Raw genomic sequence first — 72,089 nt, forward strand, 5'->3', positions numbered from 1 at the left:
CACAACATCTGTAGTACTATTACAATTCCTCAATTCCCGATTTATAATAAGCGCTTCGCGTCGCATAAGATTGAGTAGGAAGGAAACAGGGGAATAAGCCTCAAAGGAATAAAACTGCACTATGAGGAATCAAGAAGGGAAGTGCTCCTACAGCCCTGTAGCCTCTCAAAGATAAGTACAGATGTCTCCGTACCAATCCGCAAGACTATACTAGACTTGCTCATGACTCGTGAGACCTAAAGGGAACCTAGTGCTCTGATACCATGTTGTCACGACCCAAAATTCATCAAAGTCTGTGATGGAACCGGACACCTCGGTCAGGCAAGCCAACATTAAGTAATTAATTAAACTCTCATTTTAATATTTTAGGAACCATAATTTCATTTAATTTAACTAGTAAAAGGTAATCATCACTGAATAAATAAAATGTTTACAACTTTTAATATTAAATATCCCATAATTATCCCAGAACCCAGTGTCACAAGTGCATGAGCAATCACTAGGAAATCAAATGAAGTATAATAACAGTCTGGGATACAGATTTGGACAGGAAGTAAATACAATACACTGAAAGAGACTATACTGGTTGCGGGTCATCTCGAGAGATGCAGCTCACCTAAGTCTTCGTATCATCCATGGTGCTACGCCCATTAGGCCGTTAGAGGTACATGTGCCTGTGCAACAAAAATGCACAACAAGTGTAGCATGAGTACAAAAACAACGTGTACTCAGTAAGTATCCCGTCTAATCTCGAAGAAGTAGAGACGAGAGGTCGACTTCGACACTTATTAGTGGTCCAATGATAATATACCAATAATTTAATAAATCGAGGATTTTTATAAAAATGACGGTAACTCAAATAGCATGAGGCAAGTAAACAATTCTTTCGTTTATAGGAAATTTCCAAATTCATTTTCATCATTTATACAGTTATCTTAAGCCAGGGAGAAACAACTATCAACATCTATGAATTTCAAAGCAAGCAATACAAGCATGCACAAATCATGCCGAGGTCGTACGACCCGATCCAATAATATTTAAACTGTGCACTGCCAGATGGTCGAATGACGCGAACCATAGATGCATCTATTTAATCTACCGAGGCGTTCGGCCTGTTCCACAATATATAAACACATTCAAACAGTCAATCAAGAACTCATCAAAGAGCAAATTATCTAAGAAAAAGAAATTTCTCTTTTAAAAATCAAGAAACGATAACTAGTCTTTTAGAAATCATTTACACGTTCGATATGTTGTAAGAGTTTTTAAATTGACAACAAGATTTCAAATATTGCAAGTAAAGCATGCTTTTAAGTCCTAAACTTCCCGGACTTAAGCATAATAGTAGCTACGCACGGGCTCTTGTCACCTCGTGCGTACGTAGCCCCCACAAATAGAAGCACATATCTAATTAATTCACCTATGGGGACAATTCCCTCTTACAAGGTTAGAAAGGAGACTCACCTCGCTTTGAAGCCCACTTTTCGGTCCAAGATTATGCTCAAAACCCTCAATTCGGTGCGGAACAATCCAAAACTAATGAAATAGTGTATAAACTAATCAATACATATTCAAAAACTCATATTCCAACTATTAAAGTGATTATCCAACCCTAAATGTAAGATTCCTAAAATTCACCCCCGGGCCCACGTGCCCGGATTCCGAAAATTTTCGAAAAAAGTTGTTACCCATAACCTTATGAAGTCAAATATATGATTTTTACCAAATTTGATAATCATTTTCGTGGTCAAATCTCATTTTTATACAAAACCTGGGTTTTCATCTAAACCCTTGATTTCACCAATTTTTACATGTTAATCTATTCATAATCTATGTATTAAACTCATATTGGGTAGAAATTACTTACCTCAAAGTGCTAGGTGAAAACCCTTTTCCAAAAGTTCCAAAAATCGCCATAATCCGAGACTCAAAACTCAAAAATGAGTAAAAAAAAAAATGGCTGATTCCCGTATTTAGGCATTCTGCCTAGGCAAGTCGCACGTATGAAATGCGACTTTGCCTGATTTTCGGGCAAAAATTGAACTACTATTAGCCATCAGTCAACGGATCATAACTTTCTGTATAAATGTCCAAATGATAAATGGTTTAATTTCCTGGAAACTAGAATCAAAGATCTACAACTTTTATGTTTTGCAAATTTTCATATTCCTTATAACTTTTGAGATATAAGCTTCCAAAGTAGGCTCCTCGCATAAAAAATTTCTGGGGAAATTGCAAGACAGCTATACCAGCCTCCATTCAGTCGATCATAACTTTCTGTTCAAATATCCAAATGATGAATGGTTTATTTTTCTGGAAATTAGAATGCAAGATCTACAATTTTCATGTTTTGCAAATTTTCATATTCCTTATAGAATGCAAGATATGAGGTTTCAAAATCGACTCCTCGTATCAGAAATTTTGTGGCGAAACAGCTTCTGCAACATAATTTCAGCAGCTTTCTTTGTCCGAAATCCATTCTGTTAACCTTCTGAAATCCACTCGAGGCCCTCGGGACCTTAACCAATTATACCAACATGTCCCAAAACATGATACGAACTCGCTTGAGGCCTCAAATCACATCAAACAAGGTCGAAATCATGAATCATACTCCAATTCAAACTTAATGAACTTTAAAATTTCAAACTTCTACTTTCGTTGCTTAAACCTATCAAATCACGTTCGATTGACCTCAAATTTTGCGAACAAGTCATATTTGACATTACGGACCTACTCCAACTTCCGGAATAAGAATCCGACCCCGATATTAAAAAGTTCACTTTCGGTCAAACTCCTTAAAAATCTTCAAATTTCTATCTTTAGCCAAATGACTCCAAAATGATCTACGGACCCCCGAATTCACTTCCGATCGCGCTCCCAATACCAGAATCTCCATACGAAGCTATCTCCAGACTCGGAATCCCAAACGGACATTGATAATACTGAAAGGCACTTTAACCCAAACTTATGAAATCCTCCCAAAAATGCTAACTTCCACAATAGGTGCCGAAACATTCCCGGGTCTTCCAAAATCTGACCCGGACATATGCCCAAGTCCGAAATTATCGTACGAACCTTCTAGAACCTTTGAACCCTGATTCTGAGGTCGTTTACTCAAAAATCCTATCTTAGTCAATTCTTTCAACTTAAAGCTTCCGAAATGAGAATTCTCTCTCCAAATCAACTCCGAACTTACCGGGATTCAATTCCGACCATGCGTACAAGTCATCATACCTGAAGTGAAGCTGTTCATGGCCTCAAACCGCTGAACAACATGCTAGAGCTCAAAACGACCGATCGGGTCGTTACATAAGTTGTATGATATTGTAAATTGTATATAAATTGTAGATTAGTTGTAAATAAGTGTATACTGTATAGTTAGTTGTAATTCAATATTACAAAATCAAATACAATGTGACTAATTCAATATTACATTCCAAGTCGCAATTGACTATAATTTCATTGAGGGTAAAATTTGATTATGTAATTTGACCAAATAACTTGTGACTATAATTGTCCAAAATGTGGATAAGTTCAAAATGTCTATGTGCCAATTCTCAGTACTTGTACTGAGTATTGCCATTTGTCTAAGTAATAAGGAGCCCTATTTTCAAGTTGGTTATGTGATAGACCTGCAGGCTTTCGGTGCTTATGATGTAGTTTTGATTTACTCTGCGTTATGAAAAGTAATTCATGTTTAAGGAAATCAATTGTGTTAAGATGATAGCATATTGAGATAAATATTTTTCATTGAAAAACATTTGTTAAAGAAGAAATTCGTGATGCTTAATTGTGTGAATATTAGAGTAAAATACCAAGAGGTGTTGTTATGTCAAATATCACCAGTTTCTCAAAATATACATGGGAGACAACTAGATTTTATCACCATACAACTATTTTTTAACTTTCACACAACATTCAAATAAAAATATATATGTAACTACAACAGAATACAATTCTACTACAACTTTACTACAATTTTGTAAACATAATGTATGTCATGTCGTCGTCTTCTTCTTCTTCTTCTTCTTCTTCTTCTTCTTCTTCTTCTTCTTCTTCTTCTTCTTCTTCTTCTTCTTCTTCTTCTTCTTCGAGTTTCAATATGAAATTCAAGCAAAATCAAGTCTAATATTCACCAAAACACCCTCAAAATTGAGATATAAACTCCAAACAATATTCCCAATTATTTGCAACAACAACCAATCCAAACAAATAATGGTTTTTGAAAACCCAAATTCAATTTCAAAGCTTCAATGTTTTTTAATGGCTGTCAATGGTGGAGAGTCAAACACCTTCAAAATTTATTGATTGACAATTTTAATTTAAACACCAATTGTGCAACATGAAAGGAGATTGCTAAGTTAAAACGATTGAAATTCATTGATGAATTCCATTAAAACTATATACAACAAGAAAGCATAAAAAACAGAGAACATCAAATGAAGAAATATTAGGGAAAAACAGAGAAGAATAGTAGAGAGATAGAGAGATAGAGAGAGAGAGAGAGAGAGAGAGAGAGAGAGAGTGGGAAAGTATAAATTGATAAGGGAATACGTGATATTCCTTATTCAATTCCTAATATAAAGGGATACTTATTTAAAACTTATTTGTACATTATTCGTAAATTGTATATGACCATGTAATTAAATTGAAACTTGAATAGGGGGGATAAAAAGGTTTCAAATAGTGTATAGGAAGGTAAAATACCTGAATTATAGGATGTCTCTAAAGCTTGGTCGAAATTCAAAAATAGCTAGATTTACAAGTGGTAATTGAAAAATAGCTATTGCTTCAAAAGTAATTGAATTTTAGCCACTTTTTATGTAAAGATAAATCTAAACGAAAATACTTTTCAAAATCCGAAAACTATTTCAGCATAATATACTGGAGTTCGAATTTTTTATATGTAAACTTCCAGCATAATATACTGGACTTCCAGCTTAATATGCTGGAAGTTCATACACAGGTGCTTTCATCTCTAATATATTATACTGGAACTTTCCATGTGTTGGAGTTCAAACATAATATGCTGGAAGTTCATACACAAGTGCATTAAACTCCAGTATATTATGCTGGAACTTTCCGTGTTGCAGCAAAATAGTGGTTATTTTTCAATGACTTTACAAACATTGGCTATTTTTTAATTACCAGCCCGAAAACTGGCTAGCCCGTGCTATTTTCACGTAAAGCTTCTGTTAAAATTGTTTAGTGTAAGTTGGGAATAGAATTGGGGATAAGTGCACATATAGTCATTCTCACGGATGTTATTTAGAGATTAACCAACACTTATTTTATTATGAAATTTTAAACTAAAAATATTAACTTCAAAATATTTTTGTCCCCAAAATTAACTAAAATATTAAAATTCAGAATGCATTAACTAATTACTTAATATCAGCCTTTTAGAATGGCTATTTGGTGTCATTTCTTGCAGTTTTTTATTCCACTTTGTAGATTTGGACTAGAGGCTATCCAACTGACGAAATTTTTAAGCCCACAGGCTGTAAAATATATTTAGTATTTAGCCCCTGTTCTAAAATTCACAAATAGCCACTTTACGGCTCTTGTATTGAAATAATAGCCACTATCATGGAATTTCAAATTTTACATGTGAAATTTGAAAATTGTGTCATGAATATTTACCTGTAATATAAAATTACATGACGATGGCTGTTTTTTTAATTATAGAGCTAAAAAGTGACTAATATGTGCTATTACTACGTTTATTTAAAAGACCAACTAGCATATATTCATCTCAATCCCGGGAATATTCTTTTTAGGAATTTTTACTTCATATGGCAAAGGTTAACACCTTATTTATTTTAAATAAATACCATTTAAAAAAATTATATTCTATAGATACTTTTTAAGGTTTATAGCAAAATATTTAATTTTGGTTACCTCCTAGCCCTAAGCCACTAAATACGCTAATCAGTTACACAATTTTCTTTCTCTCTCTACTTTGATACATCTCATTCTCTTCCCTCTTCTTCGATTATTCCAAAGCCATTTTTAACTGCTCACGTAAACTCTATACATCCTCTCAACCTGCAGAAACTCCATATAATATTTTACCACTTTGACACTATAAGCTCCGTAAAATACTATTTATAGTGGAGAAAATTAATTCTTGGTAAGACATCTACATATTATATATCTATTCTTGTCAAATCCCAGTTGATTAATACGTGTAATGTTTTGAATTTCTGAGAATAGCTACAGTGATTCCATCGGAGAGCAACATCAGTGTTTAACTTTGGATCCATCGGAGAGAATTCCGATGGCATAACGAGGAAGATTCGCCGGAAATTAGGGTTTGTTCTTGAACAAAGACGACGGAGTTTGGGGCTGAGCAACTTGATTTTCAGTTAATATATTTCAATGTTTTTCCATGTATTTCATTGTATTCATTGTCTTTTTTTTCATTGTAATTCAATGTATATCGTTGTATTCCATGTATTTCATTGTATTCATTGTATTTCAATGTATTTCGTTGTATTCTATGTATTTCATTGTATTCACTGTCTTGCTGTATGCCATGAATGTATTCATATATTTTTTTAATTAATATAATTTATGTATTTAGATGTATTATATAATTTTTCTGAAGATTGCTATGTTTTTGGAGTATTTTTCGGTTGAGAATCTTTTTTATAACTGAAAAAATATAAAATTTGTGTGTTATAATTGAGTTTGTTGAGTTATATTAGGAGTCTATTATGTTAATTGATTCACTTTCCCTTTTAAAAACAGTGTAATCCCCTATTTTACATCGTGAATACAGTCGAATACAATAATATGTCCAGCTGTAATCCCATGTTTCACTCCATGAATACAGTCGAATACACTCGAATACAACAACTGATTAGCTGGACTTCCCCGATTCACGCCTATTTTTGCTACTGTATTCATGAATACAATAGCTTAAATACATCAAATACACCTTATAACCACATAAAAAGTATCTATAATCCGTAATATAGCAAATGCTATCTATAGATGGCTAATTACTACTAAAAGATAGTGCTTTATGAAAATTTCTCTTTTTTTATGAGATTGAGGATTTAATTACTTCCTTATAAACTTATTTTAATCACGAAAAAAGTTGCATGGATCAGGGAAAAACTTAAAGTTTTAATTTTTTTTTATTATAAAATTTTTATTATTAATTTCCTGCCTAGCTACAATCTTACTCTAAGACGTACTAACAAATTCATGATATCAATCAGATGCCGATGATGCAATGATATGTGTAAAGACATAATTTATATTAAATGGTGTGCCGTTTAAATTCTAAAATAAGATATCAAAATATATCTTTTAAGATATGATGCATAGAATCACAACTAATTTCTTCCTTTTTCTCGTCAAAATTCAACGCACTACACATGTTCCCCAAATTAGTTTTTAGAATAATTTAATTTCGCACTGTGCAAAGCCATGCCTTCCAACAATATTTGTTTTTCCTTGTCAGGATAATTTTTTTTAAAGCCTGTTAATTTGTCTCACCAAAAGCGTTTAGTAGTTTGGTGTAGGGATGGCAAACGGCGCGGTTGTGGGGCAAATTTTCTCTTAACCCGTAGAATTTCAACGTGCCCCGCCCCGCATAGCAGTTACACCCATGTGCACCTGCTCTGCATCCACACCTGCGTCCACCCGCCCGCCCCGCATATTTTTTTTTTCATTTTGTTAGTTTTAATTTTTTTTTTAATTTTTTGGCTAGAATTTCATTTACACGTTATTATATGTACTCGTATTTTTTTAAAAAAAAAAATTCTAAAGATTACAGAAGATTTCAGTTATGGAAAGAAGAAGATAAGATACTTAAGAGAATTAAATCTTGCACATATGCAATAAAAGTTACTTAACAAAAATCCTTGATAACATAAGTGTCACACCTCCTTTTTAATACCCTCGAAAGGGTACAAGGGAGTTTTTTCCAATTAAAGTGACAATCGAAATGGGAGTATTTATTTAAAATTCAGAGTCGCCACTTGGGATGATTTATGGTGTCCCAAGTCACCGATTTAAATCCTGAATCGAGGAAAAAATTGACTCTGTTTTACAGTCCACGAACACAGAAATCCAAGTAAGGAATTCTGTTAACCCGGGAGAAGGTGTTAGGCATTTTCGAGTTCTGTGGTTCTAGTACGGTCGCTCAACTGTTATTATTGGCCTAATTATCTGATTTTAAAACACTTTAAACCTATGTGCATTTTTACTTTAAAACTGCCTTTATTTGTTTGAAGAATTAATTCAAAGTTATTTAAAACATATCGCAAGCCACACTACATGAAATGCACCCGTGGTTCACGATACGTTCTATTTAACCTTGTTCAAAATTAAGACCAGGCCACATGAAATGTACCCCCGGATTTTAGTAATTAAAAAAAATCAATTTAAAGAACGCGCCTAAAGCAACTACGAAGGTTAAAATTGACAACAACGTTTGCGAGGGCCATGAAAAATTCAATTGATGGCACACCTCGATTTTAAAAAAAATTAGTATTAATTACATGGGGGCCATGAGTTATTTAATGAAAATGGCACACCTCAAAAGAAGACGTGAATCACCAATGAGCAACCTAAGGTCCAAATCAATTATGCAGAATGAAATATTAGAAACCAAGCACCCTATATTATAAAATACAGAGTTGTATGACTAGTGTCGTACACTTATGTACTAAAAGTGTTGTATGAATACTGAATCTTCTTATGCCAAATTTATATACATATCAAACCCTGCTCTGTCCAGGAGAGCACTTCCTCTTGACTAACATTTGACATGGATCAATAAACAGATGGTCACTATGGTACCAAGCCACACCCGTACAATTATAATCCAAAATTACAAAAATGGGATAAGTCGATGCATCGAAATTTCCAACATTCAATCAACGAATAAGAAATATTCAATATCAGCGTAACTTAATCAATACCGCTGCGAAAAAAATTCGTTTCCAACGCCACTCTTTCTGACTTATCTACCGGACAGTAATGTTGTATCACAAAATGGAACAAGAAAACTCCTTCTGAATACAGCCTTAATAAAAAACGAAGAACATGCAACCAAATCGAGATTTCATTCATAGCATTAGGAAGACAGATCTTACAATTGAAGAGCAAATAAAGTTTAGGATTGAACCTTTTATAGCTGCAATATGTTTTTGAAACAATGAACAAGAAAAAATCCGGTCAGAGCTAACTGTTGACGACCTCGACGCACCGGACCTCGAACCAAAACCTCAAATCAAACAAAACTCCACCCGTTTAATGGAAATCACCAAAAAATGTAAAACCGGCTAGATCTCACTATCAAAATCCTTTAAAGCTGATTTACGAAGACAAAACCAGCAACGAAACGAGATCGTAGACTTCAAACGGCGACCTCGACAGAACTTTGTTGGACTTTAACCGGACTGCTTTGCTTTTCCTCCGTCTATCTCTCACTCTGTTTCAATGACCTCTTGTTGCTGCTCTATCCATGTGTGTGCGTGTGGTCGTGGAAGGCTGTTGAAGGAGGTCGCTGGTGTTATGGGTTGTTTTCCGGCGAGCTTGGTTGAGTCGCTGGCGTAAGGAGGAGGACGAGGGGAGGTTGTTTTGGTTGGTGAAGGTTTAGAGTCGACGGTTGTTATGCGTTCGACGTGAGGGGTGGTCGTTCGTGAGGTGAAGCTTCGCCGGAGATGGCAGCTTCGCGGTGAACGGAGGTCCAGCTACAACGACTGTTTGCTTGGTATCTCTAATGGCTGAAGAAGGAAGATGATATCTGATGGGGGTTCTCCTAAGGTCTAAAACGGCTGACTCTAGGTTCTTTTAGTGTTCTAGGGTTTTTGGTTCAATCTCCATGAAGAAGATGAAGGAGATACGCTGGGGGGTCTTTCCATTGTGTTATGCGGTTGTTCCAACCCTCAAGAAGAACGGCGCTGCCAGCTTTTTTTGTTCCTTTTTCTCGAGTCTTTAGCTGCTAGGGTATTTTTGTGTCTTAGAGTCTAGTCTTTTCTTTGTGTTTGTATTTTAGCGTTAGCTCTTCATAAAAAATGGCTGATTCCCTACTAGGGTCTAGGTTTTTATATAATTTTATTAGGGTTTTAGGGTATTGGGCTTGAGTTGTTATGGGCTAGGTCCAAAAGTTAGACCTAAAAATGGGTTGCTCGAGCCCAAACTTATTCTTTCTCGGCGAACGAGACTAAAATATGACCTCATTTATTAATTAGCACTACTTAAGTAAAATAACTATTAAAATAAGACTGACCGTTAACACAAAACTATTTTTAGTATTTTCCAAGATTAAAAATGACTACAGAATATTGATGAAACTATTTTTTTTGTAATTTTCATTTTCTTGTAATAAAATAAAGTAGAAGAGTCAAAATTAGTTGAAATAACGCTATTAGCCCTAAATTAAATATTTACGCGCTAAAATATGAAAAATCTTTGGGAGGGTCAAAAGTCACATTTCTACAATAAGAACCTCTATTGTTTTTTTTTGGTAATTAATTTCATTTCATTTCAAACAAACAGAATACAAAGATCATAATTGTTTACATCTCCCAGCTCTATATTCTACCTTCTTTACTCTACATTATCGTCCTACCTATTACACACAATTATAAGTAGGATAGTAATTCATCACGTCTAGTCTAGCTTGCAGTCCACTACAAAAAAACTGGAATTAGCTACGAATGTCGTCGCTAATTTGTCGCTAAAACGCTCGTAGCTAGCAGAATCTTTTGATAATCCGTCGCTAAATGAGATTAGCGATGAATTTTTCTATTTAGCTACAGAATGTGTCCGTCGCTAAACCCTAATTTTTGTAGTAGTGGTCGTTGTACACATCTTCCTCGTCCATGTACTGCTTGAACTATCTCTCAAACAAGCTCCCGTATGGACTGCTTCATTCCTCTAAAAATTCTGTTATTTCTTTCCTGCCAGACATGATATACTGCTCCTGCAAGTATTAGTCGATATAGTTCTGTTTTAATGCTCCTTCCTTTGCAGCATTTGATTGTCCAGTTGAGTCCATCACTCCATCGCATTGTCTTTCTGCAAAGCCCATGCCATTGCAACAACACTGTCCATAATTGCTCATTTTGAAAAAGTAAAAAATTGAGGGGATGTAGAGAGAGAAAGTAGAGAGAGAAAGTCTGGCGATTTGTTAAGTAAAGCAGCTGACAATCGCCGATCCACCGGATTCCACCATAACCGACCTATACTATTAACCATAATTCCCCCCAAACTGTAAATATGACGAGATTAATTACCCCAGAAAGCAACATTCCAGAAAAATTAGCCCCAATGCAACTGTTACATTGGTTACCAGGTATGGGAAGTGCTCCTACGGTCATGCAAGCTCAGCTAGAAGTGGAGAAAAGCGAAATACAACCAATGAAAATAGGTATGCTAACAGCGGCAAGGAAACTTACACACTCAGTTGGATCTCAAAAACAAACTATGGCTGATGTTGTTAAAGGTAACAAAGTACAAAATCAGGGCATGCAACTCAAATTCTATCCTCCGATGGTGAAGGATTGAGTGAAAATTACCAAATTAAATCCAAAGGAGGTAGAATTGCAGACCCAGAAGTGGAGGACAACATTAATAGGTTATGTATTGGGGGGAAACCCGTCATTTAAGGAGATGCTTAAATTCGTCTATGGTGTTTGGAACACTGTTATAACTCCAACAGTGTTACTACACGATGAGGGGTACTTCATCTTTAAATTTGAATCTATGGAGGACAAAAACCTAATAGTGCAAAATGGCCCTTACACGTTCAATAGCAAACCTATGATATTGAAGGATTGGGATCCAAACTTCCAGATCCAAAAGGAATCAATGAGAATTGTTCCAATATGGGTCAATTTACCTGGTCTGCCAATTCAGTGCTGGGCTGAGGAAAATCTAGGGAGGATAGCTAGCCTACTAGGAAACCCTATATGCACTGATAGATTAACTGCTGAGTGTGAGAGGATTTCTTATGCTCGAGTCCTTGTGGAAATGGACATAACTCAGTCGTTGCCTGATGAGATCTATATTGAGATACCAGATGGAAGAAGTTGGATGCAAAATGTGGAATTTGAATGGAAACCGAAATTCTGTCTAGAGTGTAACATATTTGGGCATAATACTGGTGACTGTCAAAAAGATGTGCAACAAGAGGAAGGACCAAGGAAGCAGATAAGGAGAAGAAAGAAGAAAACCACAATGAAGTGGAAACCAAAAGTTGTAGCTGAAGAGAGTACAACCATTCAACAACAAGATGAGCCAATAGATCATCCTGGAATGGAGGTACAGGTGAACAACAGAGGGAAACAAGTAGTAGTTGTAAAAGGACCAGTTGACAAAACAAAGTATATAGAGGTCAATTATGATGAATTGGATAAAAGGAATGCATTTGCTGTACTGACCATACTGGAAAGACCATCAGATGGGAATCAACAGCAGCAAGTGTCCAGAAATGGATCAGGCCAATTGACCTAGGGAAGCACCTCAAATAATCATAATCCCTCATGATCATTGTATCTTGGAACATAAGAGAACTGAACAAGTCCTATAAACAGCAAGAATTAGAGAAGTTCTTGCGGATAAATAAAGTAGATATGATTGCTTGCCTAGAAACTAGAGTGAAACAACAAAAAGCAAAGGCTATTTACAAGAAAATGGATGGGGATTGGAAAGTAGAAGACAACTATGCATTTGCACCAAATGGAAGGATATGGATAATGTGGAAAGAAACAATTGTTCATGTTGCAATTCTGGAAAGCACAGACCAACTGATTCACTGTCAGGTGAAGGACAAGAATTCAACATTCACTGGCTACATAACATTTGTATATGGCCTACACACCATACAACACACACTATGGAGGAGCTTGAGGAATATTCAGCATGGTGGACCTTGGCTTATAATGGGAGATTTTAATAGTGTTTAAAATGTAGATGACAGAATAAATGGGTAGCCAGTTCATCAAGCAGAAATGGCTGATTTTCAGAACTGCATTGATGATATTGGAGTGGGACAAATCACCAAAAGAGGAAGCAGATTTTCATGGAGTAATAAGAGGGATGCAGAGGTCAGAGTATATCCATATAGACTAGGTTTTTGGCAATGCCGAGTGGTTCAACTCTTACACTGGAATTAAGGCAGTATATATGTTACCTGGTTGTTCAGACCATACTCTTATAATGCTAGACACTGAGGTGATAAAGGTAAGAGTGAGAAAGCCATACAGGTTACTAACAACAGTGATGAACCAAAGTGAATACAAGGAAGCAGTCCAGAGAATTTGGAGACAGAAGATCAAAGGATTCACCATGTATTCTGTTTGGACCAAACTAAAGGAGCTTGAACAAGAAACCAGAAATATACAAAAGGAGCACTCCTCAGTTGACCATAAGCTAAAGCAAATGAGAGAAGAATTGAAAGTGACCCAAGGAAAGCTGAATGAAGATTATTTCAACAAAGTGTTGATTGAAGAAGAAAGGAAATCCCTAGAAAGTATTGAAAAATGGGAAGCAATTCAAGAACAAATAATGAGGCAGAAATCAAGAGCAACTTGGATCCAATTGGGAGACTGTAATACCAAGTATTTCCATGCATATATGATATCCAGGCAAGCAAGAAATAAGGTGAGCTGTATCTTCAATGAAAATTAGCTGAAGATTACTGATCCAAAATAGATTCAACAAGAGTTCACATAATTCTTTCAGCAACTATTGGGAACAGCAGCCGAACAACTGCCAGGGATTGACATCAATATAGCAAGAGATGGCCCTTGTTTAATACTGAACCAATAACAACAATTGTTACTGCCAGTAACAAAGGAAGAGATCTGCCAGATAGTGAAGAACTTACCTAATGATAAGGCACCAGGTATATATGGATACCCTGCAGAATTTTTTAGAGATTTTTGGCCAATTATTGGAAAGGAAATTACAGAGGCAGTGCAACAATTCTTTCAAAATGGCAGATTACTGAAAGACATAAATTGCACAATCCCAAAAGTGCATAACCCCAGTTATGTTAAAGAATTTAGGCCTATTGCTTGTTGCTCAACAATGTATAAGATCATTGCTAAGATTTTGACAAATAGACTTAAATTGGTTGTGGATTTTTTGGTTGGGCCTTCACAATCTACTTTTATAGAAGGCAGGAATATTTTTGATAATGTTATTATGGCTCATGAATTGATCAAAGGGTATACTCAAAAGGCAGTATCTCCTAGATGCATGATCAAAGTAGACATCAGGAAAGCCTACGACTCAGTAGAATGGGGCTTTTTGAAAGCAGTACTACTTGAATTTGGGGTGTCTTACAAACTGTAGTATTGATTATGGAGTGTGTCTCTACAGTAAGCTACTCTCTACTATTGAATGGAGGATTGACCAACAAGTTTGAAGCAAAGAAAGGGCTAAGACAGGGGGATCCAATATCACCCTACTTGTTTGTATTAGCCATGAAGTATCTAAACAGATCATTGAAGACATTAATTAAGAATACAGATTTTAACTTCCACCCCAAATGCGACTACAAGTAATACACATCTGCTTTGCAGATAATCTCTTGATGTGTTGCAGGGCTGATAAGGTTTCAATGAAGATGTTGATGGAAGTGTTTGATCAATTCTCAAAGGTCTCAGGCCTTCAAGCAAATTTGGAAAAAAGCTCATTGTCATAGCAGGTGTTCCCAGGGAATTCAAAGAAAAAATGCTAGCAGAGCTTCACTTAGCAGAAGGCAGCTTTCCATTCAAATATTTGGGAGTACCTCTGTCCACAAGGAAAATTACTATAGCACAATGCATGCCATTAGTGGAGAGGATAGTGGACAGAATCAGAAGCTGGACATCCAAGTTTTTATCCTATGCTGGAAGACTACAACTTATCAAAAGTGTATTGTTTGAAATACAGACTTACTGGGCTCAAGTATTTTTCATTCCAAAAAAAGTTATTAAACTGATAAATGGTATATGCAGGAATTACCTATGGACTGGTAGTCATGATACTAGTCATAGGGTTCCTATAGCATGGGAGACTTTGTGTAAACCAGAAACTGCTGGAGGTATAAACATTATTGATTATGAGAGATGGAATAAAGCTGCCTTGACTAAGCTTCTTTGGGTCATAATGTCTAAGAAAGACAAACTCTGGATCAAGTGGATTCACTGCCACTACATAAAGAAGAAAGACATTACTACTATGGAGATTCCTAGGCAAGCTAGCTTGCTAGTAAGGAAACTGTTTACAGCAAGAGAGTGGTGGGCTAATGATTTCACAAGAATTCAAACCTGCACTCAGAATGGGAAGTTCAGTATCAGGAAGGCTTGCCTTCATACTACTCCACAGTATCCCAAAGTCCACTGGAAAATACTAGTTATGGTAACTGGAATGCTACCAAAACATAAGTACATTTTACGGAAGGCAATGCATAGAAGATTGGCTACATTTGACAGATTAGCCAAATGGGGAGTTCAAGTAGATCAGTCATGCACATTGTGTGGAAGAGATATTGAAGAGACACATGACCACTTGTACTTCGAATGTTCATACTCACAGAGTCTATGGAAAGGAATATTAAGATGGCTAGAGTACCAAAGAACAACTGGTAAATGGGAAACAAAATTGCAATGGCTAATTGCCAATGTAAACAACAGGAATCTAAGAAAGGCACTGCTAGAAGTGGTATTTGCAGTAGTAGTATACAACATCTGGATGGAGCGAAATGATAGAAGGTTTCAACAGCTGAGCAGAGAAGCCAAAGACAGAGCAAAGGAAATTGCTCTTCAAGTGCAAATTGCTGGACAGAAGAAGCCTAAATGGTCATCTATTCTGCAGTCATTCAATAGTTATCCTACATGTAATCCAAGGCACATATGACAGCTAGAGTTTATATAGTGTTAGGATTTTGCTAAACAACAATAGTTGTATAGTGTTTTATGTGGTTGTACTTATGAGATCTGTTCTATAGTTCACAAGAACAGATGATGTAAACTGACAAAATGGTTGAAATAAAAAAAAATCTTTCGAAAAAAAAAGAACAGGTGATCGATAGACTCCTTTTCTTTGTTGCATAGTTCACATGTGACCTCCTCCACGTATCCCAGTCCTCTCAGTCTATCTTTAGTCATTAATTTTCTTTGAACAGCTAGATAGACAATAAATTTTCACTTTGGAACTCCCAGATTACTTTGCATAAGTTTCCTCCACGTTACTCGTTCAAAGTTTCCTAGCAGTTTTGTGTAGAAATTCTTCACTGAAAAGCTTTCCATCTATTTCACTTCAGTTTCATTGTATCCAGCTTCCTCAAAGTATTGTCTAGCTTTGAAAATCTTCTGAATTATCCAGGAAGCTTGTTTTGCCTCAATACTCCATCCTGCTATCTGCTTCTTGTAGTACACATGCACCCACTGTACATAAGTTCCACATCAACTTACAAATGACAGCTTTATTCCAGACTTCAACATTCAATAGGTTTAATCCACCAACTGCCTTAGGCTTGCACAAAGTTTCTCAAGCCACTAATGCTTTCCTAGACTCTTCAATCCCCCCAGTCCATAGGAAAGTTCTGCAAACTTTTTCAATCATGTGGATCAGTTTCTTTGGGAGGAGAAATATCTGTGACCAATATATTTGTATAGAGAACAATATACTTTTGATTAACTGAATTCTTCCTGCATAGGACAGAAATTTTGTTGTCCAAAATTCTATTGTTTTTAATTTTTTATATTTGATAAAAGTATATATATTAATTTACCCTATTCAAGCTTTCGTTAGAAATATAAAAATCTTCGTCAAGATCAATTAATTGCTATTTTCCTTTTTGTTAATCAGTACTCACAACTCTTGTATTTGAGCAAAATAAGAGATAACACTTTTATCAATAAAATAGATTTATAATAGATTAATAATTATGTGTTAGTCGGAACTTATCATAAAAGAATAAGAACTTGACTTGCAAGCATTGGATTCAAAGTTCAAACAATATGAAACTTTATTTTGCTTTAGTATATTACGTGGAATCAATTTCATTTTCAGAAAGTTAGAAAATTAAGTTTTTTTATTTGATGAAGTTTTTAAATTCGTACCCTCACTGCACCCGTATAATTTTTTTTTTTCGCCCCACAACCTTATATGTTTAAACCCGCACCAATTCATTGTCATCCCTATCCCTAGTTTGGCGTAATATTTTTCATTCACCCAACTAATACCAACTCACATCCCCCGTATTTTACAAATATGATTTTACAAATTACATAAATGAATAAGTCTTCCATTGAACACGTGGCCTCTTAAAGATTTAAAATCTGTCCTCTAATTAAACCATTTAACCAAGATTGTTCCAGTTTCGCCGTTAATTGTGGCAAAATTCGATTAACAATATTCCCCATGGGGATCCAACTCCCTTCCATTTCCTAATTTTTCCATTTCTTCAAGTTTCTACTTAGATTGGAGACACTTGGCATGGTTAAAAATTAATGAATGAGATTTAATTGAATAAAATAAAGCCATAACCATAATTAAAATATTTAATTCCTTCTTTTATTCATTCTCAAATATTATCTTTTACAATCCCATAATTATAGCTACACATTATCTAGGATTCCTTCTCTTTCTTGTAATAATTTTTTTTCTTCTGTGAATCAATTTTTTTTTTTCAATTCTACAAAATCTTCCATTCTCATTAAAATTTAAAAAATATTAAAAGTAAGTTCCGATGTTAACGAGCTATGTGGATTTCCTAAAATCTTGGTACATTTTGATTGCGTGAAGAACATGTTTGGCTCCTGAATGAAAATCTTGAACAAAAGAAAAAAAAAATTATGATGCTTTTTGGTTTACTTCTTTGGCAATGCTGATGCTTTTACACAGCTAAAGTTGAAGAAAGTTTGAACTAAAATTGGTGCAAGATTGGAGCTTACTTCTTATATTTGTATCGTTCTTTAATTATTATCAAAGTTGGAACTTACTTTTAATTCTTCTTATTTTTAATAAGAATGGAAGATTTTGTAGAGTTGAAAAAAAAATTAACTCAGAGAAAGAAAACCACTACAAGAAAGAGAAAAGGAATCTTAGATAATGTTAGCTATAATTGTGGGATTGCAAAAATATTATTTGAAAATGAATAAAAGAAAGAATTAAATAATTTAACTATGGTTAGGACTTTATTTTATTCAATTAAACCTTATCCATTGATTTTTAATCATGTTACGTATCTCCCATCCAAATAGGAACTTGGAGAAATGGAGAGATTAGGAAATGGAGGTGAGTTGAATCCTTCTCGATGCACGTATCACATAAAAAGTACAGTTATCATAAAAAAACGTGAGTTCAATTGTTTTGTGGTTCTTTATAAACTTATTTTTAGTTTTATGACCTTACTTTTTTTTATACACGAGAGATATTTTTACACATAAAAATTGTCTTTTACACGTAAAAAATTTAAAAAGTTATTTTATTAATTTTAAAATTATAATGGGCATAATGTACAAATAGCCCCTTAAAATTTTAAATAGCCTTTAATCAAACCATTTTTAAGATTATACCATATTGGCCGTGTTTGCACCAACTCGTACTAATTTACTAATTAACTGATAGATTGAGGTGAGAATCTATATTAATTAATTGTGGTGTAGTTAGGGTGAAGACATATCATATATTAATTGAGTTGACGTAAACACATGGTGTAGTAAGTTTTTATCGTAAGTTTATTTAGTATAATATGAAGTTCTACAAAGAAAAAGAAAAATAACAATGATATATAGTACTATAAATTATGTAAGAAGGGAAATGAATTTACAGAAAGGATAACTTTTAAGTTCTTGGGAAGGAGCAAATGCGCATGGGAACTCCTACACACTCATATATTTAAAAAAAAAATTCCCTGAACAAATTTAAGCGTGCATGCAAACAACAATACAATAAATAATTACGTCTCAATTCTTACGTTAATAGAAAAATATTAATTTCTAACCGACATTTCTTAGTGAAATTAAAATGGTCGCTAATCTGGACATATTCATTATATCAATCCTTGCTTTTTTCTTTAAACTGGAGTCATCAATATGAATCCTTATGTTTTCCTTTAAGTTCAGCTCAATATAACCTTTAAGCATGCATGCAATGTTTAACAAATAACAACGGCTCAGTGGAATCTCACAAGTAAGGTTTGAGGAGGATAGTGTGTACGCAGATCTTACCCCTACTCCGGAGGAATAGAGAGGTTGTTTCCGATAGATCCTTGGCTCAGGAAGATAAAAAGAGACAGTGGAGCGACAATAGCAGAGGAAGCAAGAAAGATAACATCAGCAACGTAATAACCAAAAAGTAGAGAGAAAAGCAGTTATAGTGGCATAGTACTACAAACACAATGGAGTAATATGGATACAACAGGAGCCACTAGCATCCTAAAACACTACACTATCGGACTAGCCTCCTACGACCTAACCTGCAGCCCTAAAGGAGTAATATGGACACAACTTGAGCCACTAGCAGCCGAAGACAAAACACAAGCTAGCCTCCTATCTCCTAACATACAACATTAATGCTCGTCCTTCACAACTTCCTATCAAGGGCCATGTCCTCGGAAATCTGAAGCTGCACCAGGTCCTGCCTGATCACCTCTCCCCAATATTTCTTTGTCTAGCTGTCATCTACCTTTTCTCATACCCGTTAAGGCCATCCGTTCACACATTCTAACCGGGGCATCCATACTTCTCTGATCCTCCGCGCACATGCCCAAACCATCTAAGCCTAACTTCCTCCATCTTGTCTTTCATGGGAGCCACGCCCACCTTCACCTAGATATCTTCATTCCTAGATCTTATCCAGCCTAGTATGCCCACACATCCATCTAAACATCCTTATTTTTACAATGTTTAAACATTCATATATTTTCTTTTCACTTTCGGTCATCAAATGATTGCATAGCGGGAGCTTAGTTCACCGAACAGCCCTTTACTTTCGGTCATCAAAATTTATTACTACAAATAATTGCTTAAAAATGAAATCAGTATTTGAAAATAAAATACACAATCTGTTACAATATATCAAAGTATAATGAACGTATATAATTTTCTTTTACACTAGTAACGTATAAAAATTAAAGGTCGAATCATTTGGGATCAAGATCTAAATCTTTGGTCGTTTGTTCATCAGACAATTTCACGTGCATATATACAGAATCTCTTGGTTCTTCCCACAATTTGAAGAGAAAACAAAAAAGATGTACAGTATATAGTAAACTATGTAATGAGTAGGATGATATTACACGTAGTACTCTCTATTGACAACCATAGAACAGCCTCGTACGTGGTTTTCAGCTGAGGTTGGCCTTGGCTCAGTGTGTTTATTTTCCAATTCAAGTTTTGTCATGGACTCATGTCTATTAAAAGAATTATTTAATGGTATAAAGCATGTGTTTTTTCTAAATTATCCTTTATATCTCTTCTTAAATTAATACTCCTTAAGTTCACTTTTACTTGTCCAATATTTTAAAAATATATTTTCACTTTTACTTGTCACTTTTAGCATATTAAGAGAAGACAATTTCTTTTTTCATGTTATACCCACATTATTAATTACTCATTTTAAATTATTTTTCAAATGCATTAAAAATATGCATCAATTAATATGAAAATAATAAATTATGCACTATATTTATTATTTTTTAAGGAGTGTGCAAAGTTCATAATAGAGAAGTAAAAGTGAACGGAGGAAGTATTTATCACTCTTGAAACTTTCTAGATTATTTTTATTGAAGTAGATCAAGAAGTGAAGTCATAATTTTAACTTTATGAGTAAGAATTTTAGAATAATGACTTTAAATACTAGTGACAGGATTCTAATTAATGCAGCACTGATGGATTTGAAATATTGTTCAATTACCCGATGATGAATTTGACTATTAAATTAAAGTCACTTTCTGAAAAGAGTGAACATTTGGCTGTTTTTGTGTTATTTTCTTAAAGTCTTTCGAGTTTTTATATTGTGGAATGACTACAATTAGGCTGTAAGTTTGGTGGATGTTTGTTTTGTTGGTTGTATTTTGTCACTTTATACCCGCACTTCACTTCCAATTTATTGATCAAGAAATTGTATTAAAATTAACTCGTGCGATATAAACTTTTAACTAATATACTTAGCATACAATATATATTTTCGTCTTCTTTTTGTAATACAAATAAATATGACACAATGAAGCTAACCACTTTAATTTAATTATTATGTAAAATAAATAAAGTAAATCTTACAAAAAAAATTAAAGCAGCCTTGTGGCCCTCGTGTGCATGCTAGATTACTGTGAATTGTTTACTTAATAATCTCAGTCGTTAAAGACTTTACTTTGACCAAATATATAAAAAAGGAAAAGCAGAAAAGGTCCAATTAACTAACACGTAACACCTCTTTTCTTCCATCTTTTTTCTTAATTCCGTGTATATTACATCACACGCATGAATATGGCAATCTTTTTTTGACCAAAGGAAAACTAAAAGAAGAATTAAAAGATGAAAATGCCATGTTCTAGGTTGGTGTTTACGTTGTTTTTACATAAACAATGAGACCAAATTATATACGTCATTATGATTACAATAATATAATTCGTTTCCGCAATTTGTCGACGAAACATTTAAATATAATTTCAAAAGATAACGTATCAGCATCTTCAATAATTTTGTGGCCGAGAAAAAGCACTTATAAAGTAGGAACCACACACAAATCATATGGGAATTAGTGATTATAATTTAATATAATATGCAGCCAAATTTCGGATTAACACTACATAAGGACCTAGCTAATAATAACTCAGCTTTTGTTTAAGATATAATTATTGAGTAAAATGGAAGTTCAATTATTTTTTCTAAAAGATTAATAATCATAAATCTCAACCTGATACATATCAAGCGTAAACAAAGGTCATAACTTCAAGATCTTCTGCCATGTATTATCAAAATAAATTTCACGTATTTGGTCTATGAAAAAAAATCAAGGTTAGCACATAAATATCGTATTGAAGATATAATTAAGTAAATAGAAACATAAATATCGTATTGAAGATATAACTAAGTAAATAAAAAATGTATAATTAAAATTTTAGATGAAGGGCTACATGATTCAACAACATAATTAAAAGGATTACATTTACATATATCAATATAGCCTCCAAAACTAATTCCTGATTTGATCATCCCCAATTATATTAATCTCAGATTATGTAATTTGCTTAATATTTATTGGCTAAAATACAAGTTCCACGTGTGATTTGTAACTGATACACTAGCAAAGGAAAAATCTCCACTACGTATAAGTACTAATTATTAGGTTTACCGATTTATTATACTTTAAAACATTAGCTTTCCTTAAAGTAATAAATTAACATTAAGGAAATGACACAACGTGTGCGTAGGTGCAACATAACTTAATTAGAGACAAAACCAAAGTCGGTCGTGACTCACACGGTCTCTATACGTTCTTCATTCGTGTCTATTAATCGTGGCGAGTGTCGGTACATCTGAATTCAATATTTTTAGTATAAAATATAAATTTATATAAAATAATATTAAAATTATAGGTTTAAATATATAATTTTAAAATATAATAATCTAAAAATAAAATTTTTAAAAGTAGAACCTATAAAACTTAAATATTGAATCCATGTATTTATTACTAACTCTCCAACATTGTACACAATTCCCAATTTCACACGGGCAATATTCACCCAACATCCACACACTTTCCTACTTAATAACCCCCTCCCCCCCCCCCCCACCACAAAACCCCCTACCTACCTAACCCTTGTGTATATATATAACCCTTTTCTTCATATTTTGTTGCATTAACTCAAATCTCATTTACGTGACCAAAAAAAAGTACAAGTCAAGAATTTCAACTTGTTCATCTTGAACATCAAAATTATCAATTGAATGGCTTTTTCAGAACCAGAAGTAATATGCAAGAAGCATCCACAACACAAACAACAACCAGGAGTATGTTCTTGTTGTTTAAGAGAAAAGCTCTCCAAAATTAATGGTACATCTACAATTATGGCTGCACTTGCTTCAATTTCTTCTTCTTTATCTTCCTCTACTACTTCATCCAATTGCGTCTCGCCACGTGGAGCCATCGGCCACCGTCGGATCACCTCCGACGTTACCGGCGGTCACTACTCCTTTGTTACTCTCGCCAGCGGAGGCGCCGGCGGTGGTTTGAAGAAGAGTAGATCAATTGCTATTGTTGCTAGAGGTGGTAGAGTTGGAATTAATGGAAAGAAGAAGAAAGAAGGGTTTTGGTCAAAGTTGATCAAGTCAACGGGAAAAAGGACTAAAAGGGTAATTGCACATTGATGAGTTGGATTCATATTTTTATTAGGTGGCAACGTCAAGAAAATGTTAGGCAATGAATTAGGTGGAAACTTTGTAGTAATTTAGTGATGGATTTTGTAATTTAGTGTTGGTATAATTTGCACGTGTAATCGTACAAAAAAGTGAGAATCATTTCATTATCTTGATTTTTTTTTAATGTCATTTTGTTGCATTGTGTGGTACTTACCACGAAAGAAACATATTGATATTTGTGAATAGAAAATGTGAATGTTGATAATATATGAAAGTTCGCTCTGCCTTCTCTTTTTGTCTTTTGTTTTGTAGCTGTTTGGTGATTGTTTAATTAGCTTCATTTTTGTTTTGATTTCTATTTACTTGCACCAGTTAAATTTGGTATGAACCGTCAAAACTAGCTGATGTGCAAATGCATGTCACATTCGTAGGTTTAAATTTGAAGGGGAGGCATTGGAACCACGGTAAAGTCATCTTGATATAACCTATAGGTTACGTGTTTGAGTCAAGGAAAGCAGCTATTAATACTTGTATTAGGGTATATTAGGGTAAACACGGGCGGATACACCTTGCGGTAAGTGGTGTCACGTGACACCGCTTGACCGGAATTTTATTAATACTTGCATTAGAATAGACACGACGGATACACCTTGTGGCAAGCGGTGTCACGTGACACCGCTTCGCCGAAATTTTTATTAAATATGTATATGTGTATATATAGATATTATACAAAATAAAAAAATTTAGGTATAAATATAAAAATGACACTGCTTTTTATTAAAATATTTTTTTCATCCATTCAGTTTTTTCAATTTTAACACTGGTTACCAAAAATCCTACGTATGCCTCCTAAGGGTCGGATGTCTACATCACACCCCCAGAGGTATGACTCTTATCTAAATTTTGCATGAATACGAGATGTTTTATCCACCGAACTACCCTTTTATTCATAACTTTAAATTTGAAAAGATTTTTTTTCATCACCGTTTTATGGGGAAATTGAAAAAAGACTTTTCTAGGTTGTATATGCTTGATTGACGGGAATGAAAATTAAGATAAGAATTACGACACTTGCGATCATCCAATTAGAGTTTACTAAGTCTTCTTTATCACATTCAACAACTTTAATTTTCATTCGTGTAATTTGAAATTTTAAGAAATAATTTTTTTAATAAACAAGGCCAAAAAGTGGTTAGTGGACGTTATTTCTAGTCACAAACTAAGGAAATAACTCAATCCAAACTTGGGAGTGAAACTTGTTTACATGCCTGCTAAAGAGAAGGGGTTGCAGAATAGTGAGATGGACGAGAGTTGAAAAAGTTATTCATTTTTGTAAACCTTACTTGTAATAATAATAATAGTAGTAGTAGTATTAATAATAGTGTTATTATTATTGTCATAATTATTAAAGATCTGCATTATTCGTTTCGTTATGTTTGGAAATTATGGATGGACATTAAATATGTAGATATGGATGTATTACTTGTTGAACTAGTCCAAGACTTGGTCAAACAAAGTTATCTACTACTCTAAGCTTGTGGATTAGTACAACTATACGATTAGCATATATATTGAAGACAACCCATGAATGAGTGTCTTTGCTGGCCCAACTACCAAGCTTTACTAATTAATTATTGGATTAGTTACATCCTATAGCAAAGGTTGATACCTTATTTATTTTAAATAAATACCCTTTTAAAAAATTATATTTTATAGCTATCTTTTGATTTTTTTATAGCCAAATATCTATTTATGACTACCTCCTACCCTTAAGCCATAAAATAAGCTTTGTATTATTTTTCTCTCTCACATCCCCTCAAATTTCTCCTATCCCCTACTCCATATCTATTCTCCCTCTCTCTCTACTTCCCGATCTCATATTCTCTGTACAACTTCAGGCGACAGACAAAAGTTAGAGGTTTCTGTACAGTTTCAGGTGATAGAGAACGCCAATAAAGATGTTTCTGGACAGGTTGACCATTCGCCATACCATGCCGAGTATGTACAAAAATATAGTACCGTTTCAAGAACGCAAATAAATACTTAGCAAGAAAACAAAAATCATCTATCGTTTGCTTTCATCGTTCTTTTTAATGATAGATCTAGTGACCATCTATCGTTTGCTTTCACAAATCCTTTCCTTTCGTCAACAATGCTGTGGACTTGCAGATGGGACAATTATTCTTCATAATCAACCATTTCTGTATACCGTTATATTCTATATATTTCATTGTATTCATTGTCTCGCTATATTTCATGAATGTATTCATATATTTTTTTTAATTAAGATAATTTATGTATTCAAATGTATTATATAATTTCTCTGAAGATTGCTATGTTTTTGGGGTATTTTTTGGTTAGAATTTTTTTTTATAACTGGAAATACAAATTTTGTGTGTCATAATTGAGTTTGTTGAGTTATATTAGGAGTTTATTGTGTTAATTGATCCACTTTTCGTTTAAAAAATAGTGTAATCCCCTGTTTCACGCCGTGAATACAGTCGAATACAATAATATGTCCAGCTGTAATCTCATGTTTCACGCCATGAATACAGTCGAATACAACAAGTGGCTAACTGGACTTCCCTAATTCACGCATATTTTTGCTACTGTATTCATGAATACAGTAGTTAAAATACATTTAAAACATTTTATAACAACGAAAAACGTATTTACAATCCGTAATATAACAAATGGTATCTATAGATAGCTAATTACCACTAAAAGATAGTGTTTTATGAAAATTTCTCTTAATTATTTTCTCTCCAATTAATCTTGACTTCTAATTAAACATCCTAAAAAGCATGTAACTAAGGTTGATTATATCACACTATAATATTCACGAAGCTAGAATATTCTATACATCAATAGCTTTTACTTAAAATATGTATAAGTATTAGAAAATTCATTAAATGTTTTGAAATATTTAATTATGAAACTAGCAAGTAATAACTGAAACTGGCTTTGAGTTTGATAGAAATTCAAAATCCATTTTAAATCTTAGTTCTATCTCTGATAATATTCTTCACAAAAATATTCTGTTATTTGAACAATAAGTATGTTATTATTCTATATGGGCAATTCTTGACCTTAATTTACTTTAAGCATGTCACTTTTCATCCTAATAGTAAGGTTTTCTTTTCATGGATCTAAGCGACCTATATGTATTGAGAAAAATTGTATTTAAATATAAAGGTGACGTATCGAGACACGTAGACTGGTGAAATAGTCAAAGAATTACAACTAGCCAAGAGGCACGAGTTGCAACAGATACGAGCAAATGGCAGAGGAAGAGGCACAAACATTCAAATAACCTAGCGCCCATACCTATTTAAGTCATTTATGTCCGAGAATCAAAAGGAATGAATCTGACAATAGAAAAGAGTGCAGATACGACATCTAATAGGCATTAAATGTGGAATATGTTAGAGAATTTATATTGAATGTAATGATTATATAACGTAGCATTCAATGTCTTTAATTACTCATAATAGCTTCATTATGATTTGGGCAAAACGTATATCTCCAAGATATCTATAAAAGGGAGATATTTGATCAATTGTAAGGACACGAAACACTATTGGAATAAACTTTGGTTCACTTGTTTTTCTCTTGATTACTCTCTTGCTACCTAAATTACTTCCCTTTATACATTCTTTTGATTATCAATAACCCGTGTTCTTCTAAATTCTAGCTTTGACTAAAATTTTATTTTTTTGGTTAAACAAATTGATTCCGCTACCGAAAAACTGATAATCTATTTTCTTTTCACTTAACTTTCCTTGTTGCATCAATTATGTCGAACAACAGTGACAACATTCAAGGAACCCAAGAGAACCAACAAAATCAGGGAGATCCACAGAATATTAATACTCAAGTTCCTACTCCACGAGACTCTCCATGGCAATCTCGTGAGGGTACTCCTGATGGGTCTCAAATAAACGAGCATGCTCAATTTGAAAATGCTGAAACTGTTGATGAAGCTTTGCAGAAATTAATTGCTGCTCAGGTCAAAAAAGTTGTTGAGGCACTTGTTAACCAGTTACCTGTTGCAACACCCACACCTACTCCAAATAATAACACTTTGGAAAACCCTCGTTCCGGGCTTGTTAACTCAGACAGCGATGGAACTCTCAGTGAATCACAGGAGAGAGAACCAGGTAATGTAATTAATTCTAATTTACAAAATTTAGTACTAACTTTGCAGAAACAGCTCAAGGAGCAAAGTGAGCGCATATAGCAGATACCCAGGGTGCCGCCCATAATCAAATGGGTAGATATGGATAGATATTCGCAACAACCCTGGAAGCCAAGTGTTGCTCCACTCCCAATTCCAAAAAGGTTCAAAATGCCTGATATTCCAAAATATGATGGAACAACAAACCCACGATATCACGTGACTGCATTCACAACGGGCGTAAAAGACAACGATTTGACTAAGCAGGAGATTGAATCAGTATTAGTCAAAAAAATTGGTGAAACGCTCACCAAAGGAGCGCTAACATAGTATTCTCTTTTACCCGAAAATTCTATAAATTCTTTTGCTGAGCTTGCAGATTCTTTCATCAAAACACACTCGGGAGCTCAAAAAGTAGATAAAAGAATGGAGGATATTTTCAAAATCAAGCAAGGGGACTCAGAACTGCTTAGAGAATTCGTGGACAGATTTCAACGTGAAAGAATGACATTGCCACGTTTACCTGACAACTGGGCAGCTATAGCTTTCACAAGTAATTTGAATGAAAAAAGCTCGGAAGCTACGAGGAAACTCAAGGAAAGCCTTCGAGAATTCCCGCTACAACGTGGAATGATGTCTATAACAGGTATAGCACGAAGCTGAGGATTGAGGAAGATATTGTTCCACGATTTCAAAAAGAAGAAAAGGTAAGTTCGAGACGTGCATAGATCGAAAAAAGATCCGGTAAAAATAGGTACGAGCTTTACATGAGACTTGCGGGAAAGGACTCACGGTCAAAGCATGATAATCAAAGGTACGATCACAGATCAAGAAACAGAGACTCAGGTTCTTCATCAAGATTCAGGAACGAGCGAAACAACTATGAGTCACGAGATGATGATAGAAATTTAAAAGCGAGATTCGGTGGTTACAACTTCAACGTCAGAACCTCCGAGCTCGTAGCTGTTTTGAGAAGCATGGGAGATAAGGTTCGATGGCCAAAGGAAATGAGACCGAATCCAAACAGGCGCAACTCTGACCATTGGTGCGAGTTTCATAATGACCACGAACATAAAACAACAGATTGCAGATTCTTACAAAGTGAAGTTGATCATTTATTAAAACAAGGATATCTTACTGAGTTGTTCAGTGAGAAAGGCAAGCAAGCTTACATGAAGAACAAGCAGAAGCCTCCAAAACCACCTTCTCCCAAAGAACTGTCAATATTATAAATGGGGGTGAAGACGTCAATGGTATATCATATACTGCAGCTAACAAAATTTCCAAAGTAACAATTACCCAAGGGAAACGGGTGCGGCATGTTTTAGAGGAAGACAACATTACGTTCAATGACGCAGATACATATGGCATATTAACCCCTCATAACGACGTACTGGTAATATCTTTAATTATACATGATACTAATGTGAAACGAGTTTTGATTGATCCAGGTAGTTCCGTGAACATTATTTTGCTAAGAGTATTACGTGAGATGCAAGCTGAAGATAAAGTGATACCAAAGGCGCATACTCTATCTGGATTTGATAATTCTAGTGTCCTCACGAAAGGAGAGGTAACACTCACCACATTCGCTGAAGGAGTCGTCAAAGATACAAAGTTCGAGGTGGTATATATGGAGATGGCTTACAACATGATTCCTGGGAGACCATGGATCCACGAAATGGATGATGTTCCTTCAACCTTGCATCAAGTTATTAAATTTCCATCGCCGTGGGGAATTTGTCAAATTCGTGGAGATCAACATACAGCCAGGGCTATCAACTCTGTTGCAGATACAAACACGAGAAATGAAGGTAAATAACAATCTCAAAAGGTAGTTGAGGACACCACAACACAAACCTCAACTGAACAAGGGCAAACAGATGTAGATTCAAGGCCTGATACCATTCAAGAACCAGAAGAGAATGAAAATATCAAAACAACAATAAAAGAATTAGAGCTTGTCGTGTTATTTGCTCAATGGCCTGATAAAAAAGTCTATATTGGAGCCAATCTTAGCCAAGGTATGAGAGGTAAGTTAATTGAATTTTTGAAAACTAACGTGGACTGCTTTGCTTGATCCCACTCTGACATGACAGGAATACCACCGTAGGTGATGACTCATAAACTAAATAAAGATCCATCATACCCTTCTGTCAAACAAAAGAAAAGAAAGCAAGGAACTTTCAAGAATCAGGTGATTCAAGAAGAAGTCCAAAAATTGCTAAAAATTGGTTCCATTTGTGAGCACGTGATTTTTGCCCTATATGAATTATTCTAACACATTCAAAACAAAATAATTTCTTTCAGTGTTTGCAATTTTGTTGGATTTTGTGGCATTTTCTGCTAATTATTTGCATTTGTCTATTCACGTTTATTTTATTTAATTCACGAAAATACAAAAATATCACGCACTGCATTTAGAATTTAATTTTATATATTTTTTAGATTAATTAGTAAAATAGTTTGTTTGATAAAATATGAAAATCACAAAAATAGTTTAATTTGCATCCTTTAATTTTAACTTTGATTTTGAGTAGTCTTCTTTTAATTTATTTTTAATTAATTGTGATAATTTTTATTTTAGGTTTAATTAATGTTTTTCAGGTTAATTAAGTTCTAGGATTTAATTTAGATTTTAATTTAATTTTGAAAAAAGAAGAAAAAGAATTATTTTGAAAAAAAGGGAATTGAAAAGTTAGAAAGTTGGGCTGTCTTGTTTTAATTTGTCCAAGACCAATGTGAATTCCCTCACCCCAGCCCAAATACCCGCCCGGTACCCGACCAAAACTGACCCAAACCCGCCCTTAACCCAGTATCTTTCCCCACTAAAACCAAACGACCCCGTTTTGAAGGCTCGACAGATCTGGGTCGTCGATGTTGTTCCATCCAACGGACAGGAACTGAGGTTGTGCTTAATATTTAAGTGTCGGAACCCTCAGACCCTCCCTCCTCGTCGTCTCCAACACTCCCAAAGACCCCACCTCAACCCCACCGTGCACCGCCGCCGGAAATCGCCCAACGGCGGAGGTAGGTATTCGATGGCCACCGGATTTACACCCTAGATCCCTCTCTTTCTCCTCATTCCGAATTCACACTCCTTTCCCCTCGAATCATGCCCGAATGTCTCAAATCTGGCTTAGAAGATCGAAACCCTAGCGCTGCCCTTGTTCTCTCCGGTGGCGCCGCCGCCTCTGTTCAACCCCAAATTGACACCCTAAGACCGTCTTCTCTCCCTCATCCCAAATCCTCACTCAGATTTCTTCAAACATCCCTGGAACTCCTCGAATATCAAATCGAAGAGTCGAGCCATGAGAGCCTAAGGTCGGAATCATGCATGCAAGCATTTTCATGAATTTTCCGATTGTTTCAAGTCGGTTTTGACACAAAAAAGTGACACTTGTTTGTTCCTCACCAAGAACGAATGTTTGCCACTGTGTTGGGTCGAATCAGTGCCTCAGTTTCTGATTTTAAGTCTAGCTGGTAAGTCTCGTTCATCTTTGTTTTCAAAATCGTCTATGTGTCACCTCTGTTTTTTTCCTCTCTTTTAATTTGTTTTCTGCTTTATTAACTATCCTGTTAGAATTTTGGTTTGGTCACTGAGCTTAATTAGTTCCCCGCCTGTTTGTGATTGCTAATTAGTTGATTTGTTTGGTTTTTAAGTTTTCTGAATTCATTTAGGTTTCATCTTTGGGCTCTGAGGTCAGTCTAAGACCTCATGTTAAAGGAATTCTATTTGGTTTAAAGTCTGAGCCCATGTCTATTTAATCATTGAGCCTGTTCGGGGATTCATAGCCCATGTTCAAGTCTAGCTGGGCTTCAAGGCAAAATACAAGGGTTCAGGGGTAAAGACAGGGCAATTAAGGGTTAGTTTGGGTAAAAGACATAGGGAATCTAGGTGTAACTGACTAGGGAAGCTTCTAGGAAGCTGGGGTGGGGACTAATATGAAAAATCTGATTTCTGGCTTGGGACTTTTAAGCTAAAACGAAAATTAGAAAAGGGGCAAAAGTGCAAGCTGAGTCTGCCCTAGTAGCTTGCCTATAAAGGCATCCAAAACTTGCCTTTCAAGGCAGACCCAAGAGCTGAAGAGAAGAAAATTTCAGAAAAATCACAAATGGTTGATTTTTTTTTGATAAACACACTGTTCCATTGAACTTTCTGCTTTGAAATCTGGAGGCCTTCAATTCCTGAAGTAATTTTGCTTTATTTGGGGGTTGAAATGGATTGAGTTCTAGTCTTTAAAGTTTGGTTTTGATTTATGTTGGGTTTTGTTCAACTGAAATTGGGTTTCTGGAATTTTGCACCTCATTTTTGGGCTTGAAAGCTTGGTTTGAGTTTGTTCGTGTGGAGTACTGTCTAGTTTGGGTTTCAGCTTAAATTCTTTGGGTTTAATTGGCTGATTCCAACACTGTTCCATTGTTTCTCTGCTGTTACTCTGGTGATCTTTCACTATTTCCTTTTCTGTTTCAATCTCCAGGTACTTCTCCTAAATTCTATTGGATGTAAGTCTCAATTTGAAGATGAAGTAAAAGTTAAAAGCATGGCTATAGATTCCCTTATGTTCATTTCTACATCTTCATGATGTCTGTGCTCTATACCACATGAGCTATTATGTATTTAATTAAATTTTAAGTTTGTATTTGTTTAAGGACTATTAAAACATTGTGTTTAGAAGTTCAGTCAAGTTTAATGTGTTTTAAATAGCGTAAACCGTCGTTCTTGATAACATTTCCATGGTTGAAACGATGTAGAAAGGCTAGGGGCAAAACGTTGATGCTAGGGTATTAGTAGAGTTCTGTGATTTGTTTAAAAATGACGGTGTTGTTTTGTTCATGAGAAGTGTGGTAGGTGTATGTATCAGGTAATTAACGTTTTGTTTAAAATTAGGTTTGAAGTTATAGTTAGTGTATGGAGGATAAATTTAAGTAAGTTGTGACGTGATGTCATGATTCTCTAAGTAATGTGTTCTATGATTTTTAGCTTCTGGGGTGTAAATGAATATCATACGCATGCGGTTAACTTAAAATGACTATGGAATGGGTTTCAATCAATTTCAATTGTGGCTTCCACACCTAGCAATTGTAGGTTTAACTTTGGTGATTATTCAATACCAAGTTTCCGGATCTGTGATGTTTAAATCCCTTTGTTTTGGTTAAGAAAGTTTGGACGTTTTTTTGCTGTAGTCTGGGTTCGACGCGCGTAACCCATTGATACCTAACTCGTAAACGATTGCTAAGTTGGGCTTCCTACATGGGCTCGTTGAAATTTGTTGTGGAGATTCACTCGTTGCAGCTTATGGGTTTAGTAATTGTTGGGCCTCACATCGGACCGGGCCCATATGAGAAACAAATTGAAAGCTTTGGTTCATTTAAATTCATACTTTAGATTCAGCTTAATCTAGGAATAGATATCAGTCCCTTAAGTTTTTTTATTGGTAAACCCTTTAGATAATTTGAGGCGAGCTATTAGCCAAGTCACAATTTATGGCCCTCTATTAATTTCTTATGATTTAACTATAAAATAACAAATGTCTGTAGTTTGTTTTAGGCCCGTTTAATATACCACTGTGATTGTGTATACGTTCGCGTAACATAATTACGATTCTAAAACCAATTCGGAGTATGCGTTCGCGCAACTTCGGCTAAATTTTTCTTAATGAATAAGTGTTATTATTATGGACACATTCGCGTGACATGACTTTTGACATGCCAAACAAATGGGTACATGTACGCGTAACTCGTTTCAAGATAATTTTCTTAACTAAAAAGTGGTAAAGGGGTAAATGCACATAGGATCTAAAATCAGTAATTAAATAATTTTAATAAGCCAAGTATGATCAAAGCGACCGTGCTAGAACCACGGAACTCGGGAATGCCTCACACCTCCGGGTTAACAGAATTCCTTACCCGGATTTCTGTGTTCGCAGGCCGTAAATAGAGTCAATTTTTCCTCGATTCGGGATTATAAACCAGTGACTTGGGACACCATAAATTATCCCAAGTGGCGACTCTGATTTTAATAAATAAACAATCCCGTTTCGATTGTCCTTTAATTGAAAAAACTCCCTTATATCTATGCCTTTTACGGGGTGTAGGTAAAAAGGAGGTATGACACCATTTGTGAGGTAAAGTATCCTAACTGGTTAGCTAACACTGTTGTAGTTCCAAAGAAGAACGGTAAGTGGCGGATTTGTGTAAATTACACAGATCTTAATAAAGCCTGCCCTAGAGATTCTTTTCCACTACCACACATAGATAAATTGATTGATGCAACTTCAGGTCATGAACTATTAAGTTTTTTAGATGCATATTCAAGTTATAATCAGATTAAAATGGATCCGGGAGATGAAGAAAAAACTTCATTCATAACAGACAGCAGGACTTACTGTTATAAAGTAATGCCCTTTGGTCTAAAGAATGCAGGTGCAACATATCAGAGGTTAATTACCAAAATATTTCAAGAGCATTTAGGAAAGACTATGGACATATATATAGATGATATGCTTGTTAAAATTCAGCGTTCAAAAGATCACATATCACACTTATCTGACACATTTTCAATTTTGCGCAAATTTAATATGAAGTTAAATCCCAAAAAATGTGCATTTGGCGTTGCATCAGGTAAGTTTTTGGGTTTTCTTGTTTCTAACCATGGTATTGAAGTGAATCCTTCACAGATTAAGGTCATTGAAGAAATCCCTGATATACTTTCAAACAAGAAAGAAGTTCAAAGATTAACAGAGAGAATTGCAGCCTTGGAAAGATTCATTTCTAAATCATCAGAAAAGTGTTTTAAATTCTTCTCAGCCCTTAAGAAGCAGGATCATTTTGAATGGAATGAGGAATGTCAACAGGCACTCAGGAATTTGAAAACGTACTTATCAAATCTACCTTTGCTGGCAAAACCAAAGGCTGGGGAAAGACTACTCATTTACCTTGCTATTCGGAAGTTGCGGTAAGCGTTGTTTTGGTCCGAGAAGAACAAGGTAAACAATCCCCTATCTATTATGTTAATAAATCTTTGTTAGATGCGGAGACGCGGTATCCTCAGTTAGAAAAACTTGCACTTGCATTAATCATGGCATCTAGAAATTTAAGACCTTACTTTCAGTGTCATCCTATCGCTGTAGTAACTACCTACCTTTATGTAATATACTACATAAGCATAAGTTATCAGGTAGGTTAGCTAAGTGGGCAATAGAGTTAAGTGAATGTGAAATCACATACCAACCTAGAACTACTATAAAATCACAAGTGTTAGCTGATTTCGTGGCTGATTTTAGCTAGAGGATGCAATTAGAAGCAAAAAAATAATTACAGGTATTCAATGGAGCTAACCCGGGAACTTGGAATTTATTCACTGATGGCTCATCTAATGTAAAAAGTGCAAGTTTAGGGATTGTCTTGGTACCACCTACGGGTGAAACCATTCGACAAGCTATTAAATGTCACTCCATAACTAACAATGAAGCGGAGTATGAGGCTGTGATTGTAGGTCTAGAATTGGCACGAGAGCTTGGCATAAATCAGATTATAATCAAGAGTGATTCGCAACTCGTGGTTAATCAAATACTGGGGACTTATATAGCTAGGGAATAAAGGATGCAACAATACTTAGAAAAGGTACGAGAATTGATAAAGCAATTTTAAACCTGGAAAGTTATACAAATACCAAGGGATGAAAATGTTGAAGCGGACGCCCTAGCTAATCTTGCATCTGTAGCTGATGTGGCAAGCGATGCAAACACCTCAGTTATACATTTATTTCATTCAGTTCTCGATCCTGATAAGAATGAGGTAAATTTTAATAATTTAACTGGGGATTGGAGGAATGAGATTGTTGTTTTTTTGCAGTATGGTACCGTCCCTGATGATAAGAAAAAAGCTCATGCGCTTCGAAAGGCTGCTCGGTACTTCTTAAAGCAAGGTAATTTATATCGTAAAATGTTCGGTGGTCCCTTAGCAAGATGCCTCGGACCTTCGCAAACGGAGGATGTAATGAAAGAAATACACGAGGGACATTGCGGAAATCACGTAGGAGGAAGGTCATTGGTAAGAACCTTAATTAGGGCAGGTTATTACTGGCCTAAAATGGAAGAAGAAGCAGAAAGTTTCGTGGCCAAATGTGATAAATGTCAAAGGTACGGTAACAATATGCATAGACCTGCGAAGTTATTACATCCGGTCATTGCGCCATGGCCATTTATGAAATGGGGAATGGATATCGTGGGTCCATTAAGTTTTTGCTCGTACTCACTGATTATTTTACTAAATGGGTGGAGGGAGGAGCATTTAAATAGGTGTGAGAAAAGGAAGTCAAAGATTTTATTTGGCGGAATATCATATGTCGATTCGGTGTACCAAAGGAGATCGTGTGTGATAATGGCCCTCAATTTATTGGAGCTCAAATCACGAAATTCTTTCAAAGTTGGCAAATTAAAAGGATTACGTCAACACCTTATCATCTGGTGGGTAATGGGCAAGCAGAATCAACGAACAAGGTTATTATCAATAATTTAAAGAAATGATTAGAGGAATCAAAAGGTAACTGGCCTGAAGTGTTACCTGGAGTTTTATAGACATATTGCACAACTACAAAAACAAGTACAGGAGAAACACCGTTTTTATTGGTTTATGGAGATGAGACTTTAATTCTCGTTGAGATATGGGAACCAAGTACACGGTTCACATAGGCGACACAAGAATCTAATGACGAGGAGATGCGGGTCAATCAAAATCTACTCGAGGGGAGGAGAGAAGCTACATTAATAAGAATGACAACACAAAAGCAAGTCATAGAACGATATTACAACCGAAAAGCACGCCTCAGATTCTTCAAAGTGGGGGACTTCGTGCTTAAAAAGGTTTTTCAATCTACAAAGGCAGCTAACGCGGGTAAATTAAGTCCAACGTGGGAAGGACCCTATAGAGTTCGTGATATTGCAGGAAAGGGAGCATATGAACTGGAGACAATGGATGACAAGATACTACCTTCACATTGGAATGCTGTTCATTTGAAGAGATACTATTTCTAAGGAATACCCACGGTCAGGTATCACCATTTTAAATTTAATTTTTGAATTATTAAAATTTTACTAACGATTTTAGATGATGGGCACAAAGCTAACACGTACTAAATGATGAGTCACGACCTGTAAGGCACACGGAATAACCTAAAATTCCTGGCCTAGGGTTACAATTATTCTGATAGAAATTCAAACGGGTTAACCAGTCTTCATCTATAATCGTACCTCGTAGTCCCGCATGTTTTTCCTTTTCAGGAAAAGGACCAAATGAGAGAAACTATCAAGTGCTCGAGGCTTCATACTTCAACACTCAAACACTTGGGGGACTACATAATATACACAGACATGTGTATAAAGAAGGCAAAGAAGATTGAGGAAAAATCAAGCCTAAAAGAATCAAGTGCAGAGTAAAAGTCACAAAGTCACGAGATGGAGCCACGAGCTAAGGCCAAAGAAAAACCTCACTATAGTGAGGGTAAAGGCTATGTACTAAAATGTGTTATAAGAAAAAATCCCGTGTCTATTATTCTTCTTTTGTAAAAATCTGTTACAAGAAAAATAGTTACGAGAAAGTAATAGATGTAATTCAAATGCATGTAAAGTATTATTCAAAAATTATCAAAGTTATTTCAAAGACACATGTTTGTTCCTATTTCTTTTATCGTATGATAACACTATTATGAAGTTGAGACGTCTTCTTCATTAAGTGTAGAAATATAAAAGGGCCCTCTTTTATAAAACTCATGTTTAAATTAGTTAGTCATGAGATTAACATAAGCATTTTCAAAGAACAAAAATGCAAATTATTCTATAAGTCCTTAAATATAAAGGCAAGAATAAAGCAGACAGAAGTTTAAGATAATAACATAAAAAACTTCTTAATACTTAAAAACTGAAGACTAAGTACGAACTTAGTCATAAAACTATGAAATTGTTTATACAAATTGCCCCATAAAAGACTTGGGGACTTGCGTATCCAAAATCAACCTTCAAATGAAGCTAAGGATTTGATTACAATTTTCCAAAATAAAAACAAAAACAAAATCATTTAAATGATTAAAACTGGTCACTGAGAAGTTTGTGGAACTGAAGCAGGAGCATCAATAGCAGCGGGCTCAATTTGGGTAGGTGCATCAACAGATGCGGTTTCAACTTGGCTCGCAGCAACAGGTTCGATTGGGCTTGAAAGAGTTGGGATACCCGTATCAGCTTCAACATTCACGGGAGCTTCAACCACGGGAGAAGGGAAGTCCTGAGTTTGCTGAGCTTTTTCAATGGTTTCATTGATCTTAGCTAACTCCGACTCCAGGTTGAAGTTTTCTTGGCCAGCTTCAATTAGGGTATCACGACGTGAATTCAAAAATGCCCAACTTACCTTAACAACAGATTTTTCTTCAAGGATCTCATAATCCTTTTCCCAATCAGCAATCTCATTCTTTAGCTCTTCATTTTCAGCCAAGGCGGAGTTATAAGAAGCTTGAAGAGAGGCATGAGAGCTCTCTAAAGCACACACCTTATCAGTAGAGACTCGAAGGTCTTCTTGTGCTTGAGTTAAGCTTTGCACGAGCTCCCCAGCATAAACTTCTTTTTGACTCAAAAGAGCCTTCAACTCTCTGTTCTCTTCACTGGCCTTAGATAGTTGCTCTGAGAAGTAGGATTCGAGACGTTCTTTTTCTTTTTCTGCTTGGCTTGAGAAAGTTTTTACAACCGCTAACTCTGAAGTTAAAGCCTGCACCTGCTGCTCTAAGGTACTCTTGCTCTCTTGTAAATCTTCCATATCAATTTGTGCACTCTCAAATTGTTCCTTCCAATTGATTGCCTCCAACTGAGAATCACGTGCTACCTTCTCCAAGAGGGGGATTCTGTTCATCATTTCTGTGCCGATAAGATTGACCTAAAAAAAGGAAGGGAAATAAGAATCCCAAAGATAAAAAATTTTTACAAAGTAAAGAAGGGAGAGAAGGAAAATACCTTCAAAGTGGCATGCACGATATCATTCATTAGAGTCAGGGAACTATGGCTCTCCATCTTTGCTTTTTCAATTGGGCCAATTAAAGGCTCCAGCCATACATCTGCCTGACCTGACTTCCTCAAAAGGCTGCTATCAGCAGGAACTTCAATAGTTACCCTCCTCATAGCGGCACTTCTACTTGAAGAGCCCACTTCCGTATGATGAACAATAGGAGGGGGAATTGTCAAAGAAGGAGCGGTAGAAGAAGTGAAAACAGTAGAAGAAGGAACAGAAACAGTTGGGGCTGGTAAGGAAGGAATCATTGGCACGGGAGTTGAAAAAGAAGATAAGGGTATTTCATAAAAAACAGGCCCTAAACCTCCATTACCAAAACCCCTGATGAAAAGTTGATCAATAGACTCACGGGTATCATGAGGAGTGACGTCATCGTCAGGAATTATTACTGGGGTTTCAACAAGTTCGGTAAGAGAAACAGAAAGACAAGGGGAAACTTCAACTTCGTCATCAGAGACGATGTGTATCCTAGCTCGTGGCCTCGTCACCAGGGAGCCCACATCTTCCTCTTCTTCAGAGTCTTTCTCTTCAACAGCTTTCCTTTTCGTAGAAGAAGAACCCAAGACTATTTCTCGGGCTCTTTATAAAGAGACATGAGAGGCCGCAACTGCTTCAGCAGTAACTCCTCGAATAGCAAATCCTGATAAAAAGAAGGATGGGAGTTAGATCAATAAAGAAAAAAATATATATGCGTGAAATATGAAATAAAAACTCTTACCATGAGTCTTTACTTTCCAACCGTAACGGTTAGAAAGTGTTCTCCAAGACCTACCATCTATTGGTACGGTCTTCAGTAATTTATCTACCCAGCCATGGAAATTGGGAATATCCTCCACAACTCCCATGGTTGCTAAAAAAGGGGCAAAATTAGAGAAATTGATAAACTTGAAGAAAAAAGGCACGAGAAGGATAAAAGACTTACGTGCAAAATTCCACTTCTCAGGGAAGGGAACGTTATCCTCACCCACTAAGCCAACAGTGGGGGCAGTAACAAACCGGGCATACCAGCCACGGTCCTTGTCATCTTCAGGGCTCACCAAAACCCTCTTACTCCTGGCCACTAGGGTAAAAACGCCATTACGGAAAAGCCTAGGGGAGTAAAGATGAATCAGGTGAGGGAAAGTAAAGGAAAGGTCAGCCATATTGGTTAAATGCCTCAAACAGGCAACAACCATCCATATGATTGGGCCAATTTGACCCAAACAGACATTAAAGAAACGGCAAAATTCAAGAATGACTGAGTCAGTAACGGGTTTGAACCCTAAAGTGAAAGGGTATGTATAAACAAAAGAGAACCCAGTCAAGTAAGAAGTAATTCTCTGATTTGGATTAGGGATAATAATGGGAAAATCATTACTCCAATGGCAGTCTTTGCGAACTACAAGAGTCAAAACTTCTGTAATTTGAGTGGGGTAAGCATCAACACGATCTAAAGCGGAAACCTGGTTTCTAAGAGATTCCCTATCATGGTAAAAAGATAGTTCTGTAGGGACTATCTCCTCTACTAAAGGCTCATGTAATGGTTCATAAGGTTCTTTACCCCTAGAAGAAGATTTGTGAGAAAGGGAACCTCTGGTTCTAGAAGAAGGACCAGAACTAGGAGAAAGTATAGACGAACCACCACCACGAGTAGACCCTAAGCTACGAAGCCTACCTCCCCTTCTATGCCTAATGGGGGCATTAGGGAAGGTATCAACAATGGGAACTCTCCTAGCGCTAGGGTTTGGTGAAGACATGGCGAAGAAGAATAATGTGAGGAAGAAGTGAACTGAGATTTGAGGAATTAAGTGTTCAATAAGCTTTATGTGGTAAAAGGCAAGGAAAGAAGTTATATTTGTATTGATAAGCAACTGCCAGAGGTAAAAGTGCAGTGATGGAAGGACCAAAAAATAATGATAACTGGCACTTCGTGAATAGTGGAACCGTAAAAAAGCCTTGAAAAGCTGCAAAACTGCAAAATCAATGGAAAAATGACACGTGTACGGAGCATTAAATGGAAGCGTCAATTTTGTCATAGCATTAATGGTGACAAAAATTCTCTTTTAATGAAATCCACTTCCCAAATATTCAACTGATGAACAAATGGAAAGTGGGGGGACTATCTGTATTGGGGGAAATTGTATTTAAATATAAAGGTGACGTGTCGAGACACGTAGATAGTCAAATAGTCAAAGAATTACAACTAGCCAAGAGGCACGAGTTGCAACAGATATGAGCAAATGGCAGAGGAAGAGGCACGGGCAGTTATTCAAATAACTCAGCGCCCGTACCTATCTAAGTCATTTATGTCCTAGAATCAAAAGGAATGAATCTGACAATAAAAAAAAGTGCATATACGACATCTAATAGGTATTAAATGTGGAATACGTTAGAGAATTTTTATTGAACGTAATGATTATGTAATGTAGCATTTAATGTCTTTAATTACTCATAATAGCCTCATTATGATTTGGGCAAAACATATATCTCCAAGATATCTATAAAAGGGAGATATCTGATCAATTGTAAGGACATGAAACACTATTGGAATAAACTTTGATTTACTTGTTTTTCTCTTGATTACTCTCTTGCTACCTAAATTACTTCCTTTTATACATTCTTTTGATTATCAGTAACCCGTGTTCTTCTAAATTCTAGCTTTGACTAAAATTTCATTTTTTGGTTAAACACTATATATGGCTGGAATTGTTTTAGCTGTGAGAAGATATCATTTTCTTTTCGTTGCACTGTTAAAGTATTTTTTTTCAAATTAAAATTCAGACTTAAGATAATGATAGTTGCCTTGGTATCAACTAAATTTATGAATGATTGAGACTAGTAATTTTTAATAAGTGTATTCTTCTTGTTACATACAAATGCCAGCATATATAATTAGGGGTGTATATGGATCGGGTTGGTTCGATTTTTAATAAAATCAAATTAAATCAACTATATCGGTTTGGATTAGTTCGGTTTTGTCGGATTTTTCATTTTTTGTTTTACGAATAATATGACAATCTTACTTTGTTAAAATTTTGATAAGTAAATATATGTTTAATAAAAATTGACAAACGTATGATCTATTAAAAAAATTTTATGGGAGAATTTTCTTAGCAACACATAATAGTTATTTTTTTAGGTGTCTAACAATAATTTTTCATTGATGTACTCTTTCAAGGTTAACCGAATTTAATAATTCAACATAAAAATTAATATGATACCTAAATAATGAAATATTTTACTTAATTTTTAACTATCGAAATATTATTGTAAATTCGAAAAAATATAAGAATCTAATAGATATATGAATATGGAAGAACAACGAGATTGACACATTTTAATAACACTTGATAAGAAGTGCTCGTAAAGCAAATTATTTAAAGTTAATTAATAAAATGAAGCACTTCATATTCTATTAAATATTACATCCCATAAGAGAATCCCAAGTATTTCTAGAAAATTTTTAAAGAAATTCTATATAAAATCTTAAAAGTATATATAAAAATTATATATTTATATGTCGGTTTGATTTAGTTTTTTTACTCAATACCAAACCAAATAAAACCTCATCAGATTTTTTAATCGATTTGATTTGACCTTTTGGTTTGGTGCGTTTTTTCGGCTTGGTTTATACCCCCATATATATAATCATAGTGTGATGACCCCGATCGGCCATCTAGAGTTTTAAACCTTAATTTTGTGTTTCGAAACCTCAAATAACTTTTGTTTACCTTTCTCGATTTGCATGCGCGGTCCGTATTTTTTCTCAGAAGTCTTTTATGTAAAAAATTGATTAAAATGTGAATTTGTGCCTTAAAATCCATTTGAGTTGACTTCGGTCAATGTTTTGAGCAAACAAACCCAGATCTGTATTTTGACGGTCCCAATAGATCCGTATCATGATTTGAGACTTCGGCGTATGCCCGAAATCGAATTCAGAGGTCCCTAGCTCGAGTTATCGCATTTTGTCAAAAATCTAAAGTTTAAAGGTTTAATGAGTTTAAAGATTTGACCAAAGTTTGACTTTATTGCTATCGGATCCGGATTTTGATTTCGGAGCATGGCATAGGTCATTACTATATTTATGACTAGTCTGCAAAATTTAGTGAAAAATGGAGTTAGTTTTACGTGATTCAGACCTCCGATTGTTAAAATAGAAATTCTTGAGTTTCATGGAAAATTTCATTTGATTTGGTGTCCGATTCGTAGTTCTAGGTGAAATTTTGGTGTTTTTATCGCGAGTTTGTATGAGGTTTGTGGACTTGTGTGCATGTTTAGTTTGGAGCCCCGAGGGCTCGGGTGAGTTTCATATAGGCTTCAGAGTGGATTTTGGACTTAGAATATAGCTGGTGAAAAATTTGTTTATGGTGCAGGCCTCAGACCTCGCAATTGCGAGGTCTGACTTCAGATTTGCGATATGGCAGTCTCCCTATCAGATTCACATCTACGAGTTGCTTCCTCACATTTGCGAAGATTAGCTGGGCACAAATGGTTCGCATTTGCGAACAATTCCTTTGCAATTGCGAAGTAGGGCTGGGGAGCAGAGTTCGCATTTGCGATCAAAATGACCGCAATTGCGAGGAGTCCAAGTTCGCATTTGCGAACAAAACATCACAATTGTGATGGCAGCAGAAGTGTGAGACCTTCGCATTTGCGAAGGGTTTTTCGCATTTGCGGGATTCGCAATTGCGAATCACGAGTCGCAATTGCGACATCTGTGCCTGGACTTAAGCTGAGTTACACGGGATTTTTCTCATTCTTTCAAATTTTCAACTCTAAAAACCTTAGTAGTGATTTTTCCAAGAGTTGTTCTTCCCCAATTCATTGATAAATGATCCTAACCTACTTTCTTTCAATTACCCATTATATTTCATAAGATTTCAACCTAAAATCTAGGATGTTCATGGTAGAAATTGGGGATTTTGGTAGAATTAGGGATTTTTGTAAAATTAAAATTTATACCTCAAATTGAGGTCGAATTTCGAAATAAATTACATAACCGGTCTTGGGGGTGAATGGGTAATCGGGTTTTGGTTCGAATTTTGGGTTTGGACCAAGCGGGCTCGGGGGTTGACTGTTGTTGACTTTTTCAATAATGACCTAAATTGAACCTCTTTCATTCGTGGATAGCTCCTAAGGCTTATTTTGAATTATTCGAAAAGCAAAGTTGTGGTTGAGCTTGGAGTCAATTTTGGAGCGACGTAAGTATCGTGGTTAACCTTGACTTGAGGGATTAGGACTTGTTTGCATATTTGCTACATGCTTAAATGGTGGGTACAATGTATATGTGAGGTGACGAGTACTTATGCGTTGTTGTTAGGTTAAAGCATGCGGGAGGAATTTGCTTCTTATAATTTATTTCCTTCTTCGATTATGATATACATGCTTAGACTAGTTTATTACTTAATTGATCGTTCTTTCCGCATTTATGGACTATTTGTGATATTTGGGTATTTTTGAAAGTTGAGGTTTGGTGTTGTGGAATCGTTGTTTGACGTAAGGTTTATTCTTGCTTATTCTATCTCCCAAATATTACATATTCATTGCTACATGGTAAGGGAGAGTGTTAAAGCACGAAGGGTGACGTCGTACCGGTTATTGTTTCATTTATTGATTTATACACAGTGAGGAAGAGAGTTAAAGCACGAAGGATGATGTCGTGCCGTATTTATCGTTTCATGATGAAATTGAGAGTAAAGCAAGAAGGGTGATGTTGTGTCGTATTTATCAGTTTATGGAAAGATTGAGAGTAAAGGCACGAAAAGTGATGTCGTGCCATTATTATTGTTTCATGGTGAGGTTGAGAGTGAAAGTACGAAGGGTGATGTCATGCAGTCTTTATTCATTATGTTTATCTGTTTTCATTGGTTGAAGGTTTATAAACTGTTTCATGTTGTCATTTTCTGTTGTAGTTACCGTATCTTGTACCTCCTTTTGCATGTCCCCTCGCACTACTACGTGTTTAATCTCTATCTATTATTATGTTGCATATATATTCTCGTTTGTTTAGGTTTAAATACGTGGGTGTCCTGTCATAGTCTCGTCACTACCTCGTCGAGGTTAGGCTTGACACTTACGGAGTACATTGGGTCGGTTGTACTCATACTATACTCTGCACTTCTTGTGCAGAATTCGGTACTGGTCCCAGCTATCCGTGAGGTGCATCAGCTCGGATTAGCTTATTTGGAGACTCGAGGTAGATCTGCTGGCGTCCGCAGACCTTGAAGTCTCCTTCCTCTTTCCTTATTTACTGTTCATTTCATTCGAGACAGTTAGTATTTATTTCAGACTCTATTTATAGAACCTCTAGAAGCTCATGTACTTGTGACTCCATATCTGGGTTGTATTAGATATTGGGTTATTATGTTATTTCGTACTTTATTTTGGCTTCATTTCTGTTTAATTGGCTAAATTGTTCGAAGTATTTAAAATTGGCAAAAGAATTATTCTAACGTTGGCTTGCCTAGCGAGTGAAACGTTAGGCACCATCACGATCCCGAAGGTGGGAATTCCGGACCGTGACACATAGTAATTCAGATATATAACTTCCACATCATTTTTATGTATTTCTCCCCTATTTATTAGGATTATATTACACATCATTGATGCATGCTAGATTATCCTTCTTCTATTCTTTGTAGTTTTTATAATTGTATACTCGTCATTTCAGTCGTTGAAAATACATTTGTATTATTTGTTGGACCACAAAATCTAACTAAAAAACTGAAATCAATTTGAAGGTTGTCAATATTGTCAGCAAATATATAATAACTAACGCAATTACCATAAGTTTCGAACGTTGTACTAATGAACTAGTCAACTGCGACCAAAAAAACTCCATATATTATTTAAATTAATTATTCGACACAAACTGCTTCTTACTAAAAATACCTTTTGAAAAGTACTTTTAAAAAAAAATATTATTCAAAATAAGCTGCTTTTAAAAACTTGACCAAACAGGCTAAGTTCTGCTCTTGCAACTCCCAGACCAAATGTGATCGAACTTAATATGTTCTCGACCTCTAGAAGAAATTGTCAATAAATAAACCCTCTAGAAGCAACATTAAATTCCTTTTATGTGTAAGTTACAAAAGAATATCAACAGCAATTTATGTTAGACTAATAAGGATGTGACTACTTTTGATGAATGTTTATTTTTTCCCCAATAATCTACAAGAATAAAATGCATTTTTTAAATCGAGCAATTCTTCAATAAATTTCCGTGTAAGCAATGTGACAGACCAAAATATATGAAGTGCCCTACGGAACATTTATTAGAGAAGGGAAACTTTTAATTATTTTTCTAGGTCTAAGACATACATCTTATACATTGGGCTGATTTTTTTCCGTGGAAATATATTTCTTTATATATGGAGGACAGTGAAACTCAAATCTAAGATCTACATGCTCTTTCACTAAATTTAATTGAGTGAACTATATATCTAACGTAAAAGAAAAACAACATTAATTTAGAGGGCACTTTAATTTATTTTGGTCTACAAAAAGTTTAAATCAGGTTTGAAGGAGAAAAAAAAGGAGGTCCTGGAGGTTTGAAGGAGAAAAAAAAGGAGGTCAAACCAGGATGCTTAGATCAAAATATTCACTTTTTCAGAAACAAAAGCAAATACATGATGCACAAAACAAAACATATGTGCGACATGAACATGTTTTGTTTAATAGTACGTTTTATGATTTTATTTTTGCTATGACAATATTGAAGTTTGTGGAAAAAATAAAAGTATAAAAAATAGTTTATAAAATGTGACGACCAATAGGCTGTTTTGAGTACTAGCCTTAATTTCTGTGTTCTGAGACCTCTTGTAGCTTCATTTAATGTTTATTAATTAGCGTGCATCCATGTCGCTTTTAGGAAAGCTTTTATGTGAAATTTTGTAAAAAAATGTGATTTTTGACTTAAAATGAGGCTAGAATTGACCACGGTCAACATTTTTGGTAAACGACCTCGGATCGGTCTTGACAATTCCGATAGGTTCGTATGATATTTTTGGACTTGTATGCACGTTTGGTTGGGGTCCCAGATGAACCGAGCGCGTTTCGGCGCATTGTATGAAAAATTGTGACAAAATGAGTTTTTAAGTTGAAATCTTGAGTTTTGATGATTGATTCTTGTTATTTGATGTTATTTTGGTGATTTGAGATAGTGAGCGAGTTTGTAGGATGTTATTACACTTGTGTGCATGTTCGATTGGATCCCAAGGGGCTCAAGTGAGTTTCGGATGCATTGCAGAATGAATATGTAACACCCCGGAAAATTTTGAAGTGTTTTAAGACCATTAAGAAGATTGGCGGATGCTAATTATATTAATTCGGGTGTGAACATGACTAATAATATGAATGATATCAATTGATCATGATAATATATGTATGAGGTGCATTAAGAATGGTTTATCATCTAAGAAGAGCCCTAAGGCTAATTCAAGTTGGAAATTATATGATGAGGTAAAGTTTCAAGTGAGTTCGCACAACACTTAACTTGAAACGAGCATAAATATCAAGATATGAAGATTTATATAGTGTATGACATATCAAAGAAAAGGTCTATGTATCTAGTATCTAATGCTTCAAACTATTTGTCATTTGGAGATTTCTGCAAGGAGTTATGATATTTTTACTAAAGGGTAGCAGAACAGCTACGCGAGTCTTATGTAGCCTACGCATCATCCGTAGGCAAATCCAGCAGCTTCCAATTGAAGAGGAATGGACGAACACCCTGTGTAGCCTTTGTGCGTAGCCTATGCAGGGGGCTACGCACCCATCAGACCCATTTTTAAAATGTAGAAATAAGGGGTTTAGAGAGAGAAAGAGTTAGTTCTTCAATTTGAAATTGATTTCTAGAGAGAAGGAGGAGCTCTTCCACCATGGATACACTTCAGGATAAATTATTTTGGTACAAGAATGATTATATAACATCATTTAGTGATAACACTAACATTATTATGGATCAAATCCATAGGAAATTGGCTGAATCTTCAAGAACACCAAAAAGAGAAAAAATGACATTCTTCCACCAAGAGGTAATCCCTTCACTCGAGCTTCATATATATGGTATAGTGGAGCGTGGGTAGCATGTTTATGAGTTTTATTTAAAGTTATGATGGGATATTATATGAACCCTAAGGACGGATCTTGAGAATGCCATTTTGGGTAAAGAAGAAGATGTATAGTGATGAATTGATATAAATGGAATTGTTTTGAGTTTTTAATGATTCCAATAGACTTGATAACTTAATTGATGAACGAATTGAATTGGGAATCACCATTTGGATAAGATATAACACTAGTTCTTGAAATAGATATTCTTGAACCTAGAATTTTGTTGAGAAGGCAATGAATAGTGACTTGATGATGTTGGGTAATTAACATAGTATCATAATTGACTCCAAATGAGTATTAAATGATAAGAATGAAATTGAATAGGTTAATGGATGAAACTATTGGATAATTTGGGATGGTTGGAGGCTTGTTGCCAAATTGTGAAGCCAAAATGAATATTTATGAATCTTTTCGTATTTGTTTTGATATAGTTGACTAGCTGTGATATCTAATGGTAGATATTGAATTGTGGGCGATATTTGAACATTTTAATCAATTAGAGCATTGTACTATTTTTGGAGCTTGAAGTTTGATGTAGGTTGGGTAAGACTTACTCTTCTTGAGGGATTCTCTTTAAAAGCATGTCTTAAGTTGATAAATTGTATTATTTGTAAATGTGCATCCGTACTTGTAGAGAAAAGTGGAAAAGATGTCACCATGTGTTTCTAAATTGTTGCTTATGAAGTGTCATGTAATTTTATAAAAATCTTATTTTCAAAACTTGTTGGCAAAATGATACTTGACAAAATTCTTATAAGTTTTATTAAACCTAATTTTTTGATAAGAGTATAAAATGCTTGAGTGTTAAATATACGTGTCATGAAAAAGTTTATTTTTTGAAATTTCAACAAAGGAAACACTTGTTGTATCTTTAGATTGATATTAGTTGCTAAAAGCTTTAACATAAAAAAAGTTATTCATTTGATTTTGTTCAAATAGTTTGGATTGGCTAAGAAAATCATGATTTGTTAAAAATAGATAATTTGAGGCAATTATACTATAAATCTATTTTTGATATGTTCAATATTTTAGAAATTACTAGTGGAGACTACTAAAATTGGTTTGAATATTGAGTTCGTTATCATGAACGTAATACAAGAGTGTGTCACCAAAGCACCAGATATTGCGCTAATGGTGAACCCAATACAAGAGTGTGTTACGTAAAAAAGCACAAAATAAAAAGTTCGGAATTTATTTTTAATGATTTGAAGGAGATGCCTTTTCTTTTCTTTTTTTTTAATTATGAAGATTGACAAAGAAGACATGGGAATAGGGTAGAGTGCATTAGTTCCATTACTACAATTACTAAACCCTCTTGTGCAATATTAAATACAAGGATGGGAAACTAAGGGATAAGGAAAAGTTTTTAAAATCGGAAACTGGATATATACTTAGGTCTAATTGATCACCCACCAGGGTCATGACCCTCCTACCTTGAAAGAATAAATCAGCCTACAAGATCAAGTGTACAAAAAAAATAAAACACATTTGTATCAAATTAAATATTTAAACTTAAATTTGAAATTTCAGAAAGTCTTACTGTAAGAGAAATTATTTGTCCATAGCCTTCGACTCCCATATCATATCTAATTCCATATCATGTATTTCCATATCTATTTTCATATATCCTTTTTTACGTGATTTTTTCCCCAAAAATAATTACTAGAATAACTAGCAGCCCACTGTAATCTATATCTATCTATCTATCTATATCTATACTATATTAAAAGCACGAAAGCTCTTAGCGAAATGTCGTTCACCTTTTTCACCATTCAAAATAAATTTTATATTGGAAAATAATATAATTTAAGTTAATTTCCTAATATTTAGGACTTCAAAATTAGCTAAAATTTTGATTATTAAATTTTCCTTATTTGAACTTTAAATAAACTCCTAATATTTAGGTTACATAAATATGTCTCTTATTTTAACTGTCTAAATTAATATAACTTCCCTCCTACACGTACATTAGATATTTACCATTAAAAATAGATATATTTTAAGACTTTAATTATTGAAGTTGACTAAGAAAATTCTAAACCAAACTTATAGGCACATCAGTAAGAAAATATCTTTTAAGTAAATTTACAAATGACATGTCAATATTTGAAAATAATAATAGTTTGTGGTGGTAAAGAATACTACAGTATATTATAAGTTTGTTTTTAATGTATTGTAATATATACATGTATCAAATCAAAAGCTCAAGTAGAATATTGGATAAGTGAAGGGTATTATATAAGATACTCTAATTTATGTATTGAAATTAATAACAATAACATGTATTGTAATTATTTTATTCATTTAAAATATTTTCTTATTCTTTAAGATACATGATACAATTTTATCCAGCATAAAATTTATTTTTATAGAGTAACGATTAAAATTATGCAAAATTTATTTTTAATGAAACTTCAACACGAAATATATTTTTGATCGATTTTTTATCCTTTAAACATATATTTCTACTTGAAAAAATTATTTTTTAATACTTTAGGACTTTAAAATCAATTAAAACTTTGCATATTAAATCTTTCTTTACTTTTAAGAAACACTAATTTTTACTCTTTTTGGCCTAACTTAGTGGCAGCGTCTAACTGAGCATGAAGTTTAAGAAAGAAGAAAGACTTTTAAAATTTATGATCTAAAATAAGCCACAGATGTTTATGCAGCTACAAATTATCTTCTTAATAGTAAATTAAAAAATTTAAAATTAAATTATTTCTAAATAAGGAAGTATGACATTCTTTTGTTGGGATAGATTAAAAAGGGAAGTATGACACATAAATTGAGATATAAGGAGTAGGATTTTAAAATCTAAGATTTTATCTTACATAAATCATTCACTAAATGAATTATGTAACATAACTATAATTCCTTCCTAAAATGTAGTAAGCGAAAGTAAATAACTGTTTTATAAAAAAATCACTAGAAATATATGGGCTCAACATTCTCTTAATCATCTTTAACACAACTAAAGAGTACACTAATTTAGTATAGCGGTTAAGCAATTAAGACAATCAATAAATATGAGTTTCTGGTTTCAAAGAAAAAAAATACTTATACTAGAAAGACGCAAAAGATTTTTATCTATTTAACTGATCAATATGATTAGTTAACATTCTCCACTTTCGGAAACTTACACTTTTTTCTTTCATTTTTATTTTATTAGTCAAGTAGATATATATTTATAATATTTGTGTTATTTCTTAGAAACTCTTAGAGTATGTTTGGAAAGTCATCAGGTAATTGGAATTTGTGTAATTAATAGGGTAGTAATTACACAGCCTAATACTATATTAAAAGCACGAAAGCCCTTAGCGAAATGTCGTTCGTCTTTTTTACCCCTTTAAAAATAAAGTTCACACTAGACAAAATAGTCATTTAATTATCTTCCTAATATTTAGAAATTTTAATTCAATTAAAATTTTACTAATTAAATCTTTCCTTATTCAAAATATGTGAGAGATCCTAATATTTGGAACTTTATATTCCATTATGATTTTGGCTTACATAATAATTACAGAGCGTGGACAATTACATACAATATAAATACGGAAAATTTGAATTATCATCAAAAACTATTATCTCACTCATAGACGAGATTTCATAGGTAAACACTTACCTTTTGCCAAGAATATTGTATAATCTTAACATTAATATATTCACAATCTCAAGGACAAAATCAAATACAATCCTCTACTTAATTGTAACAATATTTTTATTATCAATTTTGTAATAGGAAAAAAATGAATGTTTAACAAATATGATGCTATTTCATATTGGACAATCTTATAATTTAATTAGTTTTTTAATATTTAAAATCTTATTATTAAATTTTTCTTATTTGAAATATATAGCAAATCCTAAAATTTAGGACTTTAAAATAAATCAAGATTTTACCTTATTTAAATATTTTCCTTATACCAACTATATAACATAATTATAATTTCGACATATTACTTTTCCTAAAATTTGATGTCTTAAAATTAACTAAAATTTTCATTATTTACAAGAGCTATAAATTCCAACGAAGTTAGAAAAAGCAACAAGTTCGTGCCAGTTTCGATACGAAGTACTCTTATAAAGGTGTACTTGTTTAAATAGAATGATTATCATTATTTAAATATTATTGATAATATATTTTGGAGCATGCCCTAAAGACTAGACACTAAGTAATAATACATGAAGCAATCAGCCAGTTGGTCAATCAAAATATTATTGATATGAAGTAATCTCATCATATTGATATGTAGCTTTAGTTTTGATAATTATAAAAGTACCCTTATTTGTCAATTCCTTCCGGACCAATAAACTAAAAATATTCAAGTATATATACTTGATAGTACAAAAAAACAATCAATTTACTTTTTTTACTGCATACATATTAGAAAACATTTATTAGAAGGTAAATGTAAAATATATTATCAACATTAGTGTTATTTTAGTGATCACAAAATATATGACTATACGAATGATTGGCCCCACTCGATAAGAAAAAAATTTATGTCGAAAAGTTATTATGAAGTTGAAGGCTATTAAAATCACCTCGTATCGTCTCGACTAAAAAGTAAGCTAAATATAATCAAATTAAATAACCAAGAAAATCATTTACATATAATAGTTTTTAAGTTTTTATAGGAGTCATGTAACGTTCATTATTCTTATTAATCAAGAATGGGAGCCATCAAATTCTTTGGCTTCAGAATTAAATCGTGACAGTGAAAATAAAAGGGGTATAACACAAACAAATCTTCTAGATATTATACTAATTATATTGTTATTAAAAAATTTATTCTCACTAATTGCGCAACGCACGTACACTATTACTAGTATTAAAAAATGCACCGAGAGGAAATTGGAGTTCAATCGATACTTATGTATTGCATTTCGTATGCCACCATTTCATTACAAGCGGGGTTTAATAAATTATTAATTTGTGTTACATTATAAATAGTTAATTGTACTTGTTAATGTGACGACCCAAAGGGGTCATCACCTGTTTTCTTATCCATCTGTGTCTCCAAGGCCTTGAAAACCTCATTTAGAGTCGCCTCGATTTGCGTGTGCAGTCCGGGCGCGTAACCGGAAAGCTTAAATATGAAATTCTGTGAAAAATGCTAAATTTTGAGGTTAAAATGAATAAATTTGACTTCGGTCAATATTTTGGGTAAACGGACCCGGACCCGTGATTTGATGGTCCCGGGAGGTTCGTAGGAAAATATGGGACTTGGGCGCATGCCCGGAATTGAATTCCGAGGTCCCAAGTCCGAGAAACGAATTTTTGAGTAAAAATTATTTTTTGAAATTTATAAAGAAAATTGAAATGAAAATTGTTTAGAACGTGTTGGAATCGGGCCCGCATTTTAGTTCCGGCGCCCGGTACAAGTCTTATATGTAGTTTAAGATGTTTCTATGAAGTTTGGTTGAAATTGGACGTCATTTGACGTGTTTCGGACTTAAAACTCTAAATTGGATAGTTTATGAAGTTTGAAGAAAAACTAGTGATTTTGAGGCTTGATTCGTTGTTTTTGATGTTATATTGGCGATTTGATCGCACGGTTGAGTTCGTAGGATGTTTTTGAGTTAGAGTGCATGTTTGGTTAGGAGCCCCGACGGCTCGGGTGTGATTCGGAGGTGTCTCGGGATGGTTTTAGCATTAGAAAAAGTTGCAGAAAGTAGCAGTTCTGGTGTTCTGATATTTAATTCTATGCGATCGCATAAGCAGCATCACGATCGCATAGTGTAAGCTTCTAGGTGCCCAGTTTTGTTCTATGAGATCGCATAGATTCATCCGCGATCGCGTAGCTTAGCCACAATTCATTCAATGCGATCGCATCCTTCTTCCGCTATCACAGTTCATAAAACCAAACCTGAAAGTGCGAATTCCTTTCTTCTATGCGATCACAATGCTTGATTCGCGATCGCAGAGACCAACCTTCCATTACCCTATGCGATCGCATGACTCTCTTCGCGATCGCATAGAGCAATTTTGCCCAGTTATAAATTTTTATTCCAGAACAGTGTAGTTACGGGATTTTCATAAACACACACGAACTCTTTCTTTTCCAAGGTCCTTAGGCGTCCATTGAAGCTCTCTTTCACCAATACTTCTTGGGTTAGTAAATTTCAACTCGTTTTCTTCATTTTCCATCAATATCTATTGAATTCCTAAGCCTAAAACATGTAATTTAGAGTAGAAATTAGGGGTTTTGGGTAGAGTTAGGTTTTTGGGAATTTTGAGTGATTCAACCTCAATTTGGGGTCGGATCTTAAAATAAATTATATATTTGAACTCGTGGGTTATGGGTAATCGGGTTTTGGTCCGAGCCTCGTGTTTGGACCTTGTGGGCCCGGGGTCGAATTTTGGTATTTTGGAAGAATGCTAGGAACTTCATATCTAAGCTATGGGATTTTGTTATCGAGTCTTTATTGATATTATTGAATTAATTAGGCCTAGATATCGTTGTTTCGGAGTCGGATTATAAAGGAAATGCGGTATTTGAGGGTTGATTGCTATTTTTTGGACCGAGATAAGTGTTTGTTCTAACTTTGGCTTGAGGGAATAGGATTAGAGTGTTGTTTGCTATTTGCTAATTGTTGAGTACGGTGTATAGGCATGGTGACGAGTATCTATGCACCAGAGTCTAGCATGACCGTGAGTCTTGTTTATGTTTATTCGGATTTTGTGATACCTCTTCCTTGTTAAATTGATAAATTTCATATAATGTGAAGAGTTTGAGGAAGAATTATGATTTGTACATTCTTGGAGCGTTAGCTCGAACGAGAATATGATAATTGAGCAAGAAGTGATCAAAAGAGAAAGTGATGTAATTATTCCCTTGTCGGGACGTGTAGTTTATTATAGTTGTTGCTCCCTTGCCGGGATTTAAGTATTATATTTGTCCTCCCTTGTCGGGATGTTTAATATTGTTTGTCTATCCCCTCGCCCCGTTTGGTTGTGATTGTTGATTCGGTGAGAAAGAGCGATTATGCACGAAGGGTCATTCCGTGCCACGTTTTGAATATTTATGCACGAAGGGTCATTCCGTGCCATGTTTGAATATTTGTGCACGAAGGGTCATACCGTGCCACATTTTGAATATTTATGCACGAAGGGTCATTCCGTGCCTTGATATGAGAGTTTATGAGAGTAAAAGCACGAAGGTGATGTCGTACATTTGTTGCTTTCTGATTCTTTGTTGATATCCGAGTTATGTTGTTTTATTTATTACTTGCTGTTATTTGATTTACTTCGAGGTTATAGCTTCCCTTACCCTAATTGTCTTGTGATTATTGTTTGGGTGAGGAAGAGCGTAAAGCACGAAGGGTGATACCGTGTATTGTTTTGGTGAGGACGAGAATAAAAGCACGAAGGGTGATGTCATGCAAATTTTTGACTTTTGATTCTTGTTGATATTCTGACTTGTTGTTTCTTTCTGTTATTGAGGATTTCTATTTGAAACTGTTAACTCCCCACAACATGTTTCCCCCCTCCCACATTGACTGATTAATTTTGTATCTCTTTTCCGATACATGTATATATATATATATATATATATATATATATATATATATATATATATATATATAGCCTTTATATATAGGTTTATTTGGAGTCCGATCCTAGCCTCGTCACTACTTTGCCGAGGTTAGGCTGGGCACTTACCAGCACATGGGGTCGGTTGTGCTGATGCTACACTTTGTGCATCTTTTTGCACAGATCCAGGAACAGCTTTTGGACCTCAGCAGTAGGATTTGATCGGGAGCTGACTTCAGTCCAGGGACTTTCGAGGTAGCCTAGCTGACGTCCGCAGGCCGGAGTCCCTTCCTATTTTACTTGGATTGTTTCCCTTTTGTATCGGAACAAAGCATTGTATCTTTTATTCAAACCTTGTTTATAGTACTCTCTAGTAGTTCGTAAGTTAGTGACGCCAGACTCTAGGTAGAGACATATTTAGACTTCCGCATTTAATTTCAGTTATCTAAGTTTAAAGACTTCCGCTTTTATTTAATTGTCTCGTTTTGTTTATATTGTTGCGAATGTTATCAGAAATGTTTTAATACTTGGCTGGCCTAGCTCCAATAGTAGGCGCCATCATGACTCCCGATGGTGGGAAATCCGGGTCGTGACAAGTTGGTATCAGAGCACTAGGTTACTTAGGTTTCAAAACTTACGGACAAGCTCGGTAGAGTCTGAGGGATTGGTACGGAGACATCTGTAATTATCCCGCAGAGGCTACTGAGTTAGGAAAACTTCACATCTGTTCTTTCTTGTCGTGCGGTTCTGTTTCCCCAATACTGATTGAATTTCTACTCCGTTCTTTCAAGATGGAAAGGACACGCGCTTCCTCATCGACTGCTCAGCAGCCCGAGCCCCCAGCAGCAGCTCCCACTAGGGGTAGAGGGCGAGGCCGAGGCCGTACTAGAGGCCGAGGTAGGGGCAGAGTTCAATCCCAAGCAGCAGCACCAATGGCGGAGCCTCAGGTTGATTTTGAAGAGGAGGTTCCGGCCCCAGCAGTTCTGGTGGGCCCAGTTCAGGTCCCAGAGGGGTTCATTGCCACCCCAGTTTTTCAGGATGCCCTGGTTCGATTGGTGGGCCTTATGGAGAGTGTCACCCGAACATGTTTGCTTCCTGTAACACCAGCCACTTCTCAGGCTGGAGGAGGGGCTCAGACTCCTGCTACACGCACTCCATAGCAGGTAGCTCCCCATATTCAAACTCCAGCAGTTCAGCCAGTTGGAGTAGTTCAGCCTGGTGCCATAGCTCAGACCGGCGATAGAGCGACTATGTCCGCCAATGCTTTGTGGAGACTGGATATATTCACCAAGCTCTTCACTTCTACTTTTGCTGATGCATCTACTGAGGATCCCCAGGATTATCTAGACAGCTGCCACGAGGTTCTCAGAAACATGGGTATTGTTGAGACCAATGGGGTTGATTTTGCTACATTTCGCTTGTCTGGATCCGCCAAGACTTGGTGGAGGGATTATTGCTTAGCGAGACCAGCCGGATCGCCATCTTTGACTTGGGAGCAGTTTACAGTGTTGTTTCTAGAGAAGTTTCTCCCCGTTACTCAGAGAGAGGCCTATCGGAGGCAGTTTGAGCGCCTCCAGCAGGGTTCCATGACTGTTACCCAGTATGAGACCAGGTTCATCGATTTAGCTCGCCATGCTCTCATCATACTTCCCACCGAGAGAGAGAGGGTGAGAAGGTTTATTGATGGTCTTATTCTACCAATTCGTCTTCAGATGGCCAAGGAGGCCGGGAGCGAGATCACATTTCAGGAGGCGGCTAATGTGGCCCGCAGATTTGATATGGTTCTGTCATAGGGAGGTGGTCATGGGTCGGATAAGAGGCCCCGTCATTCAGGCAGATTCAGTGGTACCTCGTCTGGAGGTAGAGATTCGTATGGTAGAGGCCATCCTCCTAGGCCCTTTCAGTCAGCTCTCCAGGTCTCTCATGGTGCTCCAGGTGGTAGTGGTTCTCAGCCATATTATTCTGAGCAACAGTCCTTCAGTGCAACACCAGCTCCCATCAGTGCACCACCACTTCAGAGCTTCAGGGGAGGACATTCAGGTCGACAGGTCCAGCAGTCTCCGCAGCCGAGGGCTTGTTATGGTTGTGGTGACCCGAGTCACATTGTTAGATTTTGCCCTCGAGTTTTGGGTAGTTCTCAGCAGCAGGGTCCTCATCCTATGATTCAGGCACCAGTTGCTCCATATCCTGCCCAGCCAGCTAGAGGCGGGGGTAGAGGACATAGAGGTGGAGGTAGAGGTCATAGAGGTGGAGCTCAGACCGCCAGAGGTAGGGGTCAGCCAACAACCGATCGTCCCAGGGATGTGATTCGGGGAGGTGGGGCCCAACCCCGATGTTATGCTTTGCCAGCCAGGCCAGAGGCTGAGTCATCCGATGCTGTTATTACAAGTACTATTCTGGTCTGTGATAGAGATGCTTCAGTGCTATTTGACCCTGGATCTACATATTCATATGTGTCGTCCTATTTGGCACCCTACTTGGTTATGCCTAGTGAGGCCTTGAGTATTCCTATATATGTATCTACAACAGTGGGTGATTCTATAGGGGTTGATCGGGTTCATCGTTCCTGTGTTGTGGTGTTTAGGGGTCTTGAGACACGTGTTGATTTGTTGCTCTTAGATATGGTGGATTTCGACGTTATATTAGGGATGGATTGGTTGTCCCCGTATCATCAATCTTGGATTGTCATGCCAAGACTGTGACTTTAGCCTTACCGGATTTGCCCCATTTAGTGTGGAGAGGGACTCCTGGTCATTCTATCCGCAGTGTTATTTCGTATGTGAAGGCTCGGTGTATGGTCGAGAAGGGGTGTTTGGCCTACTTGGCTTATGTTCATGATTCCAGTGTTGAGATTCCCTCTATTGATTTTGTGCCCGTGGTTCGTGAGTTTCCTGAGGTTTTCCCATCATACTTGCCAGGGATGCCACCCGATAGGGATATTGATTTTTGCATCGATTTGGCTCCGGGCACTCAGCCCATTTCTATTCTGCCATATCGCATGGCCCCGCGATAGTTGAAAGAGTTGAAGGAGCAGTTACAAGACTTGCTTGGGAAGGGTTTCATTAGACCCAGCGTGTCACCTTGGGGTGCGCCGGTTCTGTTTGTAAAGAAAAAGGATGGCTCGATGAGAATGTGCATTGATTACCGGCAATTGAACAAGGTTACAATTAAGAATAAGTATCCACTGCCGAGGATAGATGACTTGTTCGATCAGCTTCAGGGTGCCAAGGTATTTTCAAAGATTGACTTGAGATCTGGCTACCATCAGTTGAGGATTAGGGCATCCGATGTCCCTAGGACAGCATTCCGCATTCGGTACGGTCATTATGGGTTCTTGGTTATGTCATTTAGGTTGACCAATGCCCCAGCAGCCTTTATGGATTTGATGAACCGAGTGTTCAGGCCTTACTTGGACTCATTCGTGATAGTCTTCATTGATGATATTTTGATATATTCTCGCAGCCAGGAGGAGCACGGGCAGCATCTTAGAGTGGTTCTTCAGACCTTGAGGGATAGTCAGTTATATGCTAAGTTCTCGAAGTGTGAGTTCTGGTTGAGCTCGGTTGCATTTTTGGGTCACATTGTATCAGCAGAGGGTATTCAGGTGGACCCAAAGAAGATAGAGGCAGTCAAGAACTGGCCTCGACCAGCTTCAGCTACAGAGATTCGGAGTTTCTTAGGGTTAGCAGGTTACTATCGTCGGTTCGTGGAGGGGTTTTCATCCATTCCAGCCCTGATGACCAGGTTGACCCAGAAGGGGCCCAGTTCATATGGTCGGACGAGTGTGAGGCGAGCTTTCAGAATCTCAAGATAGCTCTGACTACGACACCGGTATTGGTTTTGCCCACAGGTTCAGGGCCTTATACAGTCTATTGTGATGCATCTCGTATTGGACTTGGTGCAGTGTTGATGCAGGATGGCAAGGTCATTACCTATGCTTCGAGGCAGTTGAAGGTTCATGAGAAGAACTATCCAGTGCATGATTTGGAGTAGGCAACCATTGTTCACGCAGTGAAGATTTGGAGGCACTATCTGTATGGTGTGGCGTGTGAGGTGTTCACGGATCATAAGAGTCTTCAGTATTTGTTCAAGCAAAAGGAGTTGAATTTGAGGCAGAGGAGGTGGTTGGAGTTGTTGAAAGATTATGACACCACTATCCTATATCACCCGGGAAAGGCCAATGTGGTGGCCGATGCCTTGAGTAGGAAGTCAGCCAGTATGGGCAGTCTTGCTTATATTCCGGTCGGTGAGAGACCGCTTGCTTTGGACGTTCAGGCTTTGGCCAATCAGTTAGTGATCTTGGATATTTCTGAACCTAGTAGAGTATTAGTTTGCACTGTCGCTCGTTCTTCGTTATGGGAACGTATCTGTGATCGGCAGTTTGATGATCCCCATTTGTGTGTCCTTAGAGACACGGTGCAACATGGAGGTGCCAAGCAGGTTACCTTAGGTAATGATGGAGTTTTGAGATTACAGGGTCGAGTTTGTGTGCCTAATGTGGGTGGGCTTCGAGAGTTGATTTTAGAGGAGGCCCATAGCTCTCGATACTCTATTCATCCGGGCGCCGCGAAGATGTATCAGGACTTGCGGCAACATTATTAGTGGCGTAGAATGAAGAAGGATATCGTTGCCTATGTGGCTCGGTGTTTGAATTTTCAGCAGGTTAAGTATGAGCAGAGGCCTGGTGGTTTATTTCAGAGAATTGAGCTTCCCGAGTGTAAGTGGGAGCGGATCACTATGGACTTCGTTGTTGGGCTCCCGTAGACTCGGAGGAAGTTCGACGCAGTTTGGGTCATTGTTGATAAGCTGACCAAGTCAGCGCATTTCATTCCTGTGGCAGTCTCCTATTCATCCGAGAGGTTAGCTGAGATCTATATCTGGGAGATTGTTCGCCTTCATGGTGTGCCGGTATCTATCATCTCGGACCGAGGTACGCAGTTTACCTCGCGTTTCTGGAAAGCTGTCCAGCGAGAGTTAGGCACCCAGGTTGAGTTGAGTACAATATTTTATCCTCAGACGGACGGGCAGTTCGAGCGGACTATTCAGATATTGGAGGATATGCTCCGAGCTTGTGACATTGACTTTGGAGGTTCGTGGGATCAGTTCTTGCCTTTAGTAGAGTTTGCCTACAACAACAGCTACATATCGAGTATCCAGATGGCTCCTTATGAGGCTTTGTATGGTATGCGATATCGATCTCCAGTTGGATGGTTTGAGCCAGGGGAGGCTCGATTGTTGGGTACTGATCTGGTCCAGGAGGCCTTGGACAAGGTCAGGATCATTTAGGATAGGCTTCGTACAGCTCAGTCTAGGCAAAAGAGCTATGCAGATCGTAAGGTTCGAGATGTGGCTTTCATGGTGGGTGAGCGGGTATTGCTCTGGGTGTCGGCTATGAAGGGCGAGATGAGATTTGGGAAGAAGGGCAAGCTTAGCCCTAGGTTCATTGGTCCATTTGAGATTCTTGATCGAGTGGGAGAGGTGGCTTATAGACTTGCATTGCCACCGAGCTTATCAGCCATACATCCAGTGTTTCATGTGTCCATGCTTCAGAAATATCACGGCGATCCATCCCACGTGATAGATTTCAGCACTGTCCAGTTGGACAAGGACTTATCTTATGAGGAGCCGGTAGCTATTTTAGACCGGCAGGTTCGCCAGTTGAGGTCGAAGAGTTTTCCTTCGGTTCGTGTTCAGTGGAGAGGTCAGCCTCCTAAGGCATCGACCTGGGAGTCCGAGTCTGATATGCGGGATCGTTATCCTCACCTTTTCCCCGACTCAGGTACTTCCTTCTTATGTCCGTTCGAGGACGAACGATTGTTTTAGAGGTGGAGAATGTGACGACCCAAAGGGGTCCTCACCTGTTTTCTTATCCATCTGTGTCTCCAAGGCCTTGAAAACCTTATTTAGAGTCGCCTCGATTTGCATGTGCAGTCCGGGCGCGTAACCAGAAAGCTTAAATATGAAATTCTGTGAAAATGCTAAATTTTGAGGTTAAAATGAATAAATTTGACTTCGGTCAATATTTTGGGTAAACGGACCCGGACCCGTAACTTGATGGTCCCGGGAGGTCCGTAGGAAAATATGGGACTTGGGCGCATGCCCAGAATTGAATTCCGAGGTCCCAAGTCTGAGAAACAAATTTTTGAGTAAATATTGTTTTTTGAAATTTATAAAGAAAATTGAAATGAAAATTATTTAGAATGTGTTGGAATCGGGCCCGCATTTTGGTTCCGGCGCCCCGTACAAGTCTTATATGTAGTTTAAGATGTTTCTGTGAAGTTTGGTTTAAATTGGACGTCATTTGACGTGTTTCGGACTTAAAACTCTAAATTTGAAAGTTTATGAAGTTTGAAGAAAAACTAGTGATTTTGAGGCTTGATTCGTTGTTTTTTATGTTATTTTGGCGATTTGATCGCACGGTTGAGTTCGTAGGATGTTTTTGAGTTAGAGTTCATGTTTGGTTAGGAGCCCAGAGAGCTCGGTGTTATTCGGAGGTGTCTCGGGATGGTTTTAGCATTAGAAAAAGTTGCAGAAAGTAGCAGTTCTGGTGTTCTGATATTTAATTCTATGCGATCGCATAGGCAGCATCGCGATCGCATAGTGTAAGCTTCCAGGTGCCCAGTTTTGTTCTATGTGATAGCATAGATTCATCCGCGATCGCGTAGCTTAGCCACAATTCATTCAATGCGATCTCATCCTTCTTCCGCGATCGCAGTTCATAAAACCAAACCTGAAAGTGCGAAGTCCTTTCTTCTATGCGATCACAATGCTTGGTTCGCGATTGCAGAGACTAACCTTCCCTTCCCCTATGCGATCGCAAAAATATTTTTAAAAAAACAATTACCCATTCAAATTGGGGAGTAGCCAGAACAGTGTAGTTACGGGATTTTCATAAAAGCACACGAACTCTTTCTTCTCCAAGGTCCTTAGGCATCCATTGAAGCTCTCTTTCACCAATACTTCTTGGGTTAGTAAATTTCAACTCGTTTTCTTCATTTTCCATCAATATCTATTGAATTCCTAAGCCTAAAACATGTAATTTAGAGTAGAAATTAGGGGTTTTGGGTAGAGTTAGGTTTTTGGGAATTTTGAGTGATTCAACCTCAATTTGGGGTCGGATCTTAAAATAAATTATATATTTGAACTCGTGGGTTATGGGTAATCGGGTTTTGGTCCGAGCCTCGTGTTTGGACCTTGTGGGCCCGGGGTCGAATTTTGGTATTTTGGAAGAATGCTAGGAACTTCATATCTAAGCTATGGGATTTTGTTATCGAGTCTTTATTGATATTATTGAATTAATTAGGCCTAGATATCGTTGTTTCGGAGTCGGATTATAAAGGAAATGCGGTATTTGAGGGTTGATTGCTATTTTTTGGACCGAGATAAGTGTTTGTTCTAACTTTGGCTTGAGGGAATAGGATTAGAGTGTTGTTTGCTATTTGCTAATTGTTGAGTACGGTGTATAGGCATGGTGACGAGTATCTATGCACCGGAGTCTAGCATGACCGTGAGTCTTGTTTATGTTTATTCGGATTTTGTGATACCTCTTCCTTGTTAAATTGATAAATTTCATATAATGTGAAGAGTTTGAGGAAGAATTATGATTTGTACATTCTTGGAGCGTTAGCTCGAACGAGAATATGATAATTGAGCAAGAAGTGATCAAAAGAGAAAGTGATGTAATTATTCCCTTGTCGGGACGTGTAGTTTATTATAGTTGTTGCTCCCTTGCCGGGATTTAAGTATTATATTTTTCCTCCCTTGTCGGGATGTTTAATATTGTTTGTCTATCCCCTCGCCCCGTTTGGTTGTGATAGTTGATTGGGTGAGAAAGAGCGATTATGCACGAAGGGTCATTCCGTGCCACGTTTTGAATATTTATGCACGAAGGGTCATTCCGTGCCATGTTTGAATATTTGTGCACGAAGGGTCATACCGTGCCACATTTTGAATATTTATGCACGAAGGGTCATTCCGTGCCTTGATATGAGAGTTTATGAGAGTAAAAGCACGAAGGTGATGTCGTACATTTGTTGCTTTCTGATTCTTTGTTGATATCCGAGTTATATTGTTGTTTTTTATTACTTGCTGTTATTTGATTACTTCAAGGTTATAGCTTCTCTTACTCTAATTGTCTTGTGATTGTTGTTTGGGTGAGGAAGAGCATAAAGCATGAAAGGTGATGTCGTGTATTGTTTTGGTGAAGACGAGAGTAAAAGCACGAAGGGTGATGCCATGCAAATTTTTGACTTTTGATTCTTGTTGATATTCTGACTTGTTGTTTCTTTCTGTTATTGAGGATTTCTATTTGAAACTGTTAACTCCCCACAGCATGTTTATCCCCTCCCACATTGATTGATTAATGCTGTATCTCTTTTCCACTGCATGTGTATATATATATATGAACTGTATAGGTTTATTTGGAGTCCGGTCCTAGCCTCGTTACTACTTCGCCGAGGTTAGGCTGGGCACTTACCAGCACATGTGGTCGGTTGTGTTGATGCTACACTTTGTGCATCTTTTTGCACATATCTAGGAACAACTTTTGGACCTCAGCAGTAGGATTTGATCGGGAGCTGACTTCAGTCCAAGGACTTTCGAGGTAGCCTAGCTGACGTCCGCAGGCCGGAGTCCCTTCCTATTTTACTTGGATTGTTTCCCTTTTGTATCGGAACAAAGCATTGTATCTTTTATTCAAACCTTGTTTGTAGTACTCTCTAGTAGTTCGTGAGTTAGTGACACCAGACTCTGGGTAGAGACGTATTTAGACTTCCGCATTTAATTTTAGTTATCTAAGTTTAAAGACTTCCGCTTTTATTTAATTGTCTCGTTTTGTTTATATTGTTGCGAATGTTATCAGATATGTTTTAATACTTAGCTGGCCTAGCTCCAATAGTAGGCGTCATCACGACTCCCGATGGTTGAAAATCTGGGTCGTGACAAGTTAAATAAATAAATAATCAACTATGTCCATTTATAAGCAGTTTAATGCAAAAATTGGCCAGTTCATAAAATATAACTAATATTCGCCAAATATTATTAATATTAGCCAGTTAGCTATTTGTAGACAAAAAAAGGTCAAATCTTTGCTTTCTTTTGAGTGAGTGTTATTAGAATAGATTGGGTATATCTTAAGGAGCTTGAATCTCAGTTTTTGGATGATTTGGTGGAATTTTGAGGTTGTTTGAATTGAAAATTCGAAGTAGAAGGTGAACATGAAAAAATGATGTGTATCATTTGTATATCACATATGTATCATATTTGTATCAAATATGTATCACATGTATACCTGTGTGTGTGGTACATGCGTGATACATGTGCCGCAGAAGAATTTTTTTAACTCGATTTTAACTACGAATTTTGACACCAAATCAGTCCAAATCACCTCCAATATTACTCAAATTTTGTATATCGACTCATCTATATTGTCACGTCCCAAACTACCCCCTAGACGTGACTGACACCCAACTAACACCACTCGTCAGGTGAACCAATTCTTGTACCCTTAACCTTTTATATAAGCTTAAGAGAAACACGTACAGGCCCAAACACATTAAATATTACTAAATATGAAATAATTATTCGACTAAAATCATAATCTATTTATAAATCTAAAAGACACTCAAACATTAAATCTCTAGCCTAAATTCCATACTAATACCGTGGAGCATCTAATAGAGTAATAGAAGTTTAAGTTACGGGCATGCAAACCCGAAAGAAGTAATAGACATAAGATAGGTAGAGCTGAAACAACGGCCTCCACGAATAATGTGGCGGCTCACCTCAGCAATAGGATCCACTCAGCGAACTCGTTAGCCACTCGCCTTGCCCTCAACAACAGTATCAGCATGAACATGCAGGTAAGGAGTGAGTTATACGTACATATAATCCAGTAAGATCCTCGACCCGCCACTCTAAATACATCTGGAACAAGTGTTGGAAAGTACAAACACACAAAGAACACAGAAATAATATGCGCAGAAATTCTTTCACCATATAATTACTTTCTAAGGTCCAAACAATTATTCAACAACAACATTATAAATATCTTAATACAATCTACACTAAGGACTTGTCATTAGCGGCAGTGTAGGAGATTAACCAAACACCCCAACGATTCCACGACAGCATACACAATGCCCTAAATATATTACAGCGGCATACACAATGCCCAAATCTATCACGGCGGCATACACAATGCCCCAAATCTATCACGACGGCATACACAATGCCCCAAACATATCACGGCGGCATACACAATGCCCCAAATATATTACGGCGGCGAAGAAATAATTTCTAACGCCCCAACGCCATAGCATGAGGCTACGCCACATCACACCACATCATAAATCACTTATTAAATAATTTTAGCTTTTTACAAAATAATATATATTTGCGGCTGGCCAAAGACCACCGATTCTGCCAAGCGCACGCTCGTCCCAACACATGGACCAGACAGACAAAACGTACTTTCAAAACGAGTTTTAGAAAAGCAAGTACCAAAGCTTAAAATCTCAATTACCTCGCTACGGGAAGTTCACCAACCATGCAACGTCTAGAACACCAATCAAACGACCACCAATGGCCTCATTCTATACCAAATATTAATTAACCGTATCAAATATGCTATTCGGGGGTCAAATCTCAATCTCACTTTCAATCTTAAACTAACTCTTAATATTTTACACCTTAATAAAAGTATATCCCAATATCTTAATCTAAACATAATATTCAGTTACAATTCCTTTAAAGTAATACCCTCAATTTAACTCAATATTAGATTCAGTTTTGTACGTTAGTACTTTAATTCTAAAGATAGTAACTAAATAGCAAGGTCAGAATCTATATTATTTAAAAATTTAGATTTGTACAGTAGCATCAAGCAGAAAGTAACGTGCCATGGATTCCCACTGATGCAGAGAAATACATAAGTATTCATTGTTGAAATTTTAATATTTCACCCAAGTTAGTCATTACCATAATAATTCCTTCCATCATTATGTCTCATAATCATTATCCATATATTACATCACTCCACTTTTACTGAATTGGTTGCCGTAGGTAAAGATTAGATATATGCATACCTTGTAACTTGGATTCTTTTATAAGGATTTCTGCACAGTTATTGGTACAAGTTGTTGGTACAAGTTGTCTGGCTTCTAATGTAGGTTGCCGAAGACACAGTATTTTCACCCAATATTATCTACTTCTACTATTCTTTCTCAAAAACCTAACTGTAAAAATATATTCTAACCCAAGTCTTAAAAGTAGCCGCATAGGATATGGGCTTAAAGCCCACTTCTTTTATCCATATTATTTAAAATTAAAGATTTTTACATTCCTATACCATATAGAAAATTTTATTACCCTCAATGTTTAAGGTTTAATATAACTACATTTAGTATACCAAATTACCATTCTATACCATAATGTATTTTAAGGGGTACAATTAATGCAGTGTATATCCCTCCTTAATTTAAGGTACCGTATATTCAAAATCTTCTGTCACAACACATTCTATTTTATTTTATGTTTTAAGATAAGGACCTTTTATCTAAAGCATAGATCTTCAAAATCACAAAAGCGACAACCAAAAGGAACAAATCAGAAGGAAAAAAAATTATGCCAAGATAAAGACCGAAAGTAGGTTCGAAAATATTAATCACCAAGGTAAACTCCAGCCAAAAGTAAACAAGAAATAAGAACATCTACCAAAATAGTACAGATAAATTATGAGCATATCCACACTATTGATAAGGCATATCGTAGCACCCACTACTTTCAGCTAGTGCTACATATTCGTATAGGTGAAAATTACCAAATCTACTAACTCTAAAACCTAAATCCAAGCTACGCACAGTATTAGTTAATTGTTCATCAGATAAAAATCGTAGATCTGCTTCATTCCTCAAATAGAACCATAAATTCCCATTCAATTGTAGCTTAATTGATATTTTTGACATAATTGCGTCTTTTGCAGAAGATTTTGTAGAAGTTTTAGTCGTTTTGGATTTGTGAAAACAGAAAATAATGCATCTACAATAAGAATACAAATAATCTATAATTCATCTACAAAATATCTACAAACTGGGTATATTGAATTTTAATATCCCAATTTTCATTCGATTATAGTTTAATTGAGATTTTCGACATAATTGCATTTTTTGCAGAAGATTTGTAGAAGTTTTAGTCGTTTTTTATTTGTGAAAACAGAAAACAAAGCATCTACAATTAGAATACAAATAATCTACAATTTATCTACAAAATATCTACAAACTCGGTACATTGAATTTTTATATCCCAATTTCCATTCGATTGTAGCATAATTGGGATTTTTGACATAATTGCGTTTTTTCAGAAGATTTGTAGAAGTTTTAGTCGTTTTTTATTTGTGAAAACAGAAAATAAAGCTTTCAGAATACAAATAATCTATAATTTATCTACAATTTCTGCAATATGTCTTCTTCTTCTTCTTCTTCGAGTTTCAATCTGAAATTCAGTCAAAACCAAGTCTAATCTTCACCAAAACCCCTCAAAATTGAGATATAAACTCCAAACCATATTCCCGATTATTTTCAACAATACCCAATCCAAACAAATAATGATTTTTGAAAACCCAAATTTGAATTCAAAGCTTTCAAGCTTTTTAATGACTGTCAATGGTGGAATTGCTGTTCTCTTTTTATTTTCTTTGTATTACTGAAATTTGCGATTGAGAAATAGAAAGAGATGTAGAGAGAATGTCGACGAACTGAGCTTTTGCAGAACTGATTTCTACAATTTGATTCGAATTTGTTGACGATTTTATCTTTTTTTGATTTGTGGCTTAAAGAAAAATATCGAAGAACAGAGTTTTTGCAGAAAAGAGTCTATGTAATTTGATTTTAAATTGAAGATATAGGATTTGCGTTTCAAATTTGATCTAAAGGTCGCTAAACCAATTAGAATATTCTGTTCCTGATTTGTAGCGCGCCTAATTAGGAAGGAATTAGCTCCTAATAATTAGTATTTAATGAATGGTATAATAATTGTAGGAAAACTGTGAACATGACGGGTAAATATGAAACTATGCACATTTTTGATAATAAGGTTTCATATATGGTATAGGAAGGAAAAAGACTACCTTACTAATTATCATGCGTAATTATAAAATAGGTCCACTAACTATTTATTTAGTGCACTAAATTATATATTATAATCAATTATTTTCTACTAACTTAGTACTTCTTCAATAGCTACAAAATAAATTAATTTTCTAGTCTCATAATTTAATAAGTATATAGATAAAAAAAATCGGGTTATTACATATATGTTTTCAATGAATTCTAACCATACCAATTGGGGAACTATCTTTTTGTTTATATATATATATATATATATATATATATATATATATGTGTGAAATTTTCTTTCTGTCTTGCATCTAATATTACTAATCACACTTAAAAATATAGAAGAAGATCTTTACGCGTGATTTTTGGAGAGAAAGAATGTTATTTATTTGAGTTTTTTATATGTGCTTGACTAATTTTGGTAAGTCTATTATTAATGACTAGAGGTTGATAAATTTGAATTTATTTGGGACATTTTGTAAGATTTATGAAATTTATGAAATTTGAAATAATACTTCTTATGTAAAAGAATTACATTGTCTGAAGAGGAAAAATGCCAACATTTCTATTTTTTTGCCAATGTGATAAAATCTTAAAATTAATCTGAAGTGTATACTAGAACTACACGAAATTCAAAATATATTTACAATCCATAATGAAAAATCAAAGATGATAAAGGTAACTTCAGAATTGTGAATTTGTAGGTGCATAATACCATTAAACTTAGCACAACACTGTTGTTACTGACATCCAATTTTGTGCCCTACAACATTTTTTCTAATTATTTTTCTAGAACTTCTAAGATAATAATAGATCAAATATGTTATCATCATTAGATAATACTATTGTCATTGCTGCTATTATTATTATTATTATTATTATTATTATTATTATTATTATTATAGATCAGGTTGTATGCCACATAATGCCATATTATAGAAAAATAAAATGTTCTTGCTGAGTGTCAAACTTAAGATCTTTGTTAGCTAAGCAGGCTCTCCAACCAACTGAGCTACGAAAGCTTGTTGCTCTCTTGTTTCAGTTCAAAACAATTAATCTCTTATTTTATGAATTTTCTATAAAATTCAAATATAGCTACAAATGATAAATTTGCTGAAAAATATAGCTATAAATAATAAATATAATATAAATATTTGACGTGTCGCATAATTTTCCCTTATTATTATTGGTATTACGTGCTTGGAAGATAATGTTTTTGATCAAATTTAGAAGCCCAAATAAATGGAAGAAGAGGGGATAATGAGGTCCAATAATTGGCACCGTGTGACAACATATAATATGAATTGGCAAATTTTTAGCTTTAGATTATGTTTGTTTAAGACAACCCAAAAAAAATTGGCATTGTATAGCCAAATTCTAGAAATGTGATGACCTTTTACTTGTTTTAAAACGAAATTCTGTATTCTGAGGCCTTAAAAACCTCTTTTAGCATCACCTCGATTTGCGTGCGCAGTGCGGACGCGTAGCCGAAAAGCCTAGATGTGAAAATCTGTGAAAATGATAAATTTTGACTGTAAAATGAGCTAATTTGACTTCGGTCAACCTTTTGGGTAAACGGATCCGGACACGTGATTTGACGGTCCCGGAGGATCCGTAGGAAAATATGGGACTTGGGCGTATGCCCGGAATCGAATTCCGAGGTCCCAAGCCCGAGAAATAAATTTTCAAAGAAAATTATTTTCTGAAATTGTTTAAAGAAATTTGAAATGAAATTTGATTAGAACATGATGGTATCGGGCCCGTATTTTGGTTCCGGCGTCCGGTACAGGTCTTATATATGATTTAAGACATTTATAAAATTTGGTAAAAAACGGATGTCATTTGACGTGATTCGGACCTAAATTGCTAAAGTTGATGTTTTAAGAAGTTTGAGAAAATTCTATGATTTTGATGTTTAATTCGTTGTTATTGAGGTTATTTTGATGATTTTATTACACAAATAAGTTCGTAGGATGTTTTTGAGGTTGTGTGTATATTTGGGTGGGATCCCCGAGGGCTCGGGTGAGTTTTGGATAGGCCACGGGGTGCATTTGGAACTTGGAAAAATGCAGAAAATTTTGCTGGAAAATTGCAGAAAAATTTGCTGGAAAATTGCGAAGCCTGGCTTGCAAATGCGAAACCAGCCCAGGCCAGCTCCCTCTCGCAAATGCGGGATCCTCTTCGCAATTGCGAAGTTTCCCTTTGGACCAATGGTCGCAAATGCGACCTATGTGTCGCAAATGCGACATGTCTTTCGCAAATGCGACATGTCTCCAAATCAATTGTAAGTCGTTTTTAACTAGTTTTCTTCAATTATTAACATCTTTTAACATGATTTCAACTTCAAATCAATGATTTTCATGGGGGAAATTGGGTGTTTTGGGTAGCACCTAGGTTTTTCAAAAATTGGGGATTTGGACCTCGATTTGAGGTCCGATTTCAAAACAAATCAGATATTTGGGTTCGTGGGGGAATGGGTAATCGGGTTTTGGTTCGAACCTTGGGTTTTGACCATGTGGGCCGGGGGCAATTTTTGATTTTTTGGGTAAAACTTTGGAAAACTCATTTTCATGCATTGGGGTTGATTCATTTAGCGTTTATTGATGTAATTAAGTAATTTGTGACTAGATACGAGCGAATTAGCGGTGAAATCAAGGGGTAAAGCTATAATTGAACCTTGAGTTATGTTCGTGGCATCGAGGTAAGTGTTTGGCATAACCTTAGCTTGAGGGATTAGGAGTTGAGTCCTATTTGCTATTTGCTTCTTGTTGAGTACGACGTATAGACAAGGTGACGAGTATCTATACGTTGGTGTCGAGCATGACCGTGAGTCTTAAATTGATACTTGTTGTATTCTTGAATGTTACTATGGTTGAAATAGTGAGTAAATCCTTGATATTGAGCAAAGACTTAGTTTGTTTATCGTGGAATCTACTTATGATTTAGAAATGGTGATAATTGAGATGAGTAGGAGTTGAGTTAAGATTGGCTATAGTTGATTCTCCTTTACTGGGACGTATATACTTATACTGTTGAGTTCCCTTGCCGGAATAGTGTGGTCTATTGTTGATTGATCCCTTGCCGGGACGGTTAATTATGATTATTGTTGACTGTATATTTGGAACGGGTTGCGTGCCTCAACATTATTATTATTATTATTATTATTATTATTATTATTATTATTATTATTATTATTATTATTATTATTATTATTATTATTATATATGGATCGGGTTGCACGCCGCAACAGTTATATATGTGGAACGGGTTGCACGCCGCAACAGTTATATATGTGGAACGGGTTGCACGCCGCAACAATGTTAAATAATAAGGGATCGGGTTGCACGCCACAACAGTATTGTTATTGTATGGTTGTAGACATCAAGTGTTCTTTCTTACTTTATTAAGTTTCTGTTAGAATTGATATGTTTCCCCGAAGCATGTTTCCCCCTCCCTTTTTAAACTGTTATTTCCTGCTTATATCTCCGATGTGTATTATATAACTGCCCAGGTTTATCTGGAGTATGGTCCGAGCCTCGTCACTACTTCGCCGGGGTTAGGCCAGACATTTATCAGCACATGGGGTCGGTTGTGCTGATACTACACTTTACACTCTGTGCAGATACCGGATCGGCACTTGATCAGCAACAGTAGGGGAGCCAGCCTTCAGTCCACCGAGACACCGAGGTAGCCTTGCAAGCGTCCGCAGGCCCGACGTCTCCTCTATCTTTTATTATGTTCTGTTATATCTTGTATCCGAGATAGATAGTTATTTCTTTCTTTCAAAC

The 72,089-nt window shown here is 35.8% G+C and overlaps 2 protein-coding genes across 2 annotated transcripts; both read left to right on the forward strand.

The window, feature by feature from the left end:
• The first annotated feature begins 14,706 nt into the window (after positions 1-14,706).
• LOC142165733 (uncharacterized) lies at positions 14,707-15,873 on the forward strand. The gene has a single exon (XM_075224095.1). The coding sequence runs from the start codon at positions 14,707-14,709 to the stop codon at positions 15,871-15,873; it is 1,167 nt and encodes a 388-aa protein (XP_075080196.1).
• A 6,944-nt stretch (positions 15,874-22,817) lies between these two features.
• On the forward strand, positions 22,818-23,622 carry LOC107778814 (uncharacterized). The gene has a single exon (XM_016599123.2). It carries the CDS (start codon positions 22,917-22,919, stop codon positions 23,334-23,336), a length of 420 nt encoding a protein of 139 aa, XP_016454609.1. The 5' UTR covers positions 22,818-22,916; the 3' UTR covers positions 23,337-23,622.
• Positions 23,623-72,089: the final 48,467 nt, after the last annotated feature.

This window comes from Nicotiana tabacum, chromosome 11, assembly GCF_000715075.1.
Source record: "Nicotiana tabacum cultivar K326 chromosome 11, ASM71507v2, whole genome shotgun sequence".
Classification (NCBI taxonomy): domain Eukaryota; kingdom Viridiplantae; phylum Streptophyta; class Magnoliopsida; order Solanales; family Solanaceae; genus Nicotiana; species Nicotiana tabacum.

Coding starts and splice junctions, on each gene's coding strand:
- LOC142165733 (XM_075224095.1), top strand. CDS start 14,707: ATGCTAGCAGAGCTTCACTTAGCAGAAGGCAGCTTTCCATTCAAATAT.
- LOC107778814 (XM_016599123.2), top strand. CDS start 22,917: ATGGCTTTTTCAGAACCAGAAGTAATATGCAAGAAGCATCCACAACAC.